Source organism: Triturus cristatus, chromosome 3_1, assembly GCF_964204655.1.
Source record: "Triturus cristatus chromosome 3_1, aTriCri1.1, whole genome shotgun sequence".
NCBI classification, from domain to species: Eukaryota; Metazoa; Chordata; class Amphibia; order Caudata; family Salamandridae; genus Triturus; species Triturus cristatus.
In genome coordinates, this window is record NC_140583.1 from 188,291,846 (window position 1) to 188,363,934 (window position 72,089).

Sequence of the window (72,089 nt, forward strand, 5' to 3'; positions counted from 1 at the left end):
GGGTTGAAGTGTTTTATATGTGTATAAACATTTTTTTTTTGTTGAATAAATACAAAACATATATGATTGTTTAGGATTCAAGTGTAGTTAGTTGATGCTTAGGTGTAAGTATGAAGACGTTTCTTAAGGGCGGTGGAGAGTTGATGTTGATTATGTCATGCTAAATTTGAAGAGTAAGGTAGGTTAAGTTAAGGTAGTTTTAGATAGTATGTTGTATAAGATAGTGTAGGTTAGGTTAGATTTGTTCATTAGTGTAGGGTAGGTAGATTTGGTAATTGTAAGTTTTCTGTTGACAATGAATGTCATTGTTTGCTACATACAGGTCTACATCATGATTTACTGTGTGTGAGTGAACATGTGTGCTCCGGTTATGTTATGTAATGTTGGACCTATCTGCCGCGTTCGACACGGTCTCACATCAGATATTACTCAGGAGACTGAAGGAGATTGGATTAAGAAATTCAGCTTTTCAGTGGATGTCGAGCTTTTTATCTGGTCGCTCTCAGACCGTCAACCTGGGCCCATATCGTTCGGCACCTATGGAACTGTCCAAGGGAGTACCTCAGGGCTTACGTTTGAGCCCCACACTGTTCAATATCTATGTTGCACCCTTGGCCAATCTCTTGAGGATGCATGGGTTCACCCCAATATCCTTCACCGACGATACACAGCTGCTTTTCCCTTTTGACAAATTCACTCCTTCTGTACAGCTGACCTTCTCCTCGGGTATGAGAACCATTTCACACTGGATGAAGAGTAATCACCTCCAGTGTAATGTTGGGAAAACGGAGATTTTACTCTTCGGAGAGGCTCCCTTACTATGGTCTCCCGAGTGGTGGCCGACCGATCTTGGTGCCCCTCTTGCCCCTAAATCTACTGTTAAGAACTTAGGCATCTGTCTGGATCAAGCCCTTACTTTAAAGGAGCACGTTGCTCAGACAGCTGGCACATGTTTCCATACACTGGGCCTACTCCATCGAGTCTTTCCTCTGCTTCCTGATTCTACTCTGACTCTGAAGACTCTGACTCAGGCACTTATATTAAGACGTCTGGACTACTGTAATGGTCTGCTGATCTCTGCTAGAGAGACTTCATTCAGCAGACTGCAGGTGGTCCGGAACACGGCGGCGCAACTAGTCCTTAACGTGCCCCCTAGGACTGCCTCCCATCCTCTTCTCTTGCAACTTCATTGGCTTCCAATACGCCAATGGGTAAAATTCAAAATTTGTTGTACCATTCATAAGGTGCTTTCTAATCTTGGTCCCATTTATCTTTCGGAGAAATTCATACCCTACCGTCCCTCTAGGTCTCTCCGATCAGGCTCCAAACATCTCTTGGAGGTTCCCCGAGATAGGAGGGCAAGACTAGGGGGAAAGGCCCTTTCCTATCTTGGCCCTCGTTACTGGAATGAGCTCCCCCTGCATTTGAGACAGTGCCCTAACCATTTACAATTTAGGAAGCTGCTTAAGACTACCCTTTTCTGTTTCTGATTTTAACTGCAATTGCACTACACCTATGCTGCCCGTCCGAAGCGCTCCGGGAGTCGATTCTGGCGCTATATAAACAAATAAATAAATAAATGTACACGCATTTGTCTTTGCTAGCAGTGTTTGGCAACATGTGTGAGCTGGTATCTTACCTATGGACATGGATCTGTCAAGTTGGCTGTTGCTTCACATTATCTATCTACAGATATTGTTGAGCAGGGCACATGGCAATCATGATGGAAATGGTACACAGTGCTTTCTGTGTGTGGGTACGTCATGCAACATGCTTGAAGGGATGTTGTAGTCAAAACATTTTTGGACTCACACACAGATGGCCACCCAGTACCCACTCACACTTGCATTTACTTGTCAGCCCAATGTTGTTTGCTTTTGTGCATTTGTGGTGTGACTTCATTCACCATTAACATTGAATGCATGACACCAGTTAAACGTCATGCTTGCAACCTTGAGTAACCACTTGCTAGTCAACAAACACATAGAGGTCATCAAATATGTTACACTCTCACTGACAAGCACTGTCCCTGACACATCTCCCTTTGGCCAGTAGTTGGTGTATTTGCCTCACAGAATGCCCAATGGTCAACTTGGTCCTGACTCCAACAAACAGACAACACACAGTAGTACTAAGTGCATTTATTTACATCTGCAAATGATGATGCGGATCACAGGTAAAGTTTATTGTACAACCCCAAAAGAGGTTTTGAGCCATGGATGTCCAGACAGAGTCCATGGGGGAACATGTTATGGGACATGTGAAGGAGAGAAGTGCTTCAGTGAGGAGGATGATCACAATGTCATTTGGGAGGATAGGTCAAATTGACATATCCTCAAATAGTCAAGGTAAATAGGGCAAAATCAAAATGAGGACAGTGGTAGCTGATTTTCCATGGCATGTTCATAAGTACAAGGCAAATGAGAAACTGGGTATGTGGCACCAATAAATGCTACTGGACACTCTTTTGTAGGAAAGAGGTGCAGTCAACATCTTCCTCCTCTGATGTGTGTGGTATCTCCTGTGAAGCGGGTGTTGTAGGTGCGTCAGTCGAGGAAGGCATACACATATCAGGGACGGAAGATGTGGACCCCGTGCCTGCAGCAGCATTAATCTGTGGCAACACATGAGGCAGCACAGCAACGAGGAGCGTTTGTTGGTTTTGCAGCACAGCAGCAATGTCACAGTAGTAGGCAGCAATGGCAGTGAAGTGGGAGTCCTGCTTCTGCTGCATGGACTCAAAGATGGTTCATATTGCCCCCAGCTGGTTGGCCACCTTGCTGGTGTCACTTTGGCAGGGCATTTGTTCATGACTTTGCCTCATGACACTAGCAATGTCAGCCAGGGACTGCTGGAGACCATGGAAAGGAGAGTAGATGCCTCTGATGGTGGCAGTGTTGTCACTACCGGGACTGAGACACCAATGAACTACCTCTATGGTGGCCTCAAAGGTCTCCATCCCTGCCTGCACCTGCTCTACCAACTCCCGCTGGACTCCTAACGCAGTATGTTGGAAGGTAATCTGTGGGTCCTTGGAGTACAGGGGTCTGGGTGGGTTGGCAGGTGGTGCCTGTTGGTTAGTAAGCAGGGGATGTGGCGAGCTCATGACTCTGCTGACCCTCACCATTTCTAGAGGTGTTGTTCCAATGGAATCCAGTTTTTGGAGGCTTGCCTGTTCAATGGTTTGCAGGTTGTCATCCCCATCATCGCTGAAGTCCAGGACAGCATGCTGGCCAGGAGGTGAGGGATCATCCTTTGCAATGAGATGGAGAAATGATATTGCTGATCTCTCTTAGAAGTTGACATGAGTAATCCAGATGACAATCAAGGTGCAATATATTTCACTTTCAATTCTTCATTGATGCTCAGGACACTTGTTACACAAGGGTATGGAATGCAAATGGCACTTTATTTCCCTTTCAGATGACTGCATCTCAGAATTGCTCTCACTACCACTGTGTGCCTACTCTAAGTGAATGGGCCCTGTCATACTGGTCAGATTACGATCACTGACATTCAACACTTTTCATCAGGACCAAAATCGGTTATCGGCAGGGTGTCACACATAGTTTTAAACAGACCCATGCACCTGTATGTGTGCATGCTTTCTCTGGCTGGTCCCAATTTGATCTTGGCAGCAGACTTACTGCCACAAAGTGATGGCACCCTAAGTCTCCTGTGCCTACGCTACCTACATTATGCGTGACCATATCCAATGGACTGACATGACAGGCTGTTATAGAGTGAAATGTGTCAGACAGCACCCTGCACAGTAGTAGTGCTTGGAATGATGATATGTACAAAGGGGCATATTCACATAGAAATGGCACAACACAGTGCTGCAAGCAATTTAGCAGTGCATCACTGCGTCATTTCAAAAACAAATGGAATAAATCACACCCCTGTATTTGCCCTTGCGCTGGAAATAAACTGCTGAACACCAACATGGACGCCCTTGCACCATGGTCCAAGGTTGTCTGCGTTGCAGGGATGATTGTTTATGTGCAGGAAGGAACACCTTCGGGCACAATAACAATCATTAAAGATGTTTAGCTCCCTCTAAGTGTGCTGCAGAAGGCAGCACACATAGAAAGAGCAAAAACGAAGAGAATAAAAATATTTTTCCTTTTTGCACCAATCTAACACCTGCTTTTCAGTGGCATTAGTTTTTGGCGCTACCTCAGATTTTCCGATTCTTACAAATCTGGGGCAGTGTTAGAAAGCAATGGGTATTGCGGTGGAGCGCCCACAGCAACACACCATTACACACCCCTTACACACAGATACCTGTGTTAACGCCACTTTGGAAATCTAGAGCAGAGCATTGCGTCACCGGACTGCCCTAAAAAGTGATGGTCTGATGGCACAATGGCCTTGTAACTCTGCCCCCCAGTTTTCCATGACAACTGGGAACATCCACCTCAGACCTTCCCGTACTCCTGTCCTTTGTGGTGACTAAGGACGGTTTCCTCTATGACATCCTTCCGACTTGTACATGTGCCATATTGAGACAATTTTGTGCCATATCCTCTCCTTGTACATACATCTTCACCCAGGTTCACATGACTTAGAGAATGTAGTACCACAATGGGCTGTTGTCCGTCATCCTAACCAGCAGCTACAACAAGTGAGACCCAGTCAGACATAGCAGTGCTCATGTATTTTTAAGGGTACCTTGCAGTATACAAGTTGCTTCTCACATCCTTGCCAAGCAAAGTCTACCCAGTCAGACAGAGTGGCAGTCCAATGTGAACAGTAAGCACCTACCATGTACTGCACTAGCAGGATCCCACCATGGCTAAACACCATTATTTATTTTGACAAATATGGGGGAATATTTACAAGGGCATTTCACCACCAGAGCATCACGTCTTACGATGCTCCTTTCGCACAACTCCCAGCTCCAAGTTTACAAGGTGGTGCTAGGCCACTTTGCATACCTTAATGCAACCTTGTAAATATTGTCCCCTTTGACACAGAATTCTGCATCAAAGGTGTGCGCAATGTGTGTTGGTGTAGGTATTCCCACACAACACCCATTGCTGTTTGGCACTGCCCCAGATCTGAGGCAGCGCCAAAAACTAACGCCTTTCATAATGAGGCTTTAGAGTAGGCCAACCATGCCAACCAAGATAAATAAAAAAAATTCTCCTTGTTTCTTGTTCTTTCTATGCGTGCTGCATTCTGCACCACACATAGAAGGAGTAAAACAACATTGTTGATTATTTATGTGCTTGCAGGGATGGGCTGTACTTAAAGGAATACGTGCCAACCCTGTCCTCACTCCTGCTCTGGTGCAAAAAAGAACACCCATGTGCCAACGTAGGCACCCTTGCCCCACGGTGCAAGGGTGTCAACGTTGGAGCACAGCTGTTCTGTTTGCAAACCAATGAGCATGGGGTTGGCATGTATTCCTGAAAATACAGCCCAAACCTGCATTTTTATAATGGCGCAGCTTGGCGCAACAGATTTGTTTGCATCGAAGTGCTGTGACATTTCACTGTAAATATGCCCTGTGCACCACTGGCAAAATATCGAAGTTAAAAATAATGGGGCCGATTCCGATCCGGGTCGGAAAGCACTCCGCCAGAGCCGGATCCGGAGTGTTTTCTGTCCGAGCCAGAGTCCTGCAGTCCGACCGAGTGAGTGCGATGCGGCCGTATGCTGTCGGACCCGGTTCGGTCGTACTCCTATAGAAGTCAAAGGGAGACGGCCGTACGACGTGTACATGGGCTCCCATTGACTGAATGGGTTTGTCGCGGATAAGGGTACCCCCTACAGTGAGTACGCATCGGTGCCATCTGCACTGTACATGCCTGTGTTGGGGAGACCCATGGGTCTCCCCCCTGTGTCCGAGTCGTAGGGCTGCGAGTGACAGGGGGTCCGACAAGGACCCACCCAGACGATTTGCGAGCTGGAAGCTCCGGCTCGCACAGGCTGTCCGACGTGTGCATCTTACTGGCTCGGTCGTGAATTGCACCCATTGCACGCCACAGTTAGCTTACGACCGAGACGTACGGAGCGGTCCGGACCCGGAAACGAGTCAGTAGCTCGCATCGTACTTGCTCGCTCGTACAGCTGTATGAGTCGGGCGGAAAACACGCGTACGGTGCGTTGTTTTTCCGTCCGGATCGCGTTCGGTGCCCTTCCGACCCGGATCGGAATCTGCCCCAATGAAGTAAAAAATATTGATGTAAAAATATAGAATTCAAAAATATCGACTCCCTATACTTAAACAGGTAAGTACAAAAATATCGAAAAAAATATTGATGTAAAAAATATAGTTGTACAAAATATCGAATTTTATACATATACATATATCTATCTATCTATCTATATATAATAAAATAATAAATATTACATATGTTTAATAATAAAGTGAATATAAAAAATAAAGTAGATTTAAAATACATTTGAAAAAATATAATAAACTTAATTAAAAGATTTGAAAACACACTTATATAAAAATTCATATAAAAATGTACCAATATATATATATAGATATATATATATGTATATTTATATATATATATTTATATATATATATATATATATATATATATATATATATAGAATCAACTCCCACTCTCCTAAGAACTGGTCCGACACATGCTTAGTGACAGTGAAAAGACTTTAATGCCAGAAAGACAAGAGCATAACAAAAGGTGGTGAAACGCTGGGCAGACACGATTCAGCCTTACGGCTTTCCTCAGTTCCTGTTCCACCTTTGCGAAAATGTTCCACCTGGGGACCAGTTTAAATCGATAGAGGTCCACTCCCATTGGAGTAAGTTGTTAGCCTATCCTCCACGATCACTGACTGCGCTGCTCCGAACGCTGGTCTGTGCTGGGTTTTGTGCGTCCCGCTGCGAGTGAGAATTCAGTAATTTCTACACTTGTACGCCATGTAGTGTCCCAATACTGCTGGCCACGGTTTTCAAACCCGTCATGGCAGCCTTCAATGGGAGACAATGATGGAAAGTCTATGTTCTGTCACCTTCTTCTTATCCGTCTGGGGGAGCAAGACGCTGTATTTTCCATACCAAATCGAAGGAATGCAAGACAGTCGCGTTGCTCCAGACCGTGAGGGACAGTGAAGAGACATATATATATGTGTGTGTGCACCAATAACATAAAATCTAATTTAAAAAAAGATTCTATTAAAAATTGAAACATTAAACTTAAATATTTTAAAAATTACTATTCCCACTCCAGTGAGTGCAAGTGTTGGATAGGGGAGGGGTAAAAATTACTATTTAAACTCCAGTGAGTGTAACAGTAGGGAAAGTGTTGGATAGCGGAGGGGTAAAAATTACAATTCCAACTCCACTGAGTGCAACAGTAGGGAAAGTGCTGGATAGCGGAGGGGTAAAAATTTCGATTCCCACTCCAGTGAATGTAACAGTAGGGAAAGTGTTAGATAGCGGAGGGGTAGAAATCACTATTCCCACTCCAGTGAGTGCAACAGTAGGGAAAGTGTTGGATAGCGGAGGGGTAAAATTTACTATTCCCACTCCAGTAAGTGCAATAGTAAGGAAAGTGTTGGACAGCGCAGGGGTAAAAATTACCATTCCCACTCCAGTGAGTGCAACAGTGGAGATAGTGATTGATAGTGGCGGGATAACATTTACTATTCCCACTCCAATAATTATAAAAGTAGGGAAAGTGTTGGATAGCGTAGGGGTAAAAATTACTATTCCCACTCCAGTGAGTGCAACAGTAGGGAAAGTGTTGGATAGCGGACGGGTACAAATTACTATTCCATCTCCAGTGAGTTCAACAGCAGAGGGGGAAAAACTTACTATTTCAACTCTAGTGAGTGCAACAGTAGGGAAAGTGTTGGATAGCGGAGGGGTACAAGTTAGTTTTCCCACTCCAGTGAGTGCAACAGTAGGGAAAGTGTGGGATAGCAGAGGGGTAAAAATTACGATTCACACTCCAGTGAGTGTAACAGTAGTGAAAGTGTTGGATAGCGGAGGGGTAAACATTACTATTCCAGCTCCAGTGAGTGCAACAGTAGGGAAAGTGTTGGATAGCACAGGGGAAAAAATACTATTCCTACTCCAGTGAGTGCAACAGTAGGGAAAGTGTTGGATAGCAGAGGTGTAAAAATTACTATTTCCACTTCAGTGAGTACAACAGTATGGAAAGTGTAGGATAGCGGAGGGGTAAAAATTACTATTCCTACCCCAGTGAGTGTGACAGTAGGGAAAGTGTTGGATAGAGGGGAGAATTACTATTCCCACTCCAGGGAGTGCAACAGTAGGGAAAGTGCTGGACAGCGGATGGGTAAACATTTCTATTCCCACTCCAGTGAGTGCAACAGTAGGGAAAGTGCTGGACAGCGGAGGGGTAAACATTTCTATTCCCACTCCAGTGAGTGCAACAGTAGGGAAAGTGTTGGCTAGCAGAGGGGTATAAATTACTATTCCCACTCCAGTGAGTCCAATAGTAGGTAAAGTGTTAGATAGCGGAGGGGTAAAAAATACTATTCCCACTCCAGTGAGTGTAACAGTAGGGATAGTGTTGGACAGCAGGTGGGTAAAAAATACTATTCTCAATCCAGTGAGTGTAACAGTAGAGAAAGTGTTGGACAGCAGAGGGGTAAAAATTACTATTCCCATTCCAGTAAGTCCAATAGTAGGGAAAGTGTTGGACAGTAGGGGGGTAACAATTGCTATTCCCACTCCACTGAGTGTAAGTGTTGGATTGCAGAGTAGTAACACTTATTATTCTCACTTCAGTCAGTACAAAATTAAAAACAAACAACATTTTAACAACAATAAAAATATTTAAAAATCAAAATAAATTAATAAATATATAAAGTTGTTAAAAATTCAAATACAAAAATATTTTATAATAAATTGTTTATAAAAAATATGATAATGTTAAATACATTTAACAAATACCTACAACTATTATATTAAATAAAATACAAAATAATTTCCAAACAAATAAATATTTGTTATTAACTTTAGAAACAAAAACATTTATATTACATACATTTACTTTTTTTATTTCCTACCCTATAACAACCCACATGTAAATTTTAAAAAATGTACTTTGTCAACTGGCATAATTAATTACAAATTAAAAAAATGTTATGAATTGAAAAACAAATTAAAACTCATAAAATTATTTCACTTCCCACAATTTACCTCTATAATACCCACAAATCACAGCTAAAATGAAAATGTAAAAAAATTAATTACATAATTAAAACTTATTTGCATTTTAAAAACTAACAGTATTTAACAACTAATTATAAAGTAAGTAAATTAATTTACTCCCCACACTGTACCCCTACAACAATAAAATCCACACACACAAAAATAAACAAATACCGTAATTAACTATGAATTAATTAATTAATTAATAATAATGATCAACTAATTATTAATTAATTAAACATTAATTACTTCCCATCCTTTACCCCTTTAAACCCCACAACCTGTACCTAAAATTAATTACACATTTTCAGTAATTACTTTTCTATCAGTTAATTAATATTAATTAAGAACTCATTATTAATTAATTTTAAAAAAATTACTTCCCACCTTTTACCCTATAAACCCCCCAACCCACACCTAAAACAAATCACACAATTGCCATAACTAATTATCAATTAATTAGTTAATATAAATTACCAACTAATTATTAATTAATTAAACATGAATTACTTCCCACCCTTTACTCCTATAAACCCCAAAACCCACAACTTAAATTATTCAAACAATATCCATAATTAATTTTCAATCAATTAATTAATATCAATTAACTACTAAGAGACCGATTCCGATCGGGTCAGAAAACACTCCGACAGAGCCGGATCCGGAGTATTTTCCGACCGAGCCGGAGTCCTGCAGTCTGGCCGAGCGAGTACGATGCGGCCGTATGCTGCCGGACTCGGTTCGGTCGGACTCCCATAGAAGTCAATGGGAGCCGGTCATACGACACGTACATGGAATCCCATTGACTGAATGGGTACGTCGCGGACAAGTGCGCCCCCTACAGTGGGTACGCGTCGGTGCCATTCGCACCATACATGCCTGTGTTGGGGAGACCCATGCGTCTCCCCCTGTGTCCAAGTCGTAGAGCTGCGGGTGACAGGGGGTCTGGCGCGGACCCCCAAAGGCAACCACCCGGACGATTTGCGAGCCGGACACTCCGGCTCGCACCGGCTGTCTGACGTGTGCATCGTAATGGCTCGGTCGTGAATCGCATCCATTGCACGCCACGGTTAGCTTACGACTGAGACATACGGAGCGGTCCGCACCCGGAAACGACTCGGTCTGTGAATTTCATGTAGCTCGCATCGTACTTGCTCGCTCGTGCAGCTGAATGAGTCGGGCGGACAACAAGCGTACAGCTTGCAGTTTTTCTGGCCGGATCGCGTTCGGTGCCCTTCCGACCCGGATCAGACTTGGCCTCTTATTATTAATTAATCCCAAAAAAATTAATTCCCACCCTTTACCCCTATAAACCCCACAACCCGCACCTAAAAAGAATGACACATTTACCAGAATTAATTATCAATTAATTAATTAATATTAATTAACATCCAATTGATAATTAATTACACATAAATTACTTTTCAATTAATGCTATAAAATCTTAATTATATAAATGAAAATAATCATTAATTTATTATAATTAAATTACTTCCCACCCTATTCCCCTATAAACCCACAACCCGCTATGGAACTAAAAGATGCTCAATTTAATTAAAATAAAATTCATAACTACTAAAAATGTAACACATGTATAAGAAAACATAAACAATACTTATACAAAAAACATACATCAAATACTTTTAAAATATAAAGTTGAATACATAACTCTTGTTAAAAAATCAATATTTTAAACATCTATATTTTTGCAAACAATATTAATGACTTCTATATTTTAAAAAACGATATTTCTTACCTTAAAGTTGAAATTCTTGACCACAATAGTCTTGCTGTCGATATTTCTGAATCACGATATTGCCAACTCGATATTTGTGTAAGTCGACATTTCCAACTCGATATTCTGTCTTTGCACCCCTCTGATGTACATCAATTTCATTCAACTCCACACCCAGTCATGTTTAGTAGAAAAGGGGTGTTCATGTGGTCCCTACCATGGCAGCTGACACCTTTTTGCTCTGACCCTGCATGCCAGGACAGCTGCACACAATGTAGTTTAATCTAGGCTACTAAAGACGTGGCTTGTGTGATTTGGAAAGTGCAGGGTTGCACTGTGGTTACAACAATACAATGCATCCCTGTGCTTTCCTTTATGCTGGTGCATACTCGGCTGGCAAGCACCAACGCAGGTACAGTTGCACCATTGTGCAAGTGTGCCTGCTTTGATGGAAGTCTGCTGTTGGTGCACCAGCACTGGAAGAAAGGACAGGAATGCACCATATCTTTCAGCTATGGCTCATTCCTGCCCTTTCTTTCATCGTAGGGTGACACAGCTAGAAGGCTTGTGGCGATGCCCTATGCAAACATATTGTCAAAACGCCCATGATCCTTCCATTGATATCATGTTTAACCATGGATAAGCCAGCATCCTGCCCTTTTGCCTCCATACCGTGAAGCAAAGCGTTTAAACACAGCTACCTACCCTGCACAACATGACCAGGTTACCCACATTGCGCCTTGTTGCAACTTAACCTGTTGCTGTTTTAGTTCATCATAGCTAGCACTGTCCTTTCCTGCAACTCACACAGCCGACTCCTCGGAGGTGCCAGCAGAAACCTGCTCCTCCAAGAGATCCAACTCCTCCTGGGATGCTGGACTACCACCTCCAGTGTGCAATGCTGCCTTGAGATGGAATGCCAGGTTCTCCTTTGTCCTGTGCTTTCAATCATGCCAGCGCCTTTTACAGTCACTGAGTGTCCTCTTTACTTTGGCAACACTGTTCACCTTGTCTACTATTGTCTGCCGTATGGCCTTTTTCCTCTCCAATTACATTTTGGAGCTGACGAAGAGCTGATGCTGGTGCTCTGTTACCTCCGGGGTCAAGATCTTAATCTCCTCCTCACTAAACTTGCACTTCCTCTTCCCCTAGAACTCTGGCTGGTCATCCTGGCAGGTACTAGGGTTGATTGGGTTGATGGCCTGGGCTGTGCTCACTCGTGGCTGCTTCGTTGCTGCTTTCAGGTAAGTGTACATTTTCTTTTCACATAGTGGTGTTTTGTATTTTTTCCTGCTAGGCGCAAAACGGTGATGCTAGGACGGCTAGCATCTATTTTCTAGACGCTAATTGGCTGAGCTTCAAATTTCTTAACAACATGTAGCACACAAAATCATTGGTGTTTACGGCGCCGGCCTCTTGCCAACGCCATGGAGCACCATATTGTAAATATGATGCCAACATGGCGGTAGAATGTGTCGTACTGTGGCAGAAGATTGTTTGGCATACCGCTGCGGCAAAACAGAAGGTGCACCAGTTCTTGTAAACATGCCTTCAAGTCCCTATACTATTCAGTAATAGATATTCACGGAAAGGAGTCCTACAGTTTTTTTCCACAGTGTGAAATGACAAATTCCCTTCTGGCTTCCCAAATAATCTGCTAAAAAACAAATTTTTCATAAATGGACCGCACCAACCTTTGAGTGCAACTGCTTTCAGAAATTTTCGTTTTGGCTGTAGTTCACTTCAGAGGCTACTGCCACTTGTGTACGATGCCTACAGAGATGGGATTGGTCTAGTACCCAATCTGTTATCACCTCTGTGGTACAATAATAAATCTTTTGTACAGCTGCAAAAGTAATATCTCTCAATCTATGTATCCAATTTATGAGGAAGGGCCCCAATACGAGTTATCGCTACAACTATATCCACAAATTTCACATTATTTTCCCCAATTTGGGGATTGGCATACAGCCCCAGGTTCAGTTTTCTATCAACCTGCAGAGCTACCTTCTGCTTGCTGCAGGTGGTAAATGTGTGAGGTTCCTTTCTCTCACATGGTGCGTGTAGGTGCAGGGTGTGAGAAGTGCAGGGCCAATTTTACATCCGCTGGGGAGGGAATATTTCTGTTCCCCATGCTGAAGTACGTGGGTGAGCCTAAAGTTTAGGTTTGTTATCGCCAGGCCAAGAATCATCATCTCTGGAATTTGTAGACCTGACCAGGTCCAGAGACACAAGTGAAACTCATAGTTGTTTTCAGTGGTATCTCTCCAGGATAATACAACAGTAAACTTATAATAGGGCACTAAGGGGCCGATTCCGATCCGGGTCAGAAAGGCACCGAACGCGATCTGGCCGGAAAAACTACAAGCCCTACGCGTGTTTTCCGGCCGACTCGTACAGCTGTACGAGCGTGCAAGTACGATGCGAGCTACATGAAATTCACCGACCGAGTCGTTTCCGGGTCCGAACCGCTCCATACGTCTTGGTCGTAAGCTAACCGTGGCGTGCAATGGATGCGATTCACGACTGAACCAGTACGATGCGCGCGTCGGACAGCCTGTGCGAGCCGGAGTGTCCGGCTCGCAAATTGTCCGGGTGGTTGCCTTTGGGGGTCCGCATCGCAACCCCTGTCACCCGCAGCCCTATGAATCGGACACAGGGGGAGACCTATGGGTCTCCCCAACACAGGCATGTACGGTGCGGATGGCACCGACGCGTACTCACTGGGGGGCACCCTTGTCCGCGACGTACCCATTCAGTCAATGGGAGCCCATGTATGCATCGTACAACCGGCTCCCATTGACTTCTATGGGAGTCTGACCGAACCGAGTCCGGCAGCATACGGCCGCATCGTACTCGCTCGGTCGGACTGCAGGACTCCGGCTCGGTCGGAAAACACTCTGGATCCGGATCGGTCAGAGTGCTTTCCGACCCAGATCGGAATCGGCCCCTAAGTTGGAAGCATCACAAATTATACATCTATATTTAGACTTAATTCTTCAGACCGCTAAAAGCAAAGCTAAATGTGTAGTGCCTGGAATGAAAAATATCTTTGTTCTTATCAAAGCTTACTTAGGGGAAATGATTTCAGAACCTCTCAATAATTGTAGGGATTTTATTTGAACTTCTCAGAATTCTAAAAAAGTATCTCATGCCAAGCTGCCAAATCGAAGTTATTAAAAAAAACATGTGAATCTGAAGCTTAAGGTGGTCTTTTTAAAGATACAACACAACACTCGGCGTGGTATCCTTATAATAAGAGCATCTGGGGGAAATATTAGAAGCTACTCTAATGAGCCTGTTTGGAATCTGCTGGCGTGTCTCCTATCAAACCTTGAAATTCCAAGATTTGGATGAGGTGGGCTCACTGACGCAAGCAAAATGGTTCATCATAGGCCACCTCGTCCCACCCTGATAAGACGGTACTCACACGGCGGACTCGACCTTGGGCTTGGCTATCTCGAGGGAGTTCTTAGATACTATTCTTATTTTCTAGATAACTTGGGTCCAGTTATTTCACTAAAAGTACCTCAGGGCATACCACAAAAGTATCCATATATTAGGGTGTTACCCTGGGTATAGTTGAAGAGTACAGTAAGGTAAAGGCAGGCATTGTATGTGGATGCTATGATCCTTGCATACCCCTGGATTAAACTCACATGCTTCTGCCCTTTTAAAAGCCTAAATGGTCTTGTGCATTCATCAGTGTTAATGATTTGGACCCTAACCTTGATTTAAAGTGAGGGTAAGATTGCTAATAAAAGCAGGGGGGACCTACCTCTCTGAAGGTGCACACCTGAATAGTATACCTAGTATCTGGGGGTGTTTTGCCTCATGGTCTGCTGAGTGGGGCATCTCCTATAGTCAAAGATTCATCAAGAAGACATGCCCATATAAATCCTACACATCCCATACCAACATTCATCTGGTGGGCTGTTGGTATGGGACGGGTAGGATCAATGTGGGCATGTCCCATTCACCAAACCACACAAGTAAACATAGAAATGTGCCAATCAATAAAGGCGCATTTTCATTCTAAAAAATGTGTATATGGTTGCTTTGCTAATACGTATTTATTTAGAAATGCATGACAACTGAATCAAATGTTCTTATTTTACTTTTACCCAGTTTACCAGCCAGTAAAAAGGTTTAGTACAGTAGTCCCCAGCCTATCTGTGCTCAGACCATTCAAGACTCCCAACTCACCCTAATTTGAAAATGTTACCATATTTGTTGTTTTGAAGATACCAATTTCCTGCTTTGATTCTGTAAAATACTGATATTTTTACATAGCAATTGTTTCTGTGGTTTTGCTTGACATCGCTGCAAATTACAGACGTTTGCATTTCACAGCAGGACGATTCACATTTGATGGACATCAGCAGATAAAAGTCTGAATCTGTCCTGATGTGTTTAGAACCTGACAAGTAAAATGTCTCTGGAAATTGGTTCTGGTCAATAAAGTGCTTAGATTACTGAGCTATCTCATCATGGACGTCTATTAGTAGTCGTCAGTGGCACAACTGTGACCCCTAAGCCAACCATTGCAACCCCTTCCACCTTGCTTGTGACCACTGGCTATTTGTTAGCCTTGACAAGCACTCTACGAACGACTCACCTTCTACACCCCGAACCACCAGCTTTGTTCCGCTGACCTCGCCCTCGCCACCGTCCCCCGCATCTGTCGAGCGACCGCCGGCAGCAAATCGTTCTCCTACCTCGCCGGAAAAACCTGGAACACCCTCCCCATCTGCCTACGACAGACCCAGGACCTTCTGGCCTTCAGGAAACTCCTCAAGACCTGGCTGTTCAAACAATAGCAGCCCCCCCACCGCCCCCCAGCGCCTCGAGACCCTCACGGGTGAGCTATGCGCTATACAAATGTACTGATTGATTGATTGATTGATTGATAGTGCCATACAATCAGCCGCAGTGTGAGCATAGCTTGATTGCACTGCTATGCTGAAGCTCTGCCTGCAGCGGGATCATGATGCCCTGCAAGCTCAGCCTGAGTCAGGGAAATAACTTGTTGTATTCACTAATATGGTGACCTCGGGTTGGGATGGCTCAGTGCTTGATTTGATACATTTTATGTATTAGCTGAGGGCCTGAGCCAGGAAGCTGAGCGAATGAGGATGTAGCACGCACAGCATGGCTGGGTATGATTGGACAGTAACTAACTACATGTGCTGCAGCTAGCAACACGTGTGTGTAAGTGCAAGCATGCATCTGCTGCACCATACCCTAGCAGAATACATGAAGCCTTGTGCAATATATGTACCACCGTGTTTGGGACCACAGACCGGGTCCCAAGGCCATAATTCTGGTAGCGCTAAAGTGCTACCAATGATGATGGCCCAGACAAAAATTATTGCCCAACACCCACGTGGCAGTAAAAGGCACGCTGCCGTTGTGCTGCCTCAGAGTGGAGTCGGACTTATGCCTGCTGTGTGCGTGCTAGGTGTCAAGACTCTAGAGTGACTGATTAGAATCAACGCAAGTTTGGGACCGGGCCATGAGTGCATTGCTTCACTTAGTTGTCACACTCTGACTGAGTCGAACTGTCGGACCTCGGGAAGGCTGCGGGGAAGGTAAGATCATGTGAAAGTGAGACTGACTAAGTCATCACATCGACTCGACAAGAGTCTCAACTCTCTGACTGCCCTTGTGGTGGTGCTGGTGTTGTTTTGAACCTATGAGCTGCGGGCCCTGGGCATACCTCTAACAGAAGCAACAAGTAAAGTAAGATAAGATTATCTGTTTTTAGAGTTAACACAAAATGTTCAAATTCCCTGCAAAACTTCAGAAATGATTGTGAAAGAGCACACATTTACAGTCTCGCCATAATTTGGGTAATGTGAATAACACATTAATTGCCATTGTTTTATGTCGAACACGGCATCCGTGTAGTCAAAGCATGTGCAGGACAGCCAGTGAGTGCTGGTGAACTGGCCAACAAGACATTGACTGTTTTGAACACCGTTAAGGCCGGAATGGCCGTACTGGGCAACAGGCTATAGGCGGGCATTTCCCTACGAGGCTGGAAGGGTGGTGGGCAGATTTTGTTAGTGGGGCCAGTTTTGTAGCAGTGCAGCAGTTTTAAAAGCACTGCAAATATTCTTATATATTCAACAGTTTTTGTGCAAAAATAAAAGTGTCAAGTTAACTCTGGTGATTTATTAATGCACTGCTGGTGAGGGAGGGGAGTTTTGTCTAGTGGCAGCTTTCACTTGTCTAAGGTAGCACAGAGGTTGAATGTGCCTGCTGCAAAGAACGTGTGACACGCAGCGTGGCCTCAGAGTCGGAGTCGGACTTGTGCCTGCTGTGGTATCAATAGTCTCTAGAGTGAGTGACTGACTTCAACACAAGTTTGGGAACAGACTCCCAGTCACGACCAGGACTTGAGTGACTTGCTCAATTTAATTGTCACTCTCTGACTGAGTCGGCTGGTCAGACCATGGGTGGGTCGCAGGACAGGTAGTGTGAGAGTGAGACTGACTGAGTCATCCATGCAAAGCGTCCAGAAGAGTGGCAAGAAGCGGTAGCATTGGATGTCAAAGAGGCATTCCTCTAATGGAAATATTCGGTTTCCATTAGAGCAACAAAATGGCAAACAATTATGTGAGCATCATTATAGAGGGGCTTTGGTTCCGCTATCATATCGGGAGCCCGGAATACATTTCAATAGGGCAGAAGATGTATGTGCCCACAAAAAAGTGCTTGCCCTCCGCACAGGTGTGATCATTTTGTTAGTTTATCCAACTGCCTGAGCTTGGACTTTTAAGGGCAAACACATAACATTGGAATGCTATGAAAGTCTCTTAAATAGCTATATATATATTTTTTTTCTGACAGCAGCACAGATGGGAGGAGAACAGTCATCAACGTACATGGATTTTTAGGCGCGGCTTGACAGTGCAACTGCCACCTGACCTTTTAACCTATACCAATATCATTCATCAGTTCTTTGCTTCTAGATAGATAGATAGATAGATAGATAGATAGATAGATAGATAGATAGATAGATAGATAGATAGATAGATAGATAGATAGATAGATAGATAGATAGATAGATAGATAGATAGATAGATAGATAGATATTACATCACTGATTACATATGTGTCTTTCTGAAAAATAAATATTTGTAATATATGTATAGCTAAAGATTAATAGAAGAAGACATGGGTAAATAGGTGTCTAAATACAGTGATGTAATATCTGACGTCATCAGCAGAGGATTGCGGTCGCGTGAGTTATAGTTGCCTGAACTAACTATAACGGGGGAATTTCATTGGTTTTTTACGAGGGAAATGTCCAGCTAACTATAACATGTCTGAAACCTATGGTTTTTTAAGTGAATTTGCAAGGTTTTTTAAATGCTAATTCCTAACTATAACGTGTGTGAAACCTATGGTTTTTTAAGTGAATTTGTACGGTTTTTTAAATGCTAAGTTATGTATTTATTAATATTTTTTTTTCAGGTTTTTCACCGTGCGCGCACCGCGCTTTTTCGTAAAAATAAATAAATGTTTTTTTCACCCTTGGGGGTCCTTCAGTGCCCCCTGACAAAGGCTAGGGGGTCAGGAACTGTCCACCCTGCCCCCTTTTCACGTTCTCCACCGCCTCAGACTGCGAGAGACGAAATGGCGGACGACACTTCCTGATTTCGACTAATTCGAATGTTTACTGACATCTAACAACCAATCAGAATTGCGCTCGCGCACGTCACCGTGCGAGCACGGTGCGCGCACTGTGCGTGCTTATAGATATATATGTACTTTTAACTGAAATTTTCTCAGGAACTACTGAACAGATTGACTCCAGATATTCAAAAGGCACATCCCTGACCTGAGGACTACCTCTCTGCCAAATTTCAAGTAATTCTGTTCAGCCGTTCGGGCTGTACCTTGGACTAAAGGTCCCTATGGAAAAATGCATGGGGAAAACGCGTTTTGGGACCCCCCTTTTTTCTCGGCCCCCGCTTGACTAATCACCCCGAGACTTTCAGGGTAGGAGTAGAGCGGAGTGCCCCACCCATTTTGAAAAATTCGCGAGGATTCGTCAACCGGCACCAAAGTTATTCAAAATAGAATTTTCAGATTTCCTATGGAAACACGGTCCTAACTATAACTATCTACTGGCGACTGCCAGTAGATAATTAATATATATATATATATATATATATATATATATATATATATATATATATATATATATATATATATATATATATATAACTATAAAAATATATATATTACCTACTGGCGGTCGCCAGTAGGTAGTTATAGTTAGGACCCCTTTTCCATAGGAAATCCGCAACATTCTATTTGGAATAACTTTGGCGCCGGTCGACGAATCCTCGCGAATTTCTCAAAATAGGTGGGGCGCTACGCTCCGCTCCTACCCTGAAAGTCTCGGGGGGATTCGTCAAGCGGGGGCTGAGATAAAAGGGGGGTCCCAAAACGCGTTTTCCCCATGCATTTTTCCATAGGACCTTTAGACAGGGCTACAGCCCGAACGGCTGAACAGAATTACTTGAAATTTGGCAGAGAGGTAGCCATAAGGTCAAGGAAGTGCCTTTTGCAGGTCTGGTGTAAATCTGTTCAGTATTTCCAGAGAAAATAGCATTTAAAAGCATATATATATATATATGCGCGCAGGGTGCGCGCACCGTGCGAGCACCGTGCGAGCACCCTAACGTGCGCGAGCGTAATTCTGATTGGTGGTTACATGTTAGTCAACGTTCGAATCGGTCGAAATCAGGAAGTGTCGGCCGCCATTTTGTTTGTTTTCAGTGCGAGAGTGAAAAAGGAAGGTGGCGAACGTGAAAAGGGGGCAGGGTAGAGAGTTCCTGACCCCCTAGCCTTTGTCAGGGGGTCCCTGAAGGACCCCGAAGGCCAAAAAAAAAATTATTTTTTTTTAATAATCGCGGGGGTGCGCGCACAGTGCGCGCACCCTGAAAAACACAAAAAAAAAATAATTCGCAGGGTGAAAACCAAAAAAATAGAAAAAAATAATAATTTTTAATACGTAGTTTATTGTAAAATAAATATATAAAAAATAATACATAAATAAATTAGCATTTAAAAAACCGTACAAATTCACTGAAAAAACCATAGGTTTCACACACGTTATAGTTAGGAATTAGCATTTAAAAAACCTTGCAAATTCACTGAAAAAACCATAGGTTTCACACATGTTATAGTTAGCTGGACATTTTACTGATAAAAAACCAATGAAATTCCCCCGTTATAGTTACTGTAGGCAACTATAACTCACGCGACCGTAATCCTCTGCTGATGACATATGTCTCTTTATGAAAAAAAAATATTTGTAATATGTATAGCTAAAATTTAATGGAAGAAGACATGGGCAAATAAGTGTCTAAATACAGTATTAGCATCAGCAGAGGATTACGGTCGCGTGAGTTATAGTTGCCTACAGTAACTATAACGGGGGAATTTCATTGGTTTTTTATCAGTAAAATGTCCAGCTAACTATAACATGTGTGAAACCTATGGTTTTTTCAGTGAATATATATATATATATAACTATAAAAAAAAAAAATATATATATATATATATATATATATATGGCGGTTGCCAGTAGGTAGTTATAGTTAGGACCTATTATCCATAGGAAATCCGCAACATTCTATTTGGAATAACTTTGGCGCCGGTTGACGAATCCTTGCAAAAGTTTCAAAACTTATGGCCCGCTCAGGTCCGCTCCTATCCTGAAAGTCTCGGGATGATTCGTCAAGCGGGGGCCGAGAAAAAAAGGGGGGTCCCAAAACATGTTTTCCCCATGCAATTTTCCATAGGGACCTTTAGTCGCAGCTACAGCCCGAGCTGTTGAATGGAATTACACCAAATTTGGCAAAAAGGTAGCCCTTGGTTCAGAGTCATGCCTTTTGGTTAAATGGTGTAAATCCGTTCAGTAGTTCCTGAGAAGATCAAAAGTAAAATCACATATATATCTGAACTGAGCCTAACCACACATATCATCGTGAGATCTGATTGGCTGTCCGCACGTCGTCCAAGAAGTGTTGGCAGCCATCTTGGGACCAATATACATGATAGCACCTCATTAAAAAGCATTGCAGTTAATAGAAGGTTTTAAGACTTTAGTTACATTATAAATCATTTGTAGATGGTACCATACTCATTTTAGGAATTGTGGTGTGTTCTAAGGTGATTTTACCATGTGAAAAAGCCTTCTGCTGGGATATCATGAATCATGTTTGAGATAAAACTATTTTCTCATGCTTTTCCCACAGAGGTTTGGAAGGTGATCTATAAGCTAAACTGAGAGCATATTTTCTGTAAATTCACATTATCTTTCTCAGTCATGTGAGAATGAAGTCTGACATTCTCAGTAAAACATGTACATCCAACAAGGGCAGAGACTGTCAGTTGATTCCTTTGTGTTCTACAGCAGCTTCCCAGAGTGTTCTAAAGAACAACTAGGCGCTAACAGTCCTACTTATGACAAACGTATGGCACACCTGAAACCATCTTGATTGGAATAAAGTGGTAATTCTTAAAACATTTAATTTAAAAAGGAACAAAATGTGGGGGTTCATTTTGCCATAGAAAGTATGGTTAGTGCTGCAGAAAGAAAAATTAGGGCACATTTTGAGTGACTTCTCAAATCTTCTTCTATTTCATTAAAAAATTCTGACATGCAGACTGAAACATGCACTTTCAATACCAGCAGCAGACTTCCCTGGTGAGCAGTAGCTTTACTACAGTGATCTAATGAGCATTTAGACTGCTAGCATTCTGAATTTATGGCAAATGTGTGACACATCTGAATGCCTTCTTGATGGAATCAAAGTAAAACACTGAAAGTATTTCCTACTGAGGAGACTGTAGCAAATGAGGAAATTAGGAAACTTCATAACAAATAAGTCTCCCAGGATGGCCACCAGAGACAAAAGAGCCCAAATGTAGCACACATATCACCCAGATGTAGCCCAAGTATGGCCCAATGACAGAATGTCCCAGAGTGTTCTAAAGAACAACTAGAGTGCTAACAGTCTTACTTATGACAAAAGTATGGCAGTCCTGAACCCATCTTGATTGGAATAAAGTGGTAACACTGAAAACATTTAATTTGCAAAGGAACAAAATGAGGGGGTTCATTTTGCCATAGAAATTATGATTAGTGCTGCAGAAAGAAAAATTAGGGCACATTTTGACTTCTAAAATCCTCTTGTATTTCATTAACCAATTCTGACACGCAGACTGAAACATGCACTTTGAATACCAGCAGCAGACTTCCCAGGTGAGCAGTAGCTTTAATACAGTGATCTAATGAGCAACTAGAGTGCTAACATTCAGAATTTATGGCAAATGTGTGACACATCTGAATGCCTTCTTGATGGAACCAAAGTAAACAAGCATTGAAAATGCAATAGGTCTCGCCCTCGTTTAAGTTAAAGCCATTCTGTTTGTAATTAGGTGGCATTTTAGCTTTGCTTTTATTAGTGTTTTTCAAACTTTCCTGTACATAATATGCATATGAATGCATATATGTATATGTATGCATGCATTTATATTTGTATTTATATAGATATGCAGATTATATATATGTTTAAATATGTATGTATATATATATATACACATAAATATATATATAAATGGATATCCATATATATGCATATGTGTGTATGTATTGAGAGGTAGAGAGAGGTAGAGAGGTAGAGGTGTAGAGGTAGAGAGATAGAGGTAGAGAGGTAGAGGTAGAGAGGTAGAGAGGTAGAGAGTAGTGGAGAGAGAGGTAGAGAGAGGTAGTGAGGTAGAGAGTAGAGGATGAGTAATAGAGAGTAGAGAGTAAGTAGTAGAGAGTGAGTAGTAGAGAGTAGTAGAGAGTGAGTAGTAGAGTGAGTAGTAGAGAGAGAGTAGTAGAGAGTGAGTAGTAGAGAGAGAGTAGTAGAGAGTGAGTAGTAGAGAATAGTAGAGAGTGAGTAGTAGAGAGTGAGTAGTAGAGAGAGAGTAGTAGGGAGTAGTAGAGTAGTAGAGAGTGAGTAGTAGAGAGTGAGTAGTAGAGAGTAGTGGCGTAGTAGAGAGTGAGTAGTAGAGTAGTAGGGAGTGAGTAGTAGAGTGAGTAGAAGGGAGTAGTAGAGAGTGAGTATTAGAGAGAGAGTAGTAGGGAGTAGTAGAGTAGTAGAGAGTGAGTAGTAGAGAGTGAGTAGTAGAGAGTAGTGGCGTAGTAGAGAGTGAGTAATAGAGAGTAATAGGGAGTGAGTAGTAGAGTGAGTAGTAGGGAGTAGTAGAGAGTGAGTAGTAGAGTGAGTAGTAGAGAACGAGTAGTAGAGAACAAGTAGTAGAGAGTGTGTAGTAGAGAGTGAGTAATAGAGAGTAGTAGAGAGTGAGTAGTAGAGACAGTAGTAGTGATTGAGTAGTAGAGTGGGTAGTAGAGGGAGAGTAGTAGAGAGTGAGTAGTAGAGAGTAGTAGAGAGTGATTAGTAGAGAGTAGTATAGAGTGAGTAGTAGAGAGTAAGTAGTAGAGAGAGAGTAGTAGGGAGTAGTAGAGAGTGAGTAGTAGAGAGTAGTGGAGTAGTAGAGAGTGAGTAGTAGAGAGTAGTAGGGAGTGAATAGTAGAATGATTAGTAGAGAGCGAGTAGTAGAGAGTGAGTAGTGGAGAGTGAGTAGTAGAGAGTAGTAGAGAGTGTGTAGTAGAGAGTGTGTAGTAGAGAGTGAGAAGTAGAGAGTAGTAGAGAGTGAGTAGTAGAGAGAGTAGTAGAGAGTTAGTAGTAGAGAGTGAGTAGTAGAGAGTAGTAGAGAGTAGTAGAGTGAGTAGTAGAGAGTAGTAAACAGTGAGTTGTAGAGAGTAGTAGGGAGTAGTAGAGTAGTAGAGAGTGAGTAGTAGAGAGTGAGTAGTAGAGAGAGTAGTAGAGAGTAGTAGAGTAGTAGAGAGTGAGTAGTAGAGAGTAGTAGAGAGTGAGTAGTGGAGAGTGAGTAGTAAAGAGTAGTAGAGAGCGAGTAGTAGAGAGTGAGAAGTAGAGAGTGAGTAGTAGAGAGTGAATAGTAGAGAGTGAATATTAGAGAGTGAGTAGTAGAGAGAGAGCAGTAGAGAGTGAGTAGTAGAGAGTAGTAGAGTGAGTAGTAGAGAGGGAGTAGCAGAGAGTAGTAGAGAGTGAGTAGTAGAGTAGTAGAGAGTGAGTGGTAGAGAGTAGTAGAGTGAGTAGTAGAGAGTAGTAGAGAGTGAGTAGTAAAGAATGAGCAGTAGAGAGTAGTAGTAGAGAGTAGTAGAGAGTAGTAGCAAGTGAGTTGTAGAGAGTGAGTAAAAGGAACACAATGAGGGGGTTCATTTTGCCATAGAAACTATGATTAGTGCTGAAAAAATAAAAAATATGGCACATTTTGAGTGACTTCTCAAATCCTCTTCTATTTCATTAAAAAATTCTGACATGCAGACTGAAAAATGCACTTTGAATACCAGCAGCACACTTCCCTAGTGAGCAGTAGCTTTACTACAGTGATTTAATGAGCAACTGGAGTGCTACCATTCAGAATTTATGGCAAATGTGTGACACATCTGAATGCCTTCTTGATGGAACCAAAGTAAACAAGCATTGTAAATGCAATAGGTCTCGCCCTCGTTTAAGTTAAACCAATTCTGTTTGTAATTAGGTGGCTTTTTAGCTTTGCTTGTATTAGTGTTTTTCAAACTTTCATGTACATAAAATGCATATGTATGCATATATGTATATGTATATGTAAGCATGCAATTATATTTGTATTTATATAGATATGCAGATTACATATATGTTTACATATGTATGTATATATATATATATATATATATTCTCTGAAAAAACCATAGGTTTCAGGGGCCTTATAGTTAGCTGGACATTTCCCTCGTACAAAACCCTGGAAATTCCCCTGTTATAGTTAGTTCAGCTAACTATAACTCGCGCCCCCGCAATGCACTGCTGATGACGTCATATATTACATCACTCATGACATGGTCAGTGACATCACTGATGACATCACTGATGACATCTGAAATGACATCACTGATGACATCTCTGATGACGTCATCCAGTGAGTCTGTGTTTCTGTAAAGTTTTAATATGTTTAATATATATATTGAAAGGTCTGTTGAAGAATGAGTGGGTGTACAAGTGTGTGAATGGATGATTTCTAGGTGCGTAACTGACTCTATAAGTGAGTCATTAAATGTATCTTACTGCAGACTAGTGACTAAACTGTGTGAATGTCTGTATGTGTCTCTGTGTTGGTGTATAAGTGTCTGCATGGTTTTGTGAATAACTATATGAGTGTCTATATGGGTTATTGATTGGTTGTCTGAGTATCTGTGTGGGTGCCTGAGTGTTTGTGTGCGTAGGCTGTGTGTGACTCTGTGCATAGATGTGTGAGTGGGTGATTCTATGGGTGCATGGTTTTAAGAGTGCATCTGTGATGAACTGTATAGTTGAGTGAGTGTATGTATGGGTGTGTTAGGGATTGAATGTATATCTCAATGGTAAATTTGTGACTAACTACATATGTTAAAGGCAGTATATATGCATGTAAGAGTATATAAGTGGGTATATGTAAGAGTGTGTGATTGTGAGAGTGGCTGTATGGATAAGTGTGTGCTTGTATCAATGATTGTATAAGAGCGTAAGAATGTGGTACTATTTTTATGAGTAAGTGAACTTGAGTGTGTATAACTGCATAGGTGAGTAAATGGGAGAGTAATTAATTATTTGCATGACTGACTAGGTGTGAGAGTACCTCTATGGATGATTGGTGGTGTGTGAGTCTCTATGTAGGTGTATAAATGCATATGACAGTCTTGTACGGAGTGACTGTAAGTATGAATGACTGTACAGGTGAATGAGTGGGGGTGTATGTAGACCTAATAGTTAATGAGTGGGTATGTAGATATTGGTTTTTGAGTATCTATGGTTTTGAGAATGGAAGTCTGAAATTTTGAGTCGGTGTATCAAAGGTTATATTAGGGTGTGAGAAGCAGCTGTAATTTATCACATGGATGATGTCATCAGTGATGTCATCAGTGATGTCATTTGAGATGTCATGAGTGATGTCATGAGTGATGTCACTGACCATGTCATGAGTGATGTAATATGTGACGTCATCAGCAGTGCATTGCGGGGGCGCGAGCTATAGTTAGCTGAACTAACTATAACAGGGTAATTTCTAGGGTTTTGTATGCTGAGGTGACAGCACACTGTGATGTTGCAGGGCTTGTGCCTATCATGCTAAGACAATGACCACAGGGACACACTTACTAAGATATCTGTTTGGGGGGCATTGGTGGTCCTGGAGTTGTCACGATGAGTCTTCTGGCCCTCATGGGTATCCCTGTATCATGCTCATTGACTCTATGGCACCTGTGGGTGTTCTGGTGTGGCTCTTGGCTGTGTTCCCTTTCATGGTGCAGGTAGTTGTCCTGCTTAACACCAGCAGAAATCAGGTGTAAAATCCCTGGTGCTAACGTGTCTTATCGCCAGAATTTGTTTCGCATTGCAATTGCTGTGAAAGTTGTGATGTGATTTTTTTCGTGTGCAGAACAATATACGAACTGAGCAGTGTATCTCGTCAAGATCCAGCACCTGACGCACTATTCCCAATCAATATAAATACAATGAGATTTCTTAATAGATTTCGTGTGTACACTTTAAGTGCAGCCAATACCTCAGTGCAATACAATACAGGATTTTAGTATTTAGAATAAATCGCAAACGTGCACCTCATGTCTTTTTTGCACGAGAACGCCTACTCTCTATTTCATTATCAGCACTTTAACGGAAGTAAAGTTCAGAAAAATCTAACACACTATTCAGAAGTTGGTGCAAACTGCAGATATCACCAGTATTCCAGCGATAAGTGCCCCAAAATTTAACACCATGGTGGACTCCATCAAATAACAGTAATAAGAACAAGAAAGAGTCACACAGCACTTAAGAGAACAACCAAAAACATTATTAAATTTTTTTTCAAACTTTATTTTTTATAATAATAAATATATAAACGTTAAACTATTTTCAAACTTTTTATTTTTATTAACATAAATATAAACAATAAACTAATAAACAAAATGTAACAACCATAATACAAAACAACAAAGCGGAACACTCCTGTGGGAACCACGGATGTCGATAACAGACCTGCAAAATCAAAAAGATTGTTAAAAAAACAACAACATGGTATTCTTAACAAAATACCACAAGAAAGAAATCACAGATATATAAAATGTATACAGCTAACAAAATTTTAAAAGTTTAACTTACAAAAACTGTAATTGTTGCCACTTTAAAATATTTACCGAATCTGAGGACTTTTTTTTGGCAGAAGGCACCACGCCCACAACGTTTTCCTTCAGTGGTGTGGAAATTTTTTACTTTTCCCAAGGGGCAAACAAAGATCAATGCCACCATGGTCACGTGCAAGATTTGCAAAAGAGTTCTGTTTCGAGGGGATCCTAACAAGAAATACTCATACAGCACGGCAAGTATGATGAAACACCGAAGGACCCTTCATCCAAACAATCTGGCACGAGAAGAGTGCAAACGGATGAGAAACACTCCTATTCTGTATCTGTAAAAAAGAATCACAAATAAATGTATATTAATAACTTTCAAATTTATACTATTCCATTACTGTACAAACACATTTTATATAAAAACTGACTAAGAAACTATAGCCCTGAACCACAAGTGTGACGATCGTTAAAACACTACATGCATAGTGCATACTACTTTGAAGCAGTTCATGCCCTAAAGCCTACCTCACTAAAAGACTACATGCTAACTGACTAAATGATTACAGTACTATAAGGAGACACACTGGGTGAGTGACAGGGTGTTTGCTAGAATAATATGAATACTAACTAGGGAATTCAAGGTGTGAAACACAACTGTGTAGGTGATTAGAGGACTGCATCAATACTGCATAGGCATTTAAAGCAGTCCATGTGCTAAGGCCTGGCTCACTGCATGACTACTTGGGCAATGGATTAGTACTTGGTACTGAATGACTCACTAGAGGAGTGCAAAGGCAGTCACAAGTGCTGGACTGTATGGATACTGACTAGGAAATTGAAAGTGTGAAAGACAAGTATCTAGGTGGTTAGAAGACTGCATGCATAGTGCATAGGGGTTTGAAGCAGTCCATGTGCTAACGCCTGGCTCAGTGTATGAATACTTAGGCACTGACTGAATGATTAGAGTACTGCAAAGATAGTATCTTGGTGAATTTATAAGTGTTTGGGTTTTAGCACAGTGAATGGATTAGTACATGATGCTGAATGGGTAAGTAGAGGACTGCAAAGGGAGTGACAGGGTATTTCCTGAAAGTGTATGGATACTGACTAGGGAATTGAAGGTGAGAAAGACAATTGTGTAGGTGGTTAGAGGACTGCATGTATAGTGGATAACGGTTTGAAGCAGTCCATATACTAAGGCCTGGGTCACTGAATGAGTACTTGGGTACTGACTGAATGATTAGAGTACTGCAAGGAGAGTGCCTGGGTGAATTTATTAGGGTTTGGCGCAGTGAATGGATTAGTACATTATGCTGAATGGGTCACTAGAGGAGTGCAAATGGAGTGACAGGGTGTTTGCTGGAAGTGAACGGATACTGACTGGGGAATTGAAGGAGTGAAAGACAAGTGTGTAGGTGCTTAGAGGACTGCATGCATAGTGGATAGGGGTTTGAAGAAGTCCATATGCAGAGACCTGGATCTGTGCATGGATACTTAGGCAGTGACTGAATCAGTAGAGTACTGGAAAGAGAGTGTCTGGGTGAAGTGTTTGGGTTTTGGCACAGTGAATGCATTAGTAGTACATGCTGTTGAATGGGTCTCTAGAGGACTGCAAAGGAAGTGACAGGATGTTTCCTGGAAGTGTATGGATACTGACTAGGGAATTGAAGGTGTAAAAGACAAGTGTATAGTATGTTAGAACACTACATGCATACTGCATAGACATTTGAAGCAGTCTATTTGGTACTTAGATTCTGACTAAATAATCAGACTACTTCTAGGACAGTGCTTAGGTAAAACTTTTAAATTTTCAGTTCTGCCACAGTGAACAGAATAGTACATGGTACTACACCTTAGTGTCAAACCCTGACTCATTTTATCAATGCATAAGCAAAGACTAGCTTCTAATGCTACTAAAACTTGACAACATAACAGGATTTGAATTAGTTATCTGTCAGCAAATACACGATGTTACCAAATGCCTCTCTCACAGTGGTTCTCAAATGCAGACAGACTCACAGTGTGATTCTACACAACAACCACTATACCTAGAAGGTTACCAAAAATCATTCACTACTGTGGAAGTGGTAAGCGAACTGCACACAATCTTCATATTTCAGGACTGCACTCTTATGTCAAAGCCTGACTCATATAATCAAAGCATAAGCAAAGACTGGCTTCTAATTCTACTAAAACTTCACAACATGACCGGTTTTAAAACAGGTATATGTCAGCAAATACACGATGTTACCAAATGCTTCTCTCACAATCCTTACCCAAATGCACACAGACTCACAGTGTGAATTTAGACAAGCAACACTATCCTAGGAGTTTACCAAAACGTATTCACTGCTCTGGAAGAGTTATTGGTACTGCACACAATCTACATATTTAAGTACACCACATCAGTGTCAAAGCATGACTCATTTAATCAACGCATAAGCAAATATCGGATTCTAATCCTACTAAAACTTCACAACATGACAGGTTTTTGAAACAGTTATGTCAGCAAATACATGATGTTACCAAATGCTTCTCTCACAGTGATCCCAAAACACACACTCACAGTGTGATTCTAGACAAGCACCACTGTCCCTATGAGTTTACCAAAACTCATTCACTACAGTGTAAGTGGTAAGGGAACTGCACACAATCTACATATTTCACAATTGCAATTTACTGTCAATGCCTGACTCATATAATGAAACCATAAGCCATAACTGTCTTCTAATGCTACTAAAACTTGACAACATAACATGTTTTACAACACTTATCTGTCAGCAAATACACAATGTTACCAAACACTTCTCTCACAGTGGTTCCCAAATGCACAAAGACTCACAGTGTGATTCTAGACAAACAACACTATCCCTAGGAGTTTACCAAAACTCATTACTATGTCAGTAAATACACGATGTTACCAAATGCTTCTCTCACAATCCTTACCCAAATGCACACAGACTTACAGTGTAATTTTAGACAATCAACACTATCCTAGGACTTTACCAAAAATCATTCACTACTGTGGAAGGGGTAAGGGTACTGCACACAATCTACATATTTAAGTACAGCACATCAGTGTCAAGGCATGCCTCATTTAATCAACATATAAGCAAAGACTAGATTCTAATGCTACTAAAACTTCACAACATGACAGATTTTAAAACAGTTATCTGTCAGCAAATACATGATTTTACCAAATTATTCTCTTACACTGATCCCAAATACACACTAACTCACAGTGTGATTCTAGACAAGCATCACTATCCCTATCAGTGTACCAAAACTCATCCACTACAGTGCAAGTGGTAAGGGAACTGCACACAATCTACATATTTCAGGACTGCACTTTTATGTCAAAGCCTGACTCATTTAAAGAAAGCATAAGCCATAACTGTCTTCTAATGCTACTAAAACTTGACAACATAACATGTTTTAAAACAGTAATCTGTCAGCAAATACACGATGTTACCAAATGCTTCTCTCACAGTGGTTCCCAAATGCACACAGACTCACCGTGTGATTCTAGACAAACAACACTATCCCTTGCACTATATCAAAACACATTTCTTCATCTAGAAGTAGTACTACATTTTAGTATAGAAATATAACATAACTCATTTCACACATTCATAAACAATGACTGGTTTCTAAGTCTACCAAAAAATAAAAACTGCACAGTTATCTGTCTACAAACACATGAAAAACACAAATGCCTATCACAGAATGGTTTCTACATGCACACACATTGTAGAGAAAAAAAGTACTCCCTACACTTTAGCAGGAAAAATACATTAGTCTGATTAAAATAGTCTACATACATCCCCTCACAATTAAATAACTCATCTCTCAAGTTCTTTTGTAGATTAAGGAGTATATCAATCACTCACCATATTTTCTTGTACAGAATCTCTACACTGTGCACCTCTCAGCAAAAGCAAAGAATGAAAAAGTTTCCCTTTCATTTTCCACACATATACATGTAAACATCAAATCACAATCCTTCGCACATAAACTCAAAAGCAAACACACATTTCTATTGGTTAAACATTTCAACCCTTTCCAACTGAAATACATTTCAACCCTTCCCCCAATCTGCCTTCTGCCTGTTACCATAGTAACAGGTCATGGAACACTGCACTGAGCTCACAGGTCACAAGTTCAGCACACAATGTTCCTACACAAGACAGGAAGTGTGCTTGACTTTTCAACATATCAGCTTATCATATATAATGTTCCTTACAATCTGTTTTTGTTAACCAATAACAATCATACCTTTAAAAAACAAAAATATACACCCTACCTTTCAGTGTAGAAAGTTGTTATACAACCAATGATTTCTTGTCGTTTTTCCAAAAACGTTGCCGTGGATCCGCACACCCACCGCGAGAGAATCTGTGCATCCAACGCGATAGGATGCGCGCACCGTGCGTGTATATCGCCGCTTTTTTTTTTTTAAAAGGGGGGGCCCCAGGGGGTCCTTCTGGGACCCCCTAAGCACCTCTAGAGGGTCAGAGTATTTCCACTCTGCCCCCTTTATATGTTTTACACACTTATTCCCCTTGCTTCTTCAGCCTCGCTTCTACCGAGGCAGAAAATGGCTGCCAACAGTTCCTGGTTTCCAATGTAGAGAGACGCTCGACAGCCAATTAGCATTCAGCGCGCGATCGGGAGGGTGCGCGCTCTGTTCGGGGAGGGTGCGCTTGCGGTGCGGGTACGGTCCGCGGATCCTCCGCGGCCATAGATATCACTAACTTTTTTACCCTAATTTTCTCAGGAACTACTGAACAGATTCACACCAAATATGCAAAAGGCACGAGTCCGAACTGAGGACTACCTCTTTGCCAAATTTGGTGTCATTGCGTTCAGCGGTTCGGGCTGTAGCTGCGACAACAGATCCTATGGGAAATTGCATGGCGAAAACGTGTTTTGGGACTCCCCTTTTTTCTTGGCCCCCCCTTAACAAATCACCACGAAACTTTCAGGGTAGGAGCGGAGCGGAGCTGGCCAAAGGTTTGGAGAATTTCGCGAAGATACATCAATCGGCGCCAAAGAAATTTCCAATAGAATGTTGCGGATTTCCTATGGAAAATAGGTCCTAACTATAAATATCTACTGGCGACCGCCAGTAGATAATACACATACATATATATAAATGCATATGCATATATATGTGCAGATGTGTGCGTGTAGAGAGAGGTAGAGAGAGGTAGAGAGGTAGAGGTGTAGAGGTAGAGGTAGAGAGGTAGAGGTAGAGCGGTAGAGAGGTAGAGAGTAGTAGGGAGAGAGGTAGAGAGTAGAGAGTGAGTAATAGAGAGAAGAAAGTGAGTAGTAGAGAGAGTAGCAGAGAGTGAGTAGTACAGAGTAGTAGAGTGAGTAGTAGAGAGTGAGTACTAGAGAGTGAGTAGTAGAGAGTAGTAGAGAGTGAGTAGTAGAGAGTGAGTAGTAGAGAGTAGTAGAGAGTAGTAGAGAGTGAGTAGTAGAGTGAGTAGTAGAGAATAGTAGAGAGTGAGTAAGAGAGTAGTAGAAAGAGAGAAGTAGAGAGTGAGTAGTAGAGAGTGAGTAGCAGAGAGAGAGTGGTGGTGAGTGGTAGACTAGTAGAGAGAGAGTAGTAGAGAGTGAGTTGTAGAGTGAGTAGTAGAGTGAGTAGTAGAGAGTGAGTAATAGAGAGCAGTAGAGAGAGAGTAGTAGAGAGTAGTAGAGAGTGAGTAGTAGAGAGTGAGTAGTAGAGAAAGAGTAGTAGAGAGTGTGTAGTAGAGAGTAGTAGAGAGTGAGTAGTAGAGAGAGAAAGTAGTAGAGAGTAGTGGAGTAGTAGAGAGTGAGTAGTAGAGAGTAGTAGAGAGTGAGTAGTAAAGTGAGTAGTAGAGAGTAGTAGAGAGTAAGTAGTAGAGTGAGTAGTAGAGAGTAGTAGAGAGCAAGTAGTAGAGAGCAAGTAGTAGAGAGTGTGCAGTATAGAGTGAGTAGTAAAGAGTAGTAGAGAGTGAGTAGTAGAGACAGTAGTAGAGAGTTAGAAGTAGAGAGAGTAGTAGAGTATTAGAGAGTGAGTAGTAGAGTGAACAGTAAAGAGTAGTTGAGAGCGAGTAGTAGAGAGTGAGTAGTAGAGAGTAGTAGGGAGTGAGTAGTAGAGAGTTGTAGAGAGTGAGTAGTAAAGAGTGAGTAGTAGAGAGTGAGTAGCAGAGAGTAAGTAGTAGTGAGTAGTAGAGTAGTAGAGAGTGAGTGGTAGAGAGTGAGTAGTAGAGAGTAGTGGAGTAGTAGAGAGTGAGTAGTAGAGAGTAGTAGGGAGTGAGTAGTAGAGTGATTAGTAGAGAGCGAGTAGTAGAGAGTGAGCAGTGGAGAGTGAGTAGTAGAGAGTAGTAGCGAGTGAGTAGTAGCGAGAGAGTAGTAGAGAGTGAGTAGTAGAGAGTAGTAGAGTGAGTAGTAGAGAGTGAGTAGTAGAGAGAGAGTAGTAGAGAGTAGTAGAGAGTGAGTAGTAGAGTTGTAGAGAGTGAGTAGTAGAGAGTAGTAGAGAGTAGTAGAGTGAGTAGTAGAGAGTAGTAAACAGTGATTAGTAGAGAGTAGTAGGGAGTAGTAGAGTAGTAGAGAGTGAGTAGTAGAGAGTGAGTAGTAGAGAGAGTAGTAGAGAGTAGTAGAGTAGTAGAGAGTGAGTAGTAGAGATTGAGTAGTAGAGAGTAGTAGAGAGTGAGTAGTAGAGAGTGAGTAGTGGCGAGTGAGTAGTAAAGAGTAGTAGAGAGCGAGTAGTAGAGAGTACTAGAGAGTGAGTAGTAGAGAGTAGTAGAATGTGACTAGTAAAGAGTGAGTAGTAGAGAGTAGTAGAGAGTGAGTAGTAGAGTGAGTAGTGGAGAGTAGTAGAGAGTGAGTAGCAGAGTGAGTAGTGGAGAGTGAGTAGCAGAGAGAGAGTGGTAGAGTGTAGTAGAGAGTGAGTAGTAGACTAGTAGAGAGAGAGTAGTAGAGAGTGAGTTGTAGAGTGAGTAGTAGAGTGAGTAGTAGAGAGTGAGTAGTAGAGAGCAGTAGAGAGAGAGTAGTAGAGAGTAGTAGAGTGTGTAGTAGAGAGTGAGTATTAGAGAAAGAGTAGTAGAGAGTGAGTAGTAGAGAGTGTGTAGTAGAGAGTAGTAGAGAGTGTGTAGTAGAGAGTAGTAGAGAGTGAGTAGTAGAGATAGAAAGTAGTACAGAGTAGTGGAGTAGTTGATGAGTCAGTAGTAGAGAGTAGTAGAGAGTGAGTAGTAAAGTGAGTAGTAGAGAGTAGTAGAGAGTAAGTAGTAGAGTGAGTAGTAGAGAGTAGTAGAGAGCAAGTAGTAGAGAGCAGGTAGAAGAGAGTGTGTAGTATAGAGTGAGTAGTAAAAAGTAGTAGAGAGTGAGTAGTAGAGAGAGTAGTAGAGAGTTAGAAGTAGAGAGAGTAGTAGAGTAGTAGAGAGTGAGTAGCAGAGTGAATAGTAAAGAGTAGTTGAGAGCGAGTAGTAGAGAGTGAGTAGTAGAGAGTAGTAGGGAGTGAATAGTAGAGAGTAGTAGAGAGTGAGTAGTAAAGAGTGAGTAGTAGAGAGTAGTGGAGTAGTAGAGAGTGAGTAGTAGAGAGTAGTAGGGAGTGAGTAGTAGAGTGATTAGTAGAGAGCGAGTAGTAGAGAGTGAGTAGTAGAGAGAGAGTAGTAGAGAGTAGTAGAGAGTGAGTAGTAGAGTAGTAGAGAGTGAGTAGTAGAGAGTAGTAGAGAGTAGTAGAGTGAGTAGTAGAGAGTAGTAAACAGAGAGTAGTAGAGTAGTAGAGAGTGAGTAGTAGAGAGTGAGTAGTAGAGAGAGTAGTAGAGTAGTAGAGAGTGAGTAGTAGAGAGTGAGTAGTAGAGAGTAGTAGAGAGTGAGTAGTAGAGAGTGAGTAGTGGAGAGTGAGTAGTAAAGAGTAGTAGAGAGCTAGTAGTAGAGAGTGAGAAGTAGAGAGTGAGTAGTAGAGAGTGAATAGTAGAGAGTGAATATTAGAGAGTGAGTAGCAGAGAGAGAGCAGTAGAGAGTGAGTAGTAGAGAGTAGTAGAGTGAGTAGTAGAGAGGGAGTAGCAGAGAGTAGTAGAAAGTGAGTAGTAGAGTAGTAGAGCGTGAGTGGTAGAGAGTAGTAGAGCGAGTAGTAGAAAGTAGTAGAGAGTGAGTAGTAGAGAGTGAGTAGTAGAGAGTAGTAGTAGAGAGTAGTAGAGAGTAGTACAGAGTGAGTAGTAGAGAGTGAGTAGTAGAGAGTAGTAGCAAGTGAGTAGTAGAGAGTGAGTAGTTTAATTTAAAAGGAACACAATGAGGGGGTTCATTTTGCCATAGAAACTATGATTAGTGCTGAAAAAATAAAAAATAGGGCACATTTTGAGTGACTCCTCAAATCCTCTTCTATTTCATTAAAAAATTCTGACATGCAGACTGAAACATGCACTTTCAACACCAGCAGCAGACTTCCCTGGTGAGCAGTAGCTTTACTACAGTGATTTAATGAGCAACTAGAGTGATACCATTCAGAATTTATGGCAAATGTGTGACACATCTGAATGCCTTCTTGATGGAACCAAAGTAAACAAGCATTGAAAATGCAATAGGTCTCGCCCTCGTGTAAGTTAAACCAATTCTGTTTGTAATTAGGTGGCTTTTTAGCTTTGCTTGTAATAGTGTTTTTCAAACTTTCATGTACATAAAATGCATATATATGCATATATGTATATGTATATGTATGCATGCAATTATATTTGTATTTATATAGATATGCAGATTATATATATGTTTACATATGTATGTATATATGTATATATTCACTGAAAAAACCATAGGTTTCAGGGGCGTTATAGTTAGTTGGACATTTCCCTCGTACAAAACCCTAGAAATTCCCCTGTTATAGTTAGATCAGCTAACTATAACTCGCGCCCCCGCAATGCACTGCTGATGACGTCACATATTACATCACTCATGACATGGTCAGTGACATCACTGATGACATCACTGATGACATCTGAAATTACATCACTGATGACATCACTGATGACGTCATCCAGTGAGTCTGTGTTTCTGTAAAGTTTTAATATGTTTAATATATATATTGAAAGGCCTGTTGAAGAATGAGTGGGTGTACAAGTGTGTGAATGGATGATTTTCTAGGTGCGTAACTGACTCTATAAGTGAGTCATTAAATGTATCTTACTGCAGACTAGTGACTAAACTGTGTGAATGTCTGTATGTGTCTGTGTGTTGGTGTATAAGTGTCTGCATGGTTTTGTGAATAGCTATATGAGTGTCTATATGGGTTATTGATTGGTTGTCTGAGTATCTGTATGGGTGCCTGAGTGTTTGTGTGCGTAGGCTGTGTGTGACTCTGTGCATAGATGTGTGAGTGGGTGATTCTATGGGTGCATGGTTTTAAGAGTGCATCTGTGATGAACTGTATAGTTGAGTGAGTGTATGTATGGGTGTGTTAGGGATTGAATGTATATCTCAGTGGTACATTTGTGACTAACTACATATGTTAAAGGCAGTATATATGCATGTAAGAGTATATAAGTGGGTATATGTAAGAGTGTGTGATTGTGAGAGTGGCTGTATGGATAAGTGGCTGTATGGATAAGTGTGTGCTTGTAACAATGATTGTATAAGAGCGTAAGAATGTAGTATTATTTTATGAGTAAGTGAACTTGAGTGTGTATAACTGCATAGGTGAGTAAATGGGAGTGTAATTAATTATTTGCATGACTGACTAGGTGTGAGAGTACCTCTATGGATGATTGGTGGTGTGTGAGTGTCTATGTAGGTGTATAAATGAATATGATAGTCTTGTACGGAGTGACTGTAAGTAGGAATGACTGTACAGGTGAATGAGTGGGGGTGTATGTAGACCTAAGAGTTAATGAGTGGGTATGTAGATATTGGTTTTTGAGTATCTATGGTTTTGAGAATGGTAGTCTGAAATTTTGAGTTGGTGTATCAAAAGTTATATTAGGGTGTGAGAAGATGCGGTAATTTATCACATGGATGACGTCATCAGTGATGTCATCAGTGATGTCATTTGAGATGTCATGAGTGATGTCATCAGTGATGTCACTGACCATGTCATGAGTGATGTAATATGTGACGTCATCAGCAGTGCATTGCGGGGGCGCGAGTTATAGTTAGCTGAACTAACTATAACAGGGGAATTTCTGGGGTTTTGTAAGAGGGAAATGTATAGCTAACTATAACGCCCCTGAAACCTATGGTTTTTTCAGTGAATTTCTAAGGTTTTGAAATGCCAATTCCTAATTATAACGCCACTGAAACCTATGGTTTTTTCAGTGAATTTCAAAGGTTTTTTAAATGCCAATTCCTAACTATAACGCCCCTGAAACCTATGGTTTTTTCAGTGAATTTGAAAGGTTTTTTAAATGCTAATTCCTATCTATAACTTATCTCTAAAGATATCATGAAAAGCATTCTTTTTTAAAAGTAGGGTGCACATTAGTTTTGTGTAAAAGCATCTTTGTGATTGGTTAAGAAAAAGCAGTTTCAATGTGGAGTATATATCATAGGATAAAATTTGCTCAGATCAACCACACCTGCTACTTGCATTTGGAAGGCACTGTTGGAACTTAAAACAATTAACAACTTTTAACCTGCACGTGTCGTTAAATATTCAAAAAAATGTCACAAAAAAATATCGTTAAGTTTTAAAAAATTTATGAACTTTTAACCTGCACATGTTGTAGAATGTTCTAGAAAGTGTGTTGATAGAATACGTTGCACTTCTGACTTCTATGTGTTGTTGAATAATAAAAAAACGGTTCATATGGAAAATTAAAAAGAAACCAATAGAGAAGTTTTCAAACTAAAAGAATCAAGGAACTATACTAATTTATTGTTTACATGTATTTATGTTTGCAGCAACAAAATTATAGGCACAACAGCACTAGGAAGAGGAAGAAGCAGGGAGTGGGTGGAGGGGGGATGGGCAGAATGGCACACATGCACAATTAAGTACAACACACATATAGACTAACAATGTCCAAAATGAAACACACCAACAAGGAGCACAAGTCACACAATCCGCCAACATCACACCACTGAACGAGCATAGAAGTGAAAACCACGCTGCATTCATACAGGATGTGTACAAAGGCCAGTCGTTGGTGTTGTGGGATGTCTGCGACCGTGGTCATCATGGATGAGATGCCCAGCATGTGGCACATGGTCGAGTTCACTGTGTGTTATGTTGCCAAACAGCTGCTCCTCCCTCCCACGAGCCCCCACACTTTTGTACGGTGAGCTGTTGTATCCTCCCTCCCACGAGCCCCCACACTTTTGTACGGTGAGCTGTTGTATCTCGTGCACTCTTACGGCACGCCATTGTAATGCCTTTTTGCGCATGTCCTGCTACATTCCAACTACAACATCACAGTGCCGTTTGGAGGTGGTGCATGCCACTTAACAACATCGACTGCTGCAGCTCTTGCAACAGGCCACACCAGAACACAGAGACACACTTACCGCACTTCCTGTACACGGACATGTCCGAGACACCCCGTTCCCCTTGCCGGATAGGCACACCCCTGCACTGACCTGTGAGCCCCAGACCAGCACACGCCAGTTGTGCATGCAGGAGGAAGCGTACGTAGCTACACATCCAGGCTCACTGCCAACGCTGAGGTGACAGCACACTGTGATGTTGCAGGGCTTGTGCCTATCATGCTAAGACAATGACCACAGGGACACACTTACTAAGATATGGGTTTGGGGGGCATTGGTGGTCCTGGAGTTGTCGCGATGAGTTTTCTGGCCCTCATGGGTATCCCTGTATCATGCTCATTGACTCTATGGCACCTGTGGGTGTTCTGGTGTGGCTCTTGGCTGTGTTCCCTTTCATGGTGCAGGTAGTTGTCCTGCTTAACACCAGCAGAAAGCAGGTGTAAAATCCCTGGTGCAAACATGTCTTATCGCCGGAATTTGTTTCGCATTGCAATTGCTGAGAAAGTTGTGATGTAATTTTTTTCGTGTGCAGGACAATATACGAACTGAGCAGTGTATCTCGTCATGATCCAGCACCCGACGCACTATTCCCAATCAATATAAATACAATGAGATTTCTTAATAGATTTCGTGTGTACACTGTAAGTGCAGCCAATACCTCAGTGCAATACAATACAGGATTTTAGTATTTAGAATAAATCACAAACGTGCACCTCATATCTTTTTGCACGGGAACGCCTACTCTCTATTTCATTATCAGCACTTTAACGGAAGTAAAGTTCAGAAAAATCTAACACACTATTCAGAAGTTGGTGCAAACTGCAGATATCACTAGTATTCCAGCGATAAGTGCCCCAAAATTTAACACCATGGTGGACTCCATCAAATCACAGTAATAAGAACAAGAAAGAGTCACACAGCACTTAAGAGAACAACCAAAAACATTGTTAAATTTTTTTTCAAACTTTATTTTTTACAATAATAAATATATAAACGTTAAACTATTTTCAAACTTTATATTTTTATTAACATAAATATAAACAATAAACTAATAAACAAAATGTAACAACCATAATACAAAACAACAAAGCGGAACACTCCTGTGGGAACCACGGATGTCGATGACAGACCTGCAAAATCAAAAAGATTGCTAAAAAAAAAAACATCATGGTATTCTTAACAAAATACCACAAGAAACAAATCACAGATATATAAAATGTATACAGCTAACAAAATTTTAAAAGTTTAACTTACAAAAACTGAAATTGTTGCCACTTTAAAATATTTACCGAATCTGAGGATTTTTTTTTGCAGAAGGCACCACGCCCACAACGTTTTCCTTCAGTGGTGTGGACATTTTTTACTTTTCCCAAGGGGCAAACAAAGATCAATGCCACCTTGGTCACGTGCAAGATTTGCAAAAGAGTTCTGTTGATCCTAACAAGAAATACTCGTACAGCACGGCAAGTATGATGAAACACCGAAGGACCCTTCATCCAAACAATCTTGCACAAGAAGAGTGCAAACGGATGAGAAACACTCCTATTCTGTATCTGTAAAAAAGAATCACAAATAAATGTATATTAATAACTTTCAAATTTATACTATTCCATTACTGTACAAACACATTTTATATAAAAACTGACTAAGAAACTATAGCCCTGAACCACAAGTGTGACGATCGTTAAAACACTACATGCATGGTGCATACTACTTTGAAGCAGTTCATGCCCTAAAGCCTACCACACTAAAAGTCTACATGCTAACTGACTAAATGATTACAGTACTATAAGGAGACACACTGGGTGAGTGACAGGGTGTTTGCTAGAAGAGTATGAATACTAACTAGGGAATTCAAGGTGTGAAACACAACTATGTAGGTGATTAGAGGACTGCATCAATACTGCATAGGCATTTAAAGCAGTCCATGTGCTAAGGCCTGGCTCACTGCATGACTACTTGGGTACTGACTGAATGATTAGACTTCAACAAAGAGAGTGCCTGGGTGAATTTATTAGTGCTAGGCTTTTCGCACAGGGAATGGATTAGTACTTGGTACTGATGACTCACTAGAGGAGTGCAAAGGCAGTCACAAGTGCTGGACTGTATGGATACTGACTAGGAAATTGAAAGTGTGAAAGACAAGTATCTAGGTGGTTAGAAGACTGCATGCATAGTGCATAGGGGTTTGAAGCAGTCCATGTGCTAAGGCCTGGCTCAGTGTATGAATACTTAGGCACTGACTGAATGATTAGAGTACTGCAAAGATAGTATCTTGGTGAATTTATAAGTGTTTGGGTTTTAGCACAGTGAATGGATTAGTACATGATGCTGAATGGGTCAGTAGAGGACTGCAAAGGGAGTGACAGTGTATTTCCTGAAAGTGTATGGATACTGACTAGGGAATTGAAGGTGAGAAAGACAATTGTGTAGGTGGTTAGAGGACTGCATGTATAGTGGATAACGGTTTGAAGCAGTCCATATACCATGGCCTGGGTCACTGAATGAGTACTTGGGTACTGACTGAATGATTAGAGTACTGCAAGGAGAGTGCCTGGGTGTATTTATTAGGGTTTGGCGCAGTGAATGGATTAGTACATTATGCTGAATGGGTCACTAGAGGAGTGCAAATGAAGTGACAGGGTGTTTGCTGGAAGTGAACGGATACTGACTGGGGAATTGAAGGAGTGAAAGACAAGTGTGTAGGTGCTTAGAGGACTGCATGCATAGTGGATAGGGGTTTGAAGAAGTCCATATGCAGAGACCTGGCTCTGTGCATGGATATTTAGGCAGTGACTGAATCAGTAGAGTACTGGAAAGAGAGTGTCTGGGTGAAGTGTTTGGGTTTTGGCACAGTGAATGCATTAGTACATGCTGTTGAATGGGTCGCGCTACAAGGGGGAACCGTTCTTCGCGCTACAAGGAGCATAGCGCCACGCAGCAGCCCTTACCTGGTTCCAGGGCGTGGGAGCAGAGACGCCGGCAGTTTCCCTCCCTCGCCACCTCCCGCAGTTCCAAGGCTGTCGCGGTGGAGGACTACAGCCCCCAGCAGCCACTCTGAGACCCGCCCACATCCGGCGGAAAGCGCGCCCGGAGGCGCTACTTCAGCCGAGGCTCCCCCCGCGTCGCGGGACGCGCGCGGGCGCCGCCGGGCTGAGCCCGGGCAGAGGGCGGGCCGTCTGTGGCCGTCCGGGGCCAGGCGAGGCTGGGCTGGGCCACCCCCCTAAAGTAAGTGCCTCGGTACCGAGAAGACGCTTTTCTTAAACCACGTTATATTGGTTCATATCTTGATAATTTGGCCATCTGATTCCCGGCGACATCTAGGCATAGCCAAAGCTGAGAATTTACTCCGTTTCATCTACCACAATGTCAGGCACTAAGAAAGACAAGGTGGTTACGGGGGCAGGCTCCATGAACAATTTCCTTGTCAAAATGGTGAATAAAATCAATGATGATAGAAGGTCTTCTTTGGGCAAAGTAGCTTCTCTAGACCATGACCTCCCTTCAGAAAGAGCAACTATGCCGGAGGCACCCCTAGAGAGCGAAAATAGCACTGATCGTGTGATAGGAGAACTAAACGCATGTAATTCAGCTAGCGTAGCTAGCGTAGTAGTAGCCTCGATCCACCAGGCCCCTGATATCATTACGCTTGATTCGATATTGCTTGATAAATCACCTTCTGACTCCGAGGAAGTGGTAGAGGCAACGGAAGGAAGTATAAGAGAGAGACCGGTTAGAACCTGTAGAAAGCAGCAAAGTAAGAGGGGGGGTAAGATGACTCATAGGAGAAGAGGGGACACTCACTTCCCTGATAATCACATCTCCCCTAAAGCCAAATCGAATGCAGAGAGTAAAAAGGAAACTAGCATCACCCTGAGCCCTGAGCAGTTTAGTTTGCTAATCAAAACCATAGAGGCCACTTTTGACCTTAAACTTAAGGATTCCATTGACTGCCTTGCAGCCAAATTGGACACCGCGAACGCGGCGCTAAAAAGACTAAGAGGTTTATTGGATCAACAGTTGGCCAATCTATCTAAGACAAACCTCCCACTCCTTTCAACTAGTTCAGTGAGCTCTGAGGTTGTAGGGAAAGGTGCTACAAAAGCCCCCAATTTACTTCCTCTGATCCCTCAGGTCAATTACATGGTTAACAATCTTACTGTCCCCCCAGCCATCTGTCCCCCACCATTAGATTCGGATGTAGACCCGGCTAGGAGCCACCAGAGATCAGGTCTCTTATGTAACACGAATTCCATACAAAGTAGGCGCAATAATTTTATTAATCTGCCCCCGGATTGCGCCTCCTATGTCGTCGTGTTAGCCAATGTTCCGGTGCATACCCCAGGCTCTTACGGGCCACAAGAGGAAGTGCATGATTCCCTTAAAAACAAAGTGGTGGCTTGGTTGAGTGCTAATGTGGTTTCCCTTCTAAACTTGCTGGAGACATTATCACGACTAGGAGAGTAAATTGGATTGGTCCTTCGAGGAAAACTTGCAGAGGGGATTGTGTGGTTGTGAACTTTAAATATCCACAACATGTGGCCACAGTCCTCTTACGGGCAGCATCTTTGATGGAGGACAGCAATGGCATTCAAGTGCGCCCGTTAGGGTATTTCTACAATCATGTCAATTTAGCCTCCCTGCCCAGACAAAGTCTAAGTCCATTTACCCCGGTGGGGGCCAGATCGGCTCCTCAAACTTTGTTTCAAGGACGCGATAATCTCTCTACCTTTGGTCCCCCTATTACAACCCACAACAGATTCGATGCTCTCTCAGGTCTCGATCTTTGCGATTGACGGGGTGTCGGAGAGGGTACAGTGGACGATGTCATAGTGGATTCAACACCAGCGGATCATGTACCTTCTTCTGCCGCGAATGATAACAATTTACCAGAGATCATAATTGATAAAGGGAATACGGTCAGACTGTTATCCTGGAATATTGCTGGGTTGCGGTCTAAGAAGGGAGACCCAAACTGGGAAAATTTTGTAAAGTGCCACGATATTATAGCCATTCAAGAGACTTGGGATATGGAGTGTGATTATTGGTTGGATGGCTTTACTTCTTATTTTGTACCTGCTTTGCCTTCCCCTGCAGGCCGGAACAAAGGAGGTCTTTTGACGCTGGTATCGGTGAACATCAAGGGCAAAATAACCCCGATAGACTGTGCCTCCCATAGTGTCCTTGTTTTGGAGATAATACTAGAGGATGGTTGTAAATTGCTTCTTGTTAACTGCTATAATGCACCGAACGGTCACCCAGAATCTATGCACTTTACATGGTTATCAGATTTTTTAACTCTTTACAGAGACAAACAATCCACTTCATGTCGTTTTATTTTAATGGGCGATTTTAATGTTCATTTGTGCTCACATTATGTCCTAGCAGATGAAGATGGGACAGATAGCGTGTCCCCCCCTCACCTAGAACATACACAGAAGGGTTTGGTGCTCGAAAATGCATTACGGGAAAATGAGCTATTTGAATCAGAATTCTATGATAAAAGTACACGGGTTGCCACTTATACGGGAAGGGCTAGTGATTCGATAATTGATTTTATCTTTGTTTCAAGAGGTTTTTTGAATTATGTGATTTCATATAATGCAATAGCTATGCCTATGAGTGATCATAATCCTGTGGGGTTGGAACTAGTGAATAGCTCCTTTTTGTCTAAATCAGCTGTCATCCATCGGTCTATATTGCCTGTAAAGGATAAGGATCAGGGGAGACGAATTAAATGGGAGATGGTTGTACCGGACAACTTTTTCATAACCCTATCCTCCTCAGTTTCTGAAGAGTTAAATGTGTGTGCAAACCCGTTAACTGAGAGTAAGGAGGTTATATCTTCCTTTGAAGGTATTTGCCGGTTTGTGTCCATTTGCCTCACAGCTAAAGGTCAGGGGGGCAAACAAAAATCGGTGAAAGGCTGGTTTGACAAAAATTGTAGCAAAGCACACAACCGCCTTAAGAAAGCCCTCAATACTCGCCCAAGGGACAAAGCGTTAGTGGCGCGACTAAGAAAGGACTTCACCTCGGCCACTAAATTGCGAAAAAATGAATTAAAGAGTAAAGCCTGGGAAGATTTAATGGATAAAGCCACTCTAAAAAACAGCGCGGAGTTTTGGTCTATTATTAACACCCCCTTACTTTCAGGTGACCAAAACTCAGTGCTGGAACTAAACATAGCAGAGGAGGAATGGCTTTGGCATTTTGAAAATATGTATGACAGTAATACGGAGCTGGAACCTTTCATAATCCCTACTATGGGGATCCCCCTGGAGCCGGTGAGATTTGATATAATTGAGGTATTTAGAGCTATAGAGGAGACAGCAGGTCGCAAGGCCCCGGGCCCCGATGGAGTGCCAGCGGATATGTTCAGGGCAAATCCGCTGTTTTGGGCCAGTATTCTAACAAAAGTTTTTAATGCCTCTGCCGTAGTGGGATTCCCCCAGACCTGGTCTTTAGCAACAATTGTGCCAATATTTAAAAAAGGGCAGAGAGGAGACCCAAAATGTTACAGACCAATATCGTTGCTGGACTCCTCGGTAAAAATCCTAGGTAAGGTTGTCCTAGCGAGAATATCTGCGTGGGCCAAGGGGAACAACATCCTGTCAGAGGCACAATTCGGCTTTAGGTCTGGGAGGAGTACTGAGGACCAATGCCTCAATCTCCACCTCATAATTTCTAAATATACCAAAGCAAAAGGGGGAAGTATATTCCTTGGCTTCATGGACTTGTCCACAGCTTTTGATCTTGTTAACAGATCTAAGCTGTGGAAAATGCTCCTGAAGATGGGCCTGGACAGTTCCTTGGTACACTTTCTGGCGGAGCTCCATAAAGATCTGAGGGCCCGCATCAGAATGACCACCGACGGAAAGTGTACCGAGAGTTTTAGATCAACTAGAGGGGTCCGTCAGGGATGTATCCTGGCGCCAACGTTGTTCACGCTTTACGTGAACTCATTGGAGGACGACCTAACGGCTGCCACAAAGGATATCCCGAGCAAGGGGGGTGCACCAATTCCGGTGCTCCTCTATGCCGATGATGCGGTGCTAATAGCCAGGACCCCAGTTGCCCTGCAAAAGTTACTCGACTCCTTCGGTACTTTTATGTCCAGTCTTGACCTGGTGATTAATAAAAACAAATCACACACCATGTCAGTAGGATGTGGTAAACGTAAAGAAAAAACCTTTTTTTGCGATGGAGAGGTGATCACAAGTGTGAAAGTCTTCACATACTTGGGAGTGATTTTTGACCAAAGGGGAACTTGGACACCGCAGTTAACATCTAAAGCGAATGCGGTGAGAAGTTCATATTCTGCAATCCTGGGGTTTACTAAGAGATTGGGGGGGAAACCAATGGAGGCTATCCTGGCCGTCTACAAAGCCAAGACAGTCGCGATCGCTAGATACGGGGCTGCAGTCTGGGGTTATGTTAATTCTAAATGCATTCAGATAGAGGAAAACAAATTTCTTCGTTCTCTGTTGGGACTACCCCAGTCAACTGCCACTCACTCTTTACATCTTGAGCTGGGTTTGGGCTATATTCTAGATATAATCAATCTAGCTCCCCTCTTGATGTGGATCAAGCTCTGGCTTAACCCGAACCTCAGCCTTAACCATCGGATAATCAAAGATTGTCTTATACTAGATCACAGGAGGGATATTCAGTGGCTGTCTTATATTGAATCTATGGCCGCACATTTGGGACGCCCCGAAATCTTTAACAGCCCAGAATCCCTGTGTAAAGCTGATTTGCTGTGGGTGAAGACCAATTTCACCAGATTACGTATGGCCGAGCGTGAAGTGGATGATTTATGTAAACCCTCTGTGAGGGCTCATGTATTGATAACCCCATCTTTTGAGTTGGCTCCTTATTTGTCAGTGGTCACTAATTCTTTTCATAGGTGGCTACTATCCAAATTCCGTTTTAATCAAATCTATATGGTGCTGCGGGACGAGAAAGATTGGTGCAAGCTCGAGGAATCGTCCCCATGCAAATGTGATGGTTTCTCTACCCAGGATAATGCCCACTTTCTGTTCTTCTGTTCTTTTTATCACGAACCTCGTACCCGATATCTAAAATCAATTTTGAAGGAGCTGGGTTTTATGCAGTACAAGCCTGCGTTGTTATACTTACAGATGTTGCTTTCCCCTGTAATCATGTATTGCACTGCTAACTTTTTGGCTGCATCTGTTAGATGTAAGAGATCAAGGTTAAGACTGGAATCACAGTTGAGGACAGATACTTGATTTTATGTTTATTGTAGTGTTGAGTGCAAATTGTAATGAATTTTGTGTAAATAATGCCTTTTTAACCTGCTTTTTAAATTTACTTACTGTTTAATACTGTTTTAATCTGTTTCTTAAATCATATGAACGTAAGATATTTGTTGTAGAATACTTTTATGATTTTAATTAATCGAATAAAGTGGATTTTGACTTGACTTGACTTGACTGAATCATTAGAGTACTGGAAAGAAAGTGTATGGGTGAATTTATAAGTGTATGGGTTTTGGCACGGTGAATGGATTAGTACATGCTGTTGAATGGGTCTCTAGAGGACTGCAAAGGAAGTGACAGGATGTTTCCTGGAAGTGTATGGATACTGACTAGGGAATTGAAGGTGTAAAAGACAAGTGTATAGTATGTTAGAACACTACATGCACACTGCATAGACATTTGAAGCAGTCTATTTGATACTTAGATTCTGACTAAATAATCAGACTACTTCTAGGACAGTGCTTAGGTAAAACTTTTAAATTTTCAGTTCTGCCACAGTGAACAGAATAGTACATGGTACTACACCTTAGTGTCAAACCCTGACTCATTTTATCAATGCATAAGCAAAGACTAGCTTCTAATGCTACTAAAACTTGACAACATAACAGGTTTTAAATTAGTTATCTGGCAGTAAATACACGATGTTACCAAATGCCTCTCTCACAGTGGTTCTCAAATGCACACAGACTCACAGTGTGATTCTACACAACAACCACTATACCTAGAAGTTACCAAAAATCATTCACTACTGTGGAAGTGGTAAGCGAACTGCACACAATCTTCATATTTCAGGACTGCACTTTTATGTCAAAGCCTGACTCATATAATCAAAGCATAAGCAAAGACTGGCTTCTAATTCTACTAAAACTTCACAACATGACCGGTTTTAAAATTTGTCAGCAAATACACAATGTTACCAAATGCTTCTCTCACAATCCTTACCCAAATGCACACAGACTCACAGTGTGGTTTTAGACAAACAACACTATCCTAGGAGATTACCAAAACTTATTCACTACTCTGGAAGAGTTAATGGTACTGGACACAATCTACATATTTAAGTACACCACATCAGTGTCAAAGCATGACTCATTTAATCAACGCATAAGCAAAGACTGGATTCTAATCCTACTAAAACTTCACAACATGACAGGTTTTAAAACAGTTATCTGTCAGCAAATATATGATGTTACCAAATGCTTCTCTCACAGTGATCCCAAATACACACTAACTCACAGTGTGATTCTAGACAAGCACCACTATCCCTATGAGTTTACCAAAACTCATTCACTACAGTGCAAGTGGTAAGGGAACTGCACACAATCTACATATTTCACAATTACAATTTACTGTCAATGCCTGACATATATAATGAAAGCATAAGCCATAACTGTCTTCTAATGCTACTAAAACTTGACAACATAACATGTTTTACAACACTTATCTGTCAGCAAATACACGATGTTACCAAACACTTCTCTCACAGTGGTTCCCAAATGCACACAGACTCACAGTGTGATTCTAGACAAACAACACTATCCCTAGGAGTTTACCACAACTCATTCACTACAGTGGAAGTGGTAAAGGAACTGCATACAATCTACATATTTCACCACTACACTTTAATGTCAATGCCTGACTAATTTAATCAACGCATAAGCCAAGACTGGCTTCTAATGTTTCTAAAACTTCACAACAATACAGGTTTTAAAACAGTTATCTGTCAGCAAATACAAGATGTTACCAAATGCTTCTCTCACAATCCTTACCCAAATGCACACAGACTCACAGTGTTATTTTAGACAAGCAACACTATCCTAGCACTTTACCAAAACTCATTCACTATTGTGGAAGGGGTAAGGCGACTGCACACAATCTACATATTTAAGTACAGCACATCAGTGTCAAGGCATGACTCATTTAATCAACATATAAGCAAAGACTGGATTCTAATGCTACAAAAACTTCACAACATGACAGATTTTAAAACAGTTATCTGTCAACAAATACATGATGTTACCAAATGATTCTCTCACAGTGGTTCCCAAATGCACACAGACTCACAGTGTGATTCTAGACAAGCACCACTATCCCTATGAGTTTACCAAAACTCATTCACTACTCTGGAAGAGTTAATGGTACTGCACACAATCTACATATTTAAGTACACCACATCAGTGTCAAAGCATGACTCATTTAATCAACGCACAAGCAAAGACTGGATTCAAATCCTACTAAAACTTCACAACATGACCGGTTTTAAAACAGGTATATGTCAGCAAATACATGATGTTACCAAATGCTTCTCTCACAATCCTTACCCAAATGCACACAGACTCACAGTGTGATTTTAGACAAGCAACACTATCCTAGGAGTTTACCAAAACTCATTCACTACTCTGGAAGAGTTAATGGTACTGCACACAATCAACATATTTAAGTACACCACATCAGTGTCAAAGCATGATTCATTTAATCAACGCATAACCAAAGACTGGATTCTAATCCTACTAAAACTTCACAACATGACAGGTTTTAAAACAGTTATCTGTTAGCAAATACATGATGTTACCAAATGCTTCTCTCACAGTGATCCCAAATACACACTAACTCACAGTGTGATTCTAGACAAGCACCACTATCCCTATGAGTTTACCAAAACTCATTCACTACAATGCAAGTGGTAAGCGAACTGCACACAATCTACATATTTCACAACTGCAATTTACTGTCAATGCCTGACTCATATAATGAAAGCATAACCCATAACTGTCTTCTAATGCTACTAAAACTTGACAACATGACATGTTTTATAACACTTATCTGTCAGCAAATAAACGATCTTACCAAACACTTCTCTCACATTGGTTCCCAAATGCACACAGACTCGTAGTGTTATTCTAGACAAACAACACTATCCCTAGGAGTTTACCAAAACTCATTACTATGTCAGTAAATACACGATGTTACCAAATGCTTCTCTCACAATCCTTACCCAAATGCACACAGACTTACAGTGTGATTTTAGACAATCAACACTATCCTAGGACTTTACCAAAAATCATTCACTACTGTGGAAGGGGTAAGGGGACTGCACACAATCTACATATTTAAGTACAGCACATCAGTGTCAAGGCATGACTCATTTAATCAACATATAAGCAAAGACTGGATTCTAATGCTACTAAAACTTCACAACATGACAGATTTTAAAATAGTTATCTGTCAGCAAATACATGATTTTACCAAATGATTCTCTCACACTGATCCCAAATACACACTAACTCACAGTGTGATTCTAGACAAGCACCACTATCCCTATCAGTTTACCAAAACTCATCCACTACAGTGCAAGTGGTAAGGGAACTGCACACAATCTACATATTTCAGGACTGCACTTTTATGTCAAAGCCTGACTCATTTAATAAAAGCATAAGCCATAACTGTCTTCTAATGCTACTAACACTTGACAACATAAAATGTTTTAAAACAGTAATCTGTCAGCAAATACACGATGTTACCAAATGCTTCTCTCACAGTGGTTCCCAAATGCACACAGACTCACTGTGTGATTCTAGACAAACAACACTATCCCTTGCACTATATCAAAACACAGTTCTTCATCTAGAAGTAGTACTACATTTTAGTATAGAAATATAACATAACTCATTTCACAAATTTATAAACAATGACTGGTTTCTAATTCTACCAAAATATAAAAACTGCACAGTTATCTGTCTACAAACACATGAAAAACACAAATGCCTATCACAGAATGGTTTCTACATGCACACACATTGTAGAGAAAAAAAGTACTCCCTACACTTTAGCAGGAAAAATACATTAGTCTGATTAAAATAGTCTACATACATCCCCTCACAATTAAATAACTCATCTTTCAAGTTATTTTGTAGATTAAGGAGTATATCAATCACTCACCATATTTTCTTGTACAGAATCTCTGCACTGTGCACCTCTCAGCAAAAGCAAAGAATGAAAAAGTTTCCCTTTCATTTTCCACACATATACATGTAAACATCAAATCACAATCCTTCGCACATAAACTCAAAAGCAAACACACATTTCTATTGGTTAAACATTTCAACCCTTTCCAACTGAAATACATTTCAACCCTTCCCCCAATCTGCCTTCTGCCTGTTACCATAGAAACAGGTCATGGAACACTGCACTGAGCTCACAGATCACAAGTTCAGCACACAATGTTCCTACACAAGACAGGAAGTGTGCTTGACTTTTCAACATATCAGCCTATCATATATAATGTTCCTTACAATCTGTTTTTGTTAACCAATAACAATCATACCTTTAAAAAACAAAAATATACACCCTACCTTTCAGTGTAGAAGAAAACGTTGCCGTGGATCCGCGCACCCACCGCGAGAGAATCCGTGCATCCAACGCGATAGGATGCGAGCACCGTGAGCGCATATCGCTGTTTTTTTTTTTTTAAAGGGGGGGCCCAGGGGGTCCTTCTGGGACCCCCTAAGCACCTCTAGAGGGTCAGAGTATTTCCACTCTTCCCCCTTTATATGTTTTACGCACTTATTCCCCTTGCCTCTTCAGCCTCGCTTCTACCGAGGCAGAAAATGGCTGCCAACAGTTCCTGGTTTCGAATGTAGAGAGACGCTCAACAGCCAATTAGCATTCAGCGCGCGATCAGGAGGGTGCGCGCTCCGTTCGGGGAGGGTGCGCTTACGGTGCGGGTACAGTCCGCGGATCCTCCGTGGCCATATATATCACTAACTTTTTTACCCTAATTTTCTCAGGAACTACTGAACAGATTCATTCCAAAAAGCAAAAGGCACGAATCCAAACTGAGGACTACCTCTTTGCCAAATGTGGTGTCATTCCGTTCAGCGGTTCGGGCTGTAGCTGCGACAACAGATCCTATGGGAAATTGCATGGGGAAAACGCGTTTTGGGACCCCCCTTTTTTCTCGGCCCCCGCTTGACGAATCACCATGAAACTTTCAGGGTAGGAGCGGAGCGGAGCTGGCCAAAAGTTTGGAGAATTTCGCAAAGATACGTCAATCGGCGCCAAAGAAATTCCCAATAGAATGTTGCAGATTTCCTATGGAAAATAGGTCCTAACTATAACTATCTACTGGCGACCGCCAGTAGATAATACACATACATATATATAAATGCATATGCATATATATGTGCAGATGTGTGCGTGTAGAGAGAGGTAGAGAGGTAGAGGTGTAGAGGTAGAGAGGTCGAGAGGTAGAGGTAGAGCGGTAGAGAGGTAGAGAGTAGTAGAGAGAGAGGTAGAGAGAGGTAGAGAGTACAGAGTGAGTAATAGAGAGTAGAAAGTGAGTAGTAGAGAGTAGTAGAGAGAGTAGCAGAGAGTGAGTAGTACAGAGTAGTAGAGTGAGTAGTAGAGAGTGAGTACTAGAGAGTGAGTAGTAGAGAGTGACTAGTAGAGAGTGAGTAGTAGAGAGTAGTAGAGAGTGAGTAGTAGAGTGAGTAGTAGAGAGTAGTAGAGAGTGAGTAGTAGTGAGTAGTAGAAAGAGAGAAGTAGAGAGTGAGTAGTAGAGAGTGAGTAGCAGAGAGAGAGTGGTAGAGAGTAGTAGAGAGTGAGTAGTAGACTAGTAGAGAGAGAGTAGTAGAGAGTGAGTTGCAGAGTGAGTAGTAGAGTGAGTAGTAGAGAGTGAGTAGTAGAGAGCAGTAGAGAGAGAGTAGTAGAGAGTAGTAGAGAGTAGTAGAGAGTGAGTAGTAGAGAGTGAGTAGTAGAGAAAGAGTAGTAGAGAGTGAGTAGTAGAGAGCAGTAGAGAGTGTGTAGTAGAGAGTAGTAGAGAGTGAGTAGTAGAGAGAGAAAGTAGTAGAGTGTAGTGGAGTAGTAGAGAGTGAGTAGTAGAGAGTAGTAGAGAGTGAGTAGTAAAGTGAGTAGTAGAGAGTAGTAGAGAGTGAGTAGTAAAGAGTGTGTAGTAGAGAGTGAGTAGCAGAGAGTGAGTAGTAGTGAGTAGTAGAGTAGTAGAGAGTGAGTAGTAGAGAGTGAGTAGCAGAGAGTAGTGGAGTAGTAGAGAGTGAGTAGTAGAGAGTAGTAGAGAGTGAGTAGTAGCGTGAGTAGTAGAGAGTAGTAGAGAGTGAGTAGTAGAGTGAGTAGTAGAGAGTAGTAGAGAGTGAGTAGTAGAGAGCAAGTAGTAGAGAGTGTGTAGTAGAGAGTGAGTAGCAGAGAGTATTAGAGAGTGAGTAGTAGAGAGAGTAGTAGAGAGTGAGAAGTAGAGAGAATAGTAGAGAGTAGTAAAGTAGTACAGAGTGAGTAGTAGAGTGAGCAGTAGAGAGTAGTAGAGAGCGAGTAGTAGAGAGTGAGTAGTAGAGAGTGAAGAGTAGAGAGTGAGTAGTAGAGAGTAGTAGAGAGTGAGTGGTAGAGAGTAGTAGAGAGTAATAGAGTGAGTAGTAGAGAGTAGTAGAGAGTGAGTAGTAGAGAGAGTAGTAGAGAGTGAGTAGTAGAGGGTGAGTAGTAGAGAGAGTAGTAGAGAGTAGTAGAGTAGTAGAGAGTGAGTAGTAGAGAGTAAGTATCAGAGAGTAGTAGAGAGCGAGTAGTAGAGAGTGAGTAGTGGAGAGAGTAGTAGAGAGTAGTAGAGAGCAAGTAGTAGAGAGTGAGTAGTAGAGAGTGAGTAGTAGAGAGTGAATAGTAGAGAGTGAGTAGTAGAGAGTGAGTAGTAGAGAGTAGTAGAGTGAGTAGTAGGGAGTGAGTTGTAGAGAGAGTAATAGAGAGTAGTAGAGTGTGAATAGTAGAGTAGTAGAGAGTGAGTGGTAGAGAGTAGTAGAGTGAGTAGTAGAGAGTAGTAAGGGTGAGTAGTAGAGAGTGAGTAGTAGAGAGTAGTAGTAGAGAGTAGTAGAGAGTAATAGAGAGTAGTAGAGAGTTAGTAGTAAAGAGTGAGTAGTAGAGAGTAGTAGTGAGTGGGTAGTAGACTAGTAGAGAGAGAGTAGTAGAGAGTGAGTTGTAGATTGAGTAGTAGAGTGAGTAGTAGAGAGTGAAGAGTAGAGAGCAGTAGAGAGAGAGTAGTAGAGAGTAGTAGAGAGAAGTAGAGAGTGAGTAGTAGAGAGTGAGTAGTAGAGAAAGAGTGGTAGAGAGTGAGTAGTAGAGAGTAGTAGAGAGTGTGTAGTAGAGAGTAGTAGAGAGTGAGTAGTAGAGAGAGAAAGTAGTAGAGAGTAGTGGAGTAGTAGAGAGTGAGTAGTAGAGAGTAGCAGAGAGTGAGTAGTAGAGTGAGTAGTAGAGAGTAGTAGAGAGCAAGTAGTAGAGAGCAAGTAGTAGAGAGTGTGTAGTATAGAGTAAGTAGTAAAGAGTAGTAGAGAGTGAGTAGTAGAGAGAGTAGTAGAGAGTTAGAAGTAGAGAGAGTAGTGGAGTAGTAGAGAGTGAGTAGTAGAGTAAATAGTAAAGAGTAGTTGAGAGCGAGTAGTAGAGACTGAGTAGTAGAGAGTAGTAGGGAGTGAGTAGTAGAGAGTAGTAGAGAGTGAGTAGTAAAGAGTGAGTAGTAGAGAGTGAGTAGCAGAGAGCGAGTAGTAGTGAGTAGTAGAGTAGTAGAGAGTGAGTAGTAGAGAGTGAGTAGTAGAGAGTAGTGGAGTAGTAGAGAGTGAGTAGTAGAGAGTAGTAGAGAGTGAGTAGTAGGGAGTGAGTAGTAGAGAGTAGTAGAGAGTAAGTAGTAAAGAGTGAGTAGTAGAGAGTGAGTAGCAGAGAGCGAGTAGTAGTGAGTAGTAGAGTAGTAGAGAGTGAGTAGTAGAGAGTGAGTAGTAGAGAGTAGTAGAGAGTAGTAGAGAGTGAGTAGTAGAGAGCAAGTAGTAGAGAGTGTGTAGTAGAGAGTGAGTAGCAGAGAGTATTAGAGAGTGAGTAGTAGAGAGAGTAGTAGAGAGTGAGAAGTAGAGAGAATAGTAGAGAGTAGTAGAGTAGTACAGAGTGAGTAGTAGAGTGAGCAGTAGAGAGTAGTAGAGAGCGAGTAGTAGAGAGTGAGTAGTAGAGAGTGAAGAGTAGAGAGTGAGTAGTAGAGAGTAGTAGAGAGTGAGTGGCAGAGAGTAGTAGAGAGTAATAGAGTGAGAAGTAGAGAGTAGTAGAGAGTGAGCAGTAGAGAGAGTAGAGAGAGTAGTAGAGAGTGAGTAGTAGAGGGTGAGTAGTAGAGAGAGTAGTAGAGAGTAGTAGAGTAGTAGAGAGTGAGTAGTAGAGAGTAAGTATCAGAGAATATTAGAGAGCGAGTAGTAGAGAGCAAGTAGTAGAGAGTGTGTAGTATAGAGTGAGTAGTAAAGAGTAGTAGAGAGTGAGTAGTAAAGAGAGTAGTAGAGAGTTAGAAGTAGAGAGAGTAGTAGAGTAGTAGAGAGTGAGTAGTAGAGTAAATAGTAAAGAGTAGTTGAGAGCAAGTAGTAGAGACTGAGTAGTAGAGAGTAGTAGGGAGTGAGTAGTAGAGAGTAGTAGAGAGTGAGTAGTAAAGAGTGAGTAGTAGAGAGTGAGTAGCAGAGAGCGAGTAGTAGTGAGTAGTAGAGTAGTAGAGAGTGAGTAGTAGAGAGTGAGTAGTAGAGAGTAGTGGAGTAGTAGAGAGTGAGTAGTAGAGAGTAGTAGAGAGTGAGTAGTAGAGTGAGTAGTAGAGAGTAGTAGAGAGTGAGTAGTAGAGAGCAAGTAGTAGAGAGTGTGTAGTAGAGAGTGAGTAGCAGAGAGTATTAGAGAGTGAGTAGTAGAGAGAGTAGTAGAGAGTGAGAAGTAGAGAGAATAGTAGAGAGTAGTAGAGTAGTACAGAGTGAGTAGTAGAGTGAGCAGTAGAGAGTAGTAGAGAGCGAGTAGTAGAGAGTGAGTAGTAGAGAGTGAAGAGTAGAGAGTGAGTAGTAGAGAGTAGTAGAGAGTGAGTGGCAGAGAGTAGTAGAGAGTAATAGAGTGAGTAGTAGAGAGTAGTAGAGAGTGAGCAGTAGAGAGAGTAGAGAGAGTAGTAGAGAGTGAGTAGTAGAGGGTGAGTAGTAGAGAGAGTAGTAGAGAGTAATAGAGTAGTAGAGAGTGAGTAGTAGAGAGTAAGTATCAGAGAGTAGTAGAGAGCGAGTAGTAGAGAGTGAGTAGTGGAGGGATAAGTAGAGAGTAGTAGAGAGCAAGTAGTAGAGAGTGAGTAGTAGAGAGTGAGTAGTAGAGAGTGAATAGTAGAGAGTGAGTAGTAATAGAGAGTGAGTAGTAGAGAGTAGTAGAGTGAGTAGTAGAGAGTGAGTAGTAGAGAGAGTAGTAGAGAGTAGTAGAGTATGAATAGTAGAGTAGTAGAGAGTGAGTGGTAGAGAGTAGTAGAGAGTAGTAGAGTGAGTAGTAGAGAGTAGTAAGAGTGAGTAGTAGAGAGTGAGTAGTAGAGAGTAGTAGTAGAGAGTAGTAGAGAGTAATAGAGAGTGGTAGAGAGTTAGTAGTAGAGAGTGAGTAGTAGAGAGTAGTAGCGAGTGAGTAGTAGAGAGAGAGTAGTAGAGAGTAGTAGAGAGTGAGTAGTAGAGAGTGAAAAGTAGATAGCAGTAGAGAGTGAGTAGTAGAGAGTGGGTAGTAGAGAGTGAGTAGGAGAGAGTGAGTAGTAGAGAGTAGTAGAGTAGTAGAGAGTGAGTAGTAGAGAGAGACTAGTAGAGAGTAGTAGAGAGATCAGTAGGGTAGTAGAGAGTAGTCAGTCAGTGTCAGTCAGCGTCAGTCAGTCAGTGTCAGTCAGTCAGTCAGTGTCAGTCAAACATTGTCAGTCAATCAGTGTCAGTCAGTGTCAGTCAGCCAGTGGCAGTCAATTAGTGTCAGTCAGTCAGTGTCAGTCAGTCAGTGTCAGTCAATCAGTGTCAGTCATTGTCAGTCAGTCAGTGTCAGTCAATCAGTGTCAGTCAGTGTCAGTGTCAGTCAATCAGTGTCAGTCAGTGTCAATCAGTCAGTGTCAGTCAGTGTCAGCTAGAGTAGCTCTGCTGACCTGGTTCTCTGGCTCTAAAGCAGCTCTGCCGACATGGTTCTCTCCCTTTAAAGCAGCTCTGCTGACCTGGTTTCTCTGGCTCTACAACAGGTCTGCAGACCTGGTTCTCTGGCTCTAGAGCAGCTCTCCTAACCTAGTTCTTAGGCTACAGAGCAGCACCGCTGATCTGGTTCTCTGGCTCTACAACAGCTCTGCTGACCTGGTTCTCTGGCTCTAAAGCAGCTCTGCTGACCCGGTTCTATGGCTCTAAAGCAGTTCTGCTGACATGGTTCTCTGGCTCTAGAGCAGCTCTGCTGACCTGGTTCTCTCCCTCTAGAGCAGCTCTGCTGACCTGGTTCTCTCCCTCTAAAGCAGCTCTACTGACCTGGTTTCTCTGGCTCTGTAGCAGCTCTGCTGACCTGGTTCTCTGGCTCCAGAGCAGCTCTGTGGACCTGGTTCTTAGGCTCTAGAGCAGCTCTGCTGACCTGGTTCTCTGGCGCTAAAGCAGCTCTGCTGATATGGTTCTATGGCTCTAAAGCAGCTCTGCTGACTTGGTTCTCTGGCAGGAGAGGAGTCGCGGACTGGTCACATACCAATCGCGCACATCGCGTAATATTAAATGTATATGATGTAACTGAAAAACACGCAGCGTTCGCACATCGTATGCGGATCCTTAAAAACTTTTCTAAACTGGCGACTAGAATCCGCGCACCCACCGTGATGTGTACACTTTGAGTGCGTGACTCCGAAAAAAAAGTGCACTTTTTTTTTTTAAACAAAATAATATAAATATATTAAAATAAAAAATGAAAACAAAAAACGAATCAATATTTCAGTTTAAATTTTTTTTAAATTTTGTTTTGCAATTTTCAGAGAAATATATAATGTTATTTAATGAATAAAATATTTATAAATAAATAGTTAAAAAACTGTAGAAAATCAGTACAAAAAATAGGTATAACTACTATCAGACTTAAAAATTAGCATTTAAAAAACCTTTGAAATTCACTGAAAAAAACCATAGGTTTCAGAGACGTTATAGTTAGAAATTAGCATTTAAAAAAACCTTAGAAATTCACAGAAAAAACATAGGTTTCAGGGGTGTTGTATTTAGCTGGCCATTTCACTCATACAAAACCATAGAAATTCCTCCGTTATAGTTAGTTCTGCTAACTATAACTCGCGCGCCCGCAATGCACTGCTGATGATGTCACATATTGCATCATTCATGACATGGTCAGTGACATCACTGATGACATCACTGATGACATCTCAAATGACATCACTGATGACATCACTGATGCCATTATCCATGTGACAATCTGATTCACCTTATCATACACTAGTATAACCTTTCCATCACTCACTGTAAAATACAGTGTACCATATTTGAAACCATTGACACACCAATACCAGTTACTACATACCCACTTGCTGATTCCTAAGTCTACACACACAACTACCCATTCAACAACAGAATCATTTATACATGCAGTCACTAATTAATAGAGCACTATCAAATGCACTTATACACATATATAGACATTGACACATCAGCAGTCATCTTAGTCGGTTATGCAGTCATCCTACGCACACATGAAAAAAATTAATCACACTTACATTTACTCACTTACACAATTATCCAACAACACCTCATTTATTCAAACACATAGTAACTCACAGTTAATATGTTAAAAAAATCATCATTACAATTATACACTCATTCATATAGTTACTCTCACAATCACTGACTCTTACACATACTTATTTATATACACCAACTCTCACATACAATGCCTTTTATTTTTTTACTTTGTTGAAGATGTACAACTAAAACATATGTTCGCTCACCAACACACAAATAAATACACTCAGTCACCCAAACAACTGTTTCCACATGCACTCTTAAACCTATACACCTAGTCAATCAACCATTCACACATCTATGCATAGAGTTACCCACACCCGTGTCCCATTCAACTACTCACCCAACTAATCAATAACTAATATACACACTCATGTAGTTAGTGACCAACTGATGCAGCATGTTATACAACAACAGAGACAGTGATGCACACATTCACATAGTTTAGTTACTAATCCATGTATTAAGTGAGACACTTTTAATTGCTCACTTAAACAGACAGTCAGACAGCTACTAAATCCTCCATCCAGACAGTTATATATCCACTCAATCTTCAATACAGATTTGTATATATATAATACATATTTAAATTTCAAACTAAACCACATTCACTGGATGATGTCATCAGTGATGTCATCAGTGATGTCATTTGAGATGTCATCAGTGATGTCATCAGTGATGTCACTGACCATGTCATGAATGATGCAATATGTGACATCATCAGCAGTGCGTTGCGGGCGCGCGAGTTATAGTTAGCAGAACTAACTATAATGGAGGAATTTCTATGGTTTTGTACGAGTGAAATGGCCAGCTAACTATAACACCCCTGAAACCTATGGTTTTTTTCTGTGAATTTCTAAGGTTTTTTAAATGCTAATTTCTAACTATAACGTCTCTGAAACCTATGGTTTTTTCAGTGAATGTCAAAGCTTTTGTAAATGCTACTTTCTAACTATAACGTCTCTGAAACCTATGGTTTTTTCAGTGAATTTCAAAGCTTTTTTAAATGCTAATTTCTAACTATAACGCCTCTGAAACCTATGTTTTATTTCAGTGAATATATATATATATATATATATATATATAGATATATATGATGCTACTTACTGGCAATGCTTCACGTTACCAGACAACATCCCTTTCAAACCAGACCTAATGGAATTACCAATGTGTGTTCCTTATACAGATGCACTGTGAAATACATATCATGCTTTTTGCAAAATATGTCATTAGCTTAAAGATGCCAGGTAAAGCATCTGTGTTGTTTAGCATGATCTGTTTTTAGTCCCAGATCTTGGTGTAAATGTTAATTGCAGCCGCAAAAACCTCATTTGATGTCATGCATTAACATTTCCCAGTGGGCTAATTGTTCTCACGAGTTAGCAAAAACTACAGGTGTCTGTGAAGCTTGGCCTGTCTTTCATATCTTTTTAATGTTGCTCAGAGATTTGTAATAGGTGCATGCCAATGAAGTAACCGCTGCAGCTGTTCTGTGCACAGTAGCAAGAGATAATCCTGTGCAATAGGCCCTGTGACTACTACAATAAGCTTGCATGACTAACGAAGCCGGAAACCATCATAATGTCGTAAAAAATGCATGAGATATAAACAAAGGAGAGAATATTAGATTTAGGGGACTGACTGCTGTCTCATTTGGTACATAGTGCTCATGGCTACAACAAGCACTTTACTTTCTTTTCCATTGCTAGGTTGGAAAGTAGAGGTCTTGTGAAAATATTTAAATTGGATTTAGAGTGCTAAAAATGAGCGGAGAGGGGGCTCTAATACTTCAGCGTACCTGATGCCACTGGGTCGCACTACAAACATTATCTTACACTAATAATCAGGGGGCAATTGTCAAAGGCATTGGCACATCCAGATTGACATTATGTGCAAAATACGTCTCTATGTATTCGCAAAAAGTAAACTTGCATGTGTTCGCTCAAACACAGCATGCTGTAACATTACATTTGTGTAAATGTGCTTCTCAGTCAAGCGCATAGCTGTCAGTGGTGCAACCGGTGCAACCGCACCGGGCAACAAGTGGAGAGAAGCCGTGAACCAGCTTCATTCCCACTGTGTCAGAGCCTGCGAGGGATGATATTCTGACATGAACGGCAGAACTGATGCAACTTCCGGAACAGGCGCGTGGATGGCAGATCAACCTCTCAGCCTCACCGTCCCTACACCTATTCCACTCCGAAAGTACCAAGTCTGCCCTTGGCAAAAACAAAATCTCATATTCGTGGAGATAGCCTGGGAAATATGTTCAGAAATAACATGAAATAACAAATGCTCCCTTGTGCAGTGCTTAATTTGAGCCAGTGGTGCCCACCGACACTCAATTTTAGGGACCTGCACATATTTTTCCTTATGAGGCTTATACCCAGAGTAAAAGAAAGTAAAAAAAAGCACAAAAGGAGGAAAGAAAAAAAGAACGTCGCAAAAACACTGACAAAGAAAGAAAACAGGGATGAAAACGACCCTGAAAAGTCAGACAGTGTCATGTGGTTTATGAAAGAGGTATGAGTTGGAATCAACACTACACATGTTCTGCACCCAGACATTCAATTTCACGCTAAGAGCTTCTGAGCTAAACTTTGGACCCTGGCACTTATTTACAAATTAGGCACTGGACGTAACAGAGATATGAATACAAGAAAGATATTAAACTATGCATTTTCATGGCTTACATAAGGTGTCTTTATAAAAAATAAATTGAGAATGGTAGGATGAACAGCTGAGTTGGCCAAGACAATATCTAAGCCTGTCTTTTAGCAGGTTATTTATATGGTTGAGTAATTGGTTTTAAATCCTGTACCTTCTTTCAAACGATGCATGTCGACTTTGAAGTTCACGATAAAACAAAAAAAGAAAGAAAAACAATATAGACAGTGGATAAACCTAGTTCTATTTGATGGCTAGACAGAACTCTATCCCTGCGACCACATACAATATTAAACTGACAGAGACTGGATAATGTGTCCATGTCCATTAAATCATGAGAATCATATAGCTGTGGTGTCATTGCCTATGTTGCCACTTATTGTGGCATTACCTTATATTGCAGATGCCAATTAGCCACCCTCCTTCAAGCTTGTTTTTGATAGCACTTGATTCCTTGAGGATAATCATATGTGCCAAGCGACTATATGTTTTTGGTACTGATCGTGTGCCTCGATGTCTGAGAGAATGCCTTCACGGCACATGATGCCAGTTCCTCAAAATGTTGGGCATCATGGACGTATGGTAGGCATATTTTCATATAGTGGCTGTGAGAAAATGCTTTTGCGTCATCACCCCCTTTTTTGCTGTATTTTAATGCTGGTTTTTAGACTATGCACACTAGGGTATTACTGTCCAGCTTCCAATTTATGTGCTCTAGTCCCTAAAACAAGCAGACATTGGCCAATCCCTGATTGGTGTATTTTACTCTCATTTAAGGTCATAGTATATGGTGTAGAAACCACACCCATGGCATAGAAAGGTCAATGTCACTTGTGGACTGTAGCACTTACTGTACCATCCACTAGTGTGATAAGTAAAACATAGCTTCAAGCCTACAGAGTAGTGCAACCGGATAAGAGCAGGAATACTCATGGTTGGAGACACGGTCTCCAACAGGAAATCTGGATTTTATTAAAGACACGGAGGCTAATATATCCCTCCCTTAACTCAACCCTTGTTTGGTAATTGTCGTTTGTTTTTTCTTAGGTCGTGGACAACAATGAGATGAGAAGATGGTGTCCCTAAAAGAGTGGTTAACTTTTTGTCTGGAGTTATCAAACTTTTGTTAATATGGACTTATGTTTTGGTTATGTTGCAGTGCACAAAAAAGAAGGAAGATGGCTAGTGATTCTGGCCCTTTGTTGAGCTCTTAGAACTTTGTTAATGTTCTTTGTTCGTTAATGGAGCTGACATGTGTGGCGCAATAAAAGAATATTGCAATAATATTAGCCTCCATGACTTTAATAAAATCCAGATTTTCTATTCATCAAATCGGATGAAAATCTAGATTTTGTATGCATTAGACCAAATTGGTCCCAATTACTTGAATTTCATGATGTGAGCTTGAGAGAGGCCAGATTGAAATATAGCTGTTATGAGACATTAGCAAGATTGGCAACTGCACCCCAGAGACAGGAATGAAATTAAATGTTTCAGATTTGCCTATGAATCAGCAGTGGCAACTAGGAAACTGCAACTTAAGGAGGAGCTATGGTCAGACCTAGTAGAGGCTAGTGTCTCCAAGGATAGCACCAAGTTTTGGGGGATCTTGAATCATCCCTTCTTTAAAGAACATCAGGCCTCAGACCAGGTGTTTTATGTGCCAGCACAGGCTTGGATCAATCACTGTTCAGCTCTTTATGAGTGTGATGCTTTAGCATCTGGCTCAAACCCCACCCCTGATTCTGATACACTTATTTGTCAGTGGTCAGAAGTCAAAGAGGCCATGGCGGCACTCCCTCAGGGCAAGGCTCCTGGTGCCAATGGTGTGCCGGGTGACTTACTGAAAGCGTTGGTGGATCTATGGGCCCCTGTTTTAACATTACATATACATGTGGCTATCAGAGGTCCGCACCCAGAGGCCTGGAAGTGTTCTGTAATAAAGGGGACATGCACGACCCTGAATCGTATCGACCAATATCGTTATGCGATTTCGAGTTGAATACTATATGAAAGATAATATTGCAGAAGCTTTCCAATTGCACTAAATGGATCCTCTCGGACTTGCAATAGGGTTTTAGATCAGAGCGCGGTATAGTTGAACAAAATTTAAATCTTTACCTTTCGACCCATAAGTACTTAAGGGCTAGGGGGGGCTCGGTCCATCTAGCCCTCATGGATCTCAGCACAGCCTTTGACTGTGTCAATAGAGCCAGGCTATGGGCTGAGCTTAGGTCCCTGGGGGTGGACACTACTCTCATAAATTTAATGGAGATTTACATTGATCTCAATGGGGTGGTTAGATTTGGCCAAGATAGGGAATGTACTCTGTACTTTAAAATAAATAAATGTGTTTGTCAGGGCTGTATTCTTGCCCCCCTTTTATTTATTATGTATATTAATCACCTAGTGGACGTTTTAATGGGAATTGAAGCTGACGTCCCTAAAGCAGGGGGTCGAACTACACCAGTTTTATTATACGCCGATGATGCAGTTTTAACTCCCCGTACAACAAGGAGCCTACAACATTTTCTAGATGCAGTTGTTGATTTTATGTGTAGCTTGGACCTATCCACAGATTTAAAAAAATTACATCACATAATGGTGGGTCAAAGGAATGTTAAATGCCGTAACCCCTCAGCTAGGGGTCAGGTCTCATCCAGGGTGGAAAATCTTTCCTACCAGGGTTTGTTCCTTTATTCAGGCATCAGATGGAAACCTCTTTTATATAAAAATAGAGGGGCCATCAAACGTGCAATTTCCAGGCTTCAAGATGTTGCCCGGCGCTTTGGGCATAAGTTCCCAAAACTATTACTTTGTGTATATAAGGCCAAATGTGTCCCGATGTCCACACTTGGCAGCGGAATTTGGAGGTATGCCAATACTGACAGCATTCGGGTGATAGAAAACAATTTCCGAGAAATGTACTTCCCATTGGCCAAGGAATCCCTACCGAAATTGCACATGAAGGGTTAGTTATGCCATATATTACAGATTTTATTCAGGTTCACCCCCTCTTAATGTTGTGTTCAGTTTGGTAAAAGAGGATTTCCATTTTAATATGATTATACTCCAGGATTGTTTGTCTTCCATGGTTACAATACCTAAAAATTATTTAAGGGATTAGGAAGTCCAGGCTTATAGTCTAACCTTGGAGGAATAACAAAAATGGATCTCATATAGGTTAAACAGACTTTTTCCCAAAGGGTGTCTATTGAACAGGAGAATTCAGCCTTGAAAAAACACACCAATCGGAAGTATGCCTTGGTTAAATCTGTAAGTGAATTTGTGTCCTATATCCTCTTGAGCATGTCTAATAGGCAACGTAGCATTCTAACATTTTTAAGGCTATATATTCTTCACCAGCTTTTGTTGCCGAAGGTAGCCTGGTATAAATTGCCCAATCTTTATGTTTGTAGTTGCGATACTACTTTGATATGTTACTCCATGCATATTGTACTTTTGCGTCCAATGTTTTCCTACCAACATCACAAGTATATCAAGCCTCTGTTAGCCCCGGCACACTTTAGGCAAATCAGACTGGCATATCTTTATTTATAGCTGCTAGTGACACCAAAAGTATGTTTCTTTGTTTCTTGTTTTCTTTCTGGTGTCCTTCTTTTGACTACCCATTATCTGGACACAGATCAAGGGGGCGCGAGCCTGACATTCCTCCCGACGCCGTGAGGGCAACGGCAGCTACCAGCTAGGGGAACTTACCTGCAATCAGACCTCCAGGTCCGCCGTGAGGGCAACGGCTTGGCGCAATACTTCATCTCCCAGGTCCCCCGGAGCGGCGCAGCAGGTGACGTCAGTGGCAGGCGTCACCTGCCTACTTCTTCGCTGCACGCCTCCCGCAGCGCGGGACGCAGATCAAGGGGGCGCGAACCTGACATTCCTCCCGACGCCGTGAGGGCAACGGCAGCTACCAGCTAGGGGAACTTACCTGCAATCAGACCTCCAGGTCCGCCGTGAGGGCAACGGCTTAGCGCAATACTTCATCTCCCAGGTCCCTCGGAGCGGCGCAGCAGGTGACGTCAGTGGCAGGCGTCACCTGCCTACTTCTTCGCTGCACGCCTCCCGCAGCGCGGGACGCAGATCAAGGGGGCGCGAGCCTGACATTCCTCCTGACGCCGTGAGGGCAACGGCAGCTACCAGCTAGGGGAACTTACCTGCAATCAGACCTCCAGGTCCGCCGTGAGGGCAACGGCTTGGCGCAATACTTCATCTCCCAGGTCCCCCGGAGCGGCGCAGCAGGTGACGTCAGTGGCAGGCGTCACCTGCCTACTTCTTCGGTGCACGCCTCCCGCAGCGCGGGACGCGCACGGGCAGCGCCCGGGCAAAGCCCGGGCCAAGGGCGGGCCCGTCCTTACCCGTCCTCGCCAGGAAGAGGCAGGGCTGGGCCACCCCCCTCACATCGTTCTCGTGACGAGGAAGACTGACAATCAAAGCACGATCATCGCGCAGCGTGTAAGCTGAGAACTGTAAGTACTGTGGCAGCAGAACAGTCTCAGTTGGAATTACCCCTGTTTGGAGACTCAATACTGTTTTCTGTTTACTGGGGTCAACACGGTGGCAGTGTACTCCAGAGGCAAGGTGGCTGGATTGACATTACGGACGCATTAAGCCCCCGAGGGCCCATTTGTCCTTTCTAGTACTGTGGGATTGTCTTGAAGGGGTTAAAGATATTAAGTAAAGGAGCTGGTGACTCCTTGGGGCATAGAAGGTTTTAATGGTTGGTGTAGGCAAGGGGTAGGGTGAAGTAAGTTGTGGGTGTCAAGTTGATTTGGTCACCTGGCAGTTTCACCAAAGGATAGCAGAGGTATGGCAGGTACAGTTAGAACACGCTCAACCAAATCTAGGTTGAGGCAACCTACCCAGCCAGATCCGCCCCTTACGGTAGAGGGTCTATTGCCAAAGCAGATTCATCCAACGGCAATTGACCGAATGCTGCAAAAAGCTATAGGGGCGGTTTCTAGCGAGATTGAACGCACGGAGAGACGCTTATCCCTTACACCACTAATAAACACACCAACCTCGGCCCAAATAACAGTGAGTGATAATCTGGATTCTTCCCCTCCCCCACCTCCAGAAATGAACGCTTCGGATCTCCCTTGTGCTCAGCGGTCTGTGGAGAGGGATAGTGGGGCCCATATCAGGAGTGTACCACCAGAGACAGGTAGGAAACGTAAAGCCGGCCCAGCGAAAGGTAGGCCCATCAAATCAAAAAGCCGCAATGCCCCCCCCAAAAACGATAACCAACAAAGGGCCAGGGAGGGATGATGAGCCTAAACAATACTCAATCCCACCAATATGGTTATCTCAAATAATGGCAGACTTCCAATCTCAATTAGAAACTTTTATAGTTAATCAGATTAGACCACTTACCAGTAGACTGGACAAGATAATTAATGAAATAAAAAGCAGGGAAAGGGTATTTAGGTCAGTTCCAGAAACAGTCTCTATCCCTAGTGCAAATGGCATCAGTTGTGTCCCTGCGAATGAGGGACAATTCAATAACTCAGAGGTGAACCAAGCCCAAGTCACGCAGATTCTAGCACGTGAGACTCACACATTGCCGCAGACCAAGCCCACAAATTTTAAGGGGAAGGTTCAACAAGAGGAAGTGCCAGGGCAAGTTTCTAATGTGCCATCCAGGAACTACCCAAACCCTCTAAGCACAGCTCACATGAATCAGATCAGTCAACAATCAACGAGTGTACCAAGGTCAGCTGACACAGTTTCCCTCCCAACGTTAAATCTACCACCAGAAGCATGCCCACTAGTTGTTATCCTGGCTGGGGCACCAGAACTTAAAGTCGACCAGAAGGAGTCCCATCAGGAATTAAAAAATAAGGTTATCCACTGGTTGGGCTGCCACACGGTAAAGATGGAGAGATTCTTCTAGTGAGAAGGGTGAACTGTCTCGGAAATAGGAATAAAGATATCCCAGGAAACTGTATAATTATCAATTTTAGGGATAGTAGTGTAGTCAAATATATTCTCAGAGAGGATATAGGGGTTACCAGTAGAATCATAAAACCATTACCCTTAGACTACTTCTATCCCCGCCCAAATGTCCAACATATAGGAAGTCAACATGAGGGTGGCCAAGGGGAGTTAACCCGTTTAAACCCCCAGGAACCTCGGGATCGTCAGGGAGAAAGGCTGAGGCTGTGGGAAGCTGACCAGATCAGGTGGGAAAACAGGTATGCCCCCCTTATGTCATTTGAAGCTAATGACTGACTAACCCACTCCGAGTCGACAATGTTACACAGATGTAAGGAGGGTAAGGTCAACAAGCTGGGAGATAGGGTGGACGAACTGATCATTGCACAGGTTGCACCCACAGAAGGTAACTCCCAAATGATCCACTCAGATCCGCTGGTATTGCCCCAAGAAAGAAGAGAGGCTGACCCAGCCGATCAGTTAATTGCTACCAGTGGTGATTTGCTGGGAATTAACAAAGTGGCAAGGGAGTTAGATGAAGGTGGGACACCTCAGGGTCAGGAGGGCATAAGCGAGGAGTTAAGGGTGACAGGAGACTTTGACAGGTTACAAGTCACTCCCCAACAAATGGACCAGGCAAGGAAGCCAGAGGGTGGTTTAAATGTTATTTCCTGGAACACGGCTGGCTTGGCAAGCAAGTTTCATATCCAGGAGTGGAGAGAATATATCACCGAATTCAAGATAATAGGCCTCCAGGAAACCTGGGTAACCGAAAATAGCCCTTACCATATACAGGGCTTTAAATGTTTTTTTACCCCAGCCTTAAAATCAAGATCTGGCAGAGCCATTGGGGGTTTATCCCTATACGTGGATTTAAGGATAAAAGGCAAGTGGACAAATATATTAAGCCCATCTCGCAACATACAGGCCGTAAGGTTTGAGGGGCAAGGTCTTGGCCTGATACTACTCAACATATATAACCCGGGTGAAACAAACGAGGAAGAGGATATTGTGGGAATATTAGACACCTTATTGAGCAAGGATTACTCACAAGCAAATGGAGTAATGTATCCACATTATATAATTATGGGTGACCTAAATACCCACTTATGCTCCTTCCTGGTTCCCATAAATCCAGACTGGTCGCGCTGCCCCTCGGTTAAGGGGCCTCATTTTGCCCACACAACAGCAGGTAGAGAATTGAGCAAACTCCTGATTAGCCACAACATGGAGCATACCATGGATATGATGGCTATGGGAAGTGATGGCTCCCTTCCCCCTACCTTTAAAGGCAGAGGGTGTTCGTCAATTATTGACTATTTTTTGGTGTCTAGATCCCTTAAGCGCATGGTCATAGCGGTTGGAATAGAGTGGAATCCATTCAGTGACCACAATCCCCTAATAATGAAATTACAGTATCAGGCAGTAGCCAAGATAGGCACAGTGGTTGGAGTTCATGAGAGGGCAACAGACCAAGGAAGGCGGCTCAAGTGGGCCAAGATTGAGGGTGTAGCATTCTATAGAGATCTGATTGACCAAGGGAAACAACCAATTGAAGATTGTCTTGATTTAGCAATTGAGGGTTCTCAATTATTGTGTGCATTCGGGAAGATCACCAGCCTGGTGGATAAGCTTTTGACCACTCGATCTGTAAAAAGAACCCCAATTCAACCGAAATGGTTTGATAATGATTGCTCTCGTGCACTCAGAGAGCTAAAAAGCTGTTTAAAACAAAGGCCCAGGAATAACAACAGGGTTACTGAGTGTAGAGCAAAATACAAGGCTGCAATAAAAAGAAGGAAATTGGTTTTACAGGGAGAAGTGTGGGCTGATTTAAGGGAAGCAGCTGAATCTAGGGATCTTTCTAAATTTTGGAGTATTATTAACAAACCCTGCTTTCATGAAAGCAACACACCCGAAATCAGTGCAAACTTCCTCCCGGAGCAGTGGGTCGCACACTTTAAGAGTCTGTACAATCACGAGAAGACGGCCACTGTCATTGTGGAGGATGTCACATTAGAGACCCAGATAGTTGAGTTCACCCTAGCTGAAATCACCATAGGAATCGAGGGCCTATCAAAAAATAAGGCTCCAGGCCCCGATGGGGTCCCCCCTGACTTGTTTATCAGCAATGTGGAGTTGTGGGCCCCCTTGATGACCAGGGTAATAAATGCAGCAGTCATGTTTGGTCTGCCGCGATCATGGTCAACTGCTACCATTATTACCATCTTTAAGAAGGGTAATAGGGATAACCCCCAGTGCTACCGGCCTATTTCTCTCATTGATGTCTCCGCAAAGATCTTGGGAAGGGTAATCCTTAATCGATTAATTGAATGGACCGAGGACAATGATATTGTCTCGGACATTCAATATGGATTTAGATCTGGGAGATCCACTAGTGATCAATGTCTTAATTTATACATGCTAGTCGCCAAGTATACCATAACAAGTAACGAATCCATTTATTTAGGATTCATGGATTTGGCGGCTGCCTTTGATCATGTAAATAGGGAGAAATTGTGGCTAATGATGACCCAACTTGGTATCGATCAGGGATTGATCACCATTCTCAGGGAGCTACACAGAGATACCACAGCTAGGGTACGCTATAACAATGAAGGGGGCCTTACTGAAGCTTTTGGGTGCTTAAGCGGGGTAAGACATGGATGCATTCTTGCGCCCTTTTTATTTTCCCTTTATATTAATAAGCTAGAGCAGACCCTGATTGCTTTAAACACTGACTGCCCGAGAATTGGAACGCGCCAAATACCAGTTTTACTATACGCTGATGACGCCGTATTGTTAGCCCGTACCCCGAAAAGCTTACAGATTTTAATCGATGGCTTTGTGAAGTTCATGGGATCCCTAGACCTCTCAGTAAATTTGGGCAAATCATTCGTGATGAGGGCAGGGAAAAAATCTTGGACTACATTTATACACAGAATTGGGTCTCACACACTGGAAAGTGTACAACTCTTCTCTTACCTAGGGATATTGTTTGATGAGAGATTAAAATTTACATCCCTGGTAGAAGAGAGATGTGGGAAACTGATATCTTCATATGGTGCAGTGACCAGCTATGGGCGCAGACTAGGTAGATGGTCCCCAGAACAAGTATTGCATTTGTATAATTCCATCTGTTGTTCTAAAGTTCTGTATGGAGCTGAAGTCTGGGGCTTTGTTAACACCACACAACTACAGCGGGAGGAAAATAAAATACTGCGGTCCTTACTTAAAATCCCGCAGAGTACCCCAGCGATCATCGCCCATAGAGAGCTAGGGAGACCATATATCGAAGACACGGTCAAGCTCAGACCGATCCTGGCGTGGCTCAATATTTGGTTAAACACAGAAGCGAAGTTAAGTAGACAAATATTGAGCGACTGTCTAGGAAGAGAGAAATGTATGAAGATACCCTGGTTTAAATATGTAATGGTTACCTTAGAGAAGCTGGGTCACTTAGAACTTTTCACCAATCCATCAGTGATTAGAGCCCAGGACAAACTAATGGTAAAAAGTCTGTTTGTGGCCCAAAGGAACTCAGCCAGAATGATGGAAGAAGGGTCCAAGAGGTCAGTGAATTTGCACAGTCAGATCAAGAGCACATTGGGAATGGAACCCTATCTCTGTTTATGGTATAATGCACAGGATAGATTTTTAATATCCCGTTTTAGGCTCAATCTTTTACCTTATTTATTGGCGGACCCACTAGGGTATACGGTACCGATTGAGCAGAAGGGTGCCTGCGGCTGCGACAATCGGTCTCCGCAGGACACCCTTCATTTTGTATTTTTCTGTTCTTATTACTCCACACCCAGGCGAAGTTTTTTAATTGATATACTGAAAAGGGCTAAATTGACTCAGGCGAATTCAGCATTATTGTTTTTACAAAGGGCAGCTGACCCACTGACTCTGTGTTGTATATTGAACTTTATCAAAGTAGCACTGAGACTAAGATTAACTAAAGATCAGGTTTAAACCGCGTCCGTTTAGAAGTGATGTATCTGTTAGGTGATATGACTTTTTTATTCTGTTTTATCTTTATCAAATGTTCTTTCTGATTGATTTAATTGCTTTTAAAAAAAAAAAATGAATGAGACTCTGTATTGTGTACATGTGCTTTTATGGTGTTTTTAACATCCGAATAAAGAACTATTGATTGATTGATTGACTACCCATTAAGCCTGAAATGCAGGGCTTTAGTTGTTGTTGGGATAATGCAGGTCCTCATCGCTCTACTTATTTTAACTGTTTTTAAACTGTTAAGATCAATATATATTTGATGTAATTTATCTGAGTTCCTACTATATATTGTTGCTGCTATATATGGAGCTGTTTATGTTTAGATTTACTGTTGCTGTATCGTCTGTACACTTTTATGATTTTACCATTAAATTGAATAAAGTTAACTGAACTGAACTGAAGTAATACATACCCTGTGGTCATGCCCATAGACAAACCCACTAGAGAATGTAATACACCCACTGCTTCTCCAGTTATACTGCATGATACAAGACACAAGCCTAATGTTGTAAATTTTATTTTTCAACACAGCACCCTGGATTTTTTGCTTTTTCTTGAACCCTATTTTTGTTGGCCACAGAACTCTTTTAGCATTTGTGTACACCTGATAGGCATATTTATCTTACCTATATGTTCCTTTTATTTCATACAGAGCATACCCAGGCCCTGTAAATAAAAATGTCAGCAGAGAACTACAGCACTCGTAGTGCCACCCACTGAAGTGACCTAGCAAACTTGTCTCCAGGCTTACCATGGTAGCATGGATGTGCAGTTGTGAACTGCAAATTTAACTTAAAATAACCCCATTTTGGCAGGCCTAACCCTTCCTTTTAAATATGTATAGGTCACCCCTAATTAGGCTGTATTGACCATCAGTCAGGTTGAATGGTATTCAAAAGAAGGACACGTACAGCCTTATTGCCCACTGTTAGACCTGGCTTGTCCAGCGGGTTTATCCCCAGGCTTTTTGCTTCTTGGCCTTCTGTTTCTCACCTGTTTCTGTTGGTTTTATGATTCTAGACACTTTACCACTGCT